The following is a 72,089-nucleotide window of genomic DNA, read 5'->3' on the forward strand; positions in this document are numbered from 1 at the left end:
ACTAATTCTTAGCTCCAATCGGTTTATACTAGACAGAGTCCAGCCAGAACCTTTACAGACATAGTCCACCTCTTCTTGACAGAGTTTCTGGATACCGTATTTAACAGTTTGCTTCACATCGTTAGAACTGTAAATTACTGCAGCCGATGTCTTGAATGCACACTTCTTCACTTTGTCATCGAACGGATATGGCTTTCCATATATACAGTCCAACCACAAGTTATATTTCAAAGGTCCGTTTGTTGCTACATCATCAGTAAGCTGATTGATTATCTTCTGTCTGATATCGTCAAGAAAATTACAAATGTCCTTTGACTCACCGAACGTATTTAGATAATAGTAGTCTTTCAACGTTCCACGAAATGCAGACTGCGCCAAGTAGAAGCCATTATCGTTCACTTGTAATGCTCCGAACACAGTCTTAGGTTTAGTTCCATGTTCAGACGTCATAACAATCGGTTGCTGGGCATCTGTTTTTTTGGTTGTACGCTTTCGTGTCTCCAATCTAAAGCGAGGAGTCGAAATGTCGGCAGGTAGTTCAGCAGTAGGAGCACAGACTCCACCTTTACATTTTTTCGCATGATGTCGCAAACTGTCAATTCGAGTAAACCATTTAAGGCACTCATCACATCGAAACTTCATGCGAGAAGGATTCTTCGTGCATTTGCTCCGCTCATGTCTTCGTGCATCATGGGAAAATGCGAACGACGTATCACAGTAGCTGCAAGGATACCGTGGTGATGAAGACGATCCTTTCAGACCCGATCCAGATACAGGCGTTGCAACAGTAGTACCATTTCCAGGCATTCTCTTATGCACATCGATGCATCGTTGTTGTGACGAAACCTTTACTTTCTGCCGCACAGCAGGACCTTTGCATGCCTTCATGTGCGTTTTCATATTATCTTTTCTGGCAAACTGCTTATGACATTTCTCACAAAAAAACATTTTACGATATAGGTTCTTGACACATTCGCTCCTCTCGTGTCGCCGAGCATTGCTGTTGTTTGAGAAAATCTTGTCGCAGTAACAGCACCGATGTTCGCTAGTTGTCAAATCAGCATCCATTGAAGTCTCCATCGAGGTCGTATCGTCGATCGTCGTGGTTTCCTGCACATCCAGCTCAGCAGTCATTAAGCTATCTTCTGCTGGTGGTATCACATCTGTTGAAATCTCCTCCAATGTTGACGTCGTCGTCGTTGCCAACGGGATCTGCTCCAACATCGTCGGCGCCGACGACATGGTTCCCGTAGTCGATGGTACATCCTCCATCGAGTACGACGTTAAAGTCGGTAAAGATGCCATCGAGTTCTCAAGAACAGGCAATTACACGACTTATGCACCAGAAGAAACAAACTAGGTGATCCTTACACCGTCGTCGACAGTAACAAACTGAGCGACCTGCTGTATAGAACTCGCTTATATACATGCACCGGATGGAATAATACGCTAGTCAAATCAAGAATCATTTACAATAATACTAGAGTCAAAACAACATTAAAAATAGAAGGACCATCAACGAAAAGGCAGCACAAATGGAAGCACCGACAACGAAAAGGCAGCACATTTGGAAGCACCGACAACGAAAAGGCAGCACTGACAACGAAAAGACAGCACCGACAACGGAAAGGCAGCACCGACAACGAAAAGGCAGCACATTTGGAAGCACCGACAAAGAAAAGGCAGCACCGACAACGAAAAGGAAGCACATTTGGAAGCACCGACAAAGAAAAGGCAGCACCGCCAACGAAAAGGAAGCACATGTGGAAGCACCGACAACGAAAAGGCAGCACCGCCAAAGAAAAGATATTACATTTGGAAGCACCGACAACGAAAAGGAAGCACCATCAACGAAAAGGCAGCACCGCCAACGAATAGGAAGCACATTTGGAAGCACCGACAAAGAAAAGGCAGCACCGCCAACGAAAAGGAAGCACATTTGGAAGCACCGACAAAGAAAAGGCAGCACCGCCAACGAAAAGGAAGCACATTTGGAAGCACCGACAACGAAAAGGCAGCACCATCGACGAAAAGGAAGCACATTAATTTGTCATTGACTCCAATATTCATTGGCTCCAATATTCATTGGCTCCAATATTCATTGGCTCCAATATTCATTGACTCCAATATCCATGAGCTCCAATATCAATTGGCTCGAATTGCTCCAAAAGGTTCCATCAGTCTTTTGGCTCCAACAGTCTTTTGGCTCCGATAGTCATTGGCTCCAATAGTCATTGGCTACAATATTCATTGGCTCCAATAATCATTGACTGCAATATTCATTGGTTCCAATATTCATTGGCTCCAATATTCATTGGCTCCAATATTCAATGGCTCCAATATTCATTGACTCCAATATTCATTGGCTCCATCAGTCATTGTCAACTACAGTCTTTTGGTCCCAAAAGTCTTTTGGCTCCAAATATATTAGGCTTGAATTCTTCGAGTCTAAGAGACTATGAGACCACATGGCTACGAGTCTAAAATGATCTAGCTGGTTACGAGTTATACATGGCTTGCGAGGCTACAGAGCTACGAAGTTTCTAGTACACAGGTTTACATGACTGCGAGGATACAGGACTACAAGTCTGCAAGAGTACTTGACTACGAAGGTACTCGTCTACATGACTCCAGTTACCGCATCTGTCTTCGACGGAATTTTCTCTTTTGCTCCAACTGCTCCATCAGCATTATGTTATAAGATTACAAGGCCTCTTGCTTACGTAGCTTCAAGTCTACGAGCCTCCAATGCATCATGACTACGAGACTACGAGCCATGAGGTTACGAGTCTATGCGATTGCGAGTCTTCTAGGTTACGTGATCGCGAGGCTATAGGACTACGAATCTTCCAGAACGCATGGTTACGAGACTGCGAGGCTACAATTCTACGGAAGTCCCAAGACATCCTGGCTACGCGACTACGAGCCATGCGGTTACGAGACTACGTGACTACGAATCTTCAAGTTTACGAGACTGCGAGGCTACAGAGCTACGAAGCCTCTAGTACACAGGTTTACGTGACTGCGAGGATACAGGATTACCAGTCTGCATGAGTACTTAACTACGAAGCTACTCGTCTACAAGGCTACAATTACAGCATCTGTTTTCGTCAGAATTTTCTCTTTTGCTCCAACTGCACCACCAGCATTATGTTATAAGATTACAAGGCCGCTTGCTTACGTAGCTTCAAGTCTACGAGGATACTTGGATACGTAGCTTCAATTCTACGAGGTCCTAAGACTTCATGACTACGCGACTTCGAGCCATGAGGTTACGAGATTACGTGACTACGAATCTTCATGTTTACGAGACTGCGAGGCTACAGAGCTACGAAGCCTCTAGAAAACGAGTTTACGTGACTGCGTGGATACAGGAATACAAGTCTGCATGAGTTCTTGACTACGAAGCTACTCGTCTACAAGGCTCCAATTGACACATCTGTCTTCGATGGAATTTTCTCTTTTGCTACATCTACACCATCAGCATTATGTTATAAGATTACAAAGCTACTTGCTTACATAGCTTAAAGTCTACGAGGCTCCAATACATCATGACTACGAGACTACGAGCCATGAGGTTACGAGACTATGCGATTGCCAGTCTTCAAGGTTACGTCATCGCGAGGCTATAGGACTACGAAGCTTCCAGAACGCATGGTTACGAGAATGCATGACTAATTGGCCGCATGGCTACGAAACTGTATGTCGCTAACTGACTACAATAGCACTATTCAGTGGTGAGAGTTAATTTATTTCATGCAAAGGTACTTGCTGCAAGCAGTTCCGCTTTTCAACATCAGATGACGTCACGTTTTGCTTGCAGGTAAAATAATATTTATTTATTTTATGCGGGATGCGGGTTGTTCACTATCGATCGCATAAGAAGAATGGCATCGATAGTCTTCAAGGAGAAGGAAGTTCGTCCTTCCTGCTAGTGCTTCTCAGATTTCTCACGGTCCGCCATCTTGGATTGCGACGTCACGGCTGTCATCTTGGATGGGTGTGACTTTGACCTTTGACCGAAACCGCAGGAATGATCGCAAGCACACGGATTAACCATCAAAATATTGATAAGAATAATCAGGAGCACACGGAGAAAACCATCATTATATTGGCAAGAATAATCAGGAGCACACGGAGAAAAACGACACATGTTTTCTTTGATATCATAAAATTACAGAAAAAAAATATTTAAAAATAAAAATAAATTAATAAATAATTTAAAATAAAAACAAAAAATACATAAAATTCTGGCTTGTACTAGAACTCTATCTTTGCTCAACAATGATAAGTTTACAAGCTAGCAGAATCTGTTTATGTATTTTTTGTTTTTATTTTAAATTTTTTTATTAATTTATTTATATTTTTAAATATTTTTTTTCTGTAATTTTATGATATCAAAGAAAACATGTGTCGTTTTTCTCCGTGTGCTCCTGATTATTCTTGCCAATATTATGATGGTTTTCTCCGTGTGCTCCTGATTATTCTTATCAATATTTTGATGGTTAATCCGTGTGCTTGCGATCATTCCTGCGGTTTCGGTCAAAGGTCAAAGTCACACCCATCCAAGATGACAGCCGTGACGTCGCAATCCAAGATGGCGGACCGTGAGAAATCTGAGAAGCACTAGCAGGAAGGACGAACTTCCTTCTCCTTGAAGACTATTGATGCCATTCTTCTTATGCGATCGATAGTGAACAACCCGAATCCCGCATAAAATAAATATTATTTTACCTGCAAGCAAAACGTGACGTCATCTTATGTTGAAAAGCGGAACTGCTTGCAGCAAGTACCTTTGCATGAAATAAATTAACTCTCACCACTGAATAGTGCTATTGTAGTCAGTTAGAGACATAAAGTTTCGTAGCCATGCGGCCAATTAGTCATGCATTCTCGTAACCATGCGTTCTGGAAGCTTCGTAGTCCTATAGCCTCACGATGACGTAACCTTGAAGACTTGCAATCGCATAGTCTCGTAACCTCATGGCTCGTAGTCTCGTAGTCATGATGTATTGGAGCCTCGTAGACTTTAAGCTATGTAAGCAAGTAGCTTTGTAATCTTATAACATAATGCTGATGGTGTAGATGTAGCAAAAGAGAAAATTCCATCGAAGACAGATGTGTCAATTGGAGCCTTGTAGACGAGTAGCTTCGTAGTCAAGAACTCATGCAGACTTGTATTCCTGTATCCACGCAGTCACGTAAACTCGTTTTCTAGAGGCTTCGTAGCTCTGTAGCCTCGCAGTCTCGTAAACATGAAGATTCGTAGTCACGTAATCTCGTAACCTCATGGCTCGAAGTCGCGTAGTCATGAAGTCTTAGGACCTCGTAGAATTGAAGCTACGTATCCAAGTATCCTCGTAGACTTGAAGCTACGTAAGCAAGCGGCCTTGTAATCTTATAACATAATGCTGGTGGTGCAGTTGGAGCAAAAGAGAAAATTCTGACGAAAACAGATGCTGTAATTGTAGCCTTGTAGACGAGTAGCTTCGTAGTCAAGTACTCATGCAGACTGGTAGTCCTGTATCCTCGCAGTCACGTAAACCTGTGTACTAGAGGCTTCGTAGCTCTGTAGCCTCGCAGTCTCGTAAACTTGAAGATTCGTAGTCACGTAGTCTCGTAACCTCATGGCTTGTAGTCGCGTAGCCAGGATGTCTTGGGACCTCGTAGAATTGTAGCCTCGCAGTCTCGTAACCATGCGTTCTGGAAGCTTCGTAGTCCTATAGCCTCGCGATCACGTAACCTAGAAGACTCGCAATCGCATAGACTCGTAACCTCATGGCTCGTAGTCTCGTAGTCATGATGCATTGGAGGCTCGTAGACTTGAAGCTACGTAAGAAAGGGGCCTTGTAATCTTATAGCATAATGCTGATGGAGCAGTTGGAGCAAAAAAAGAAAATTCCGTCGAAGACAGATGCGGTAACTGGAGTCATGTAGACGAGTACCTTCGTAGTCAAGTACTCTTGCAGACTTGTAGTCCTGTATCCTCGCAGTCATGTAAACCTGTGTACTAGAAACTTCGTAGCTCTGTAGCCTCGCAAGCCATGTATAACTCGTAACCAGCTAGATCATTTTAGACTCGTAGCCATGTGGTCTCATAGTCTCTTAGACTCGAAGAATTCAAGCCTAATATATTTGGAGCCAAAAGACTTTTGGGACCAAAAGACTGTAGTTGACAATGACTGATGGAGCCAATGAATATTGATCGGAGTCAATGAATATTGGAGCCATTGAATATTGGAGCCAATGAATATTGGAGCCAATGAATATTGGAACCAATGAATATTGCAGTCAATGATTATTGGAGCCAATGAATATTGTAGCCAATGACTATTGGAGCCAATGACTATCGGAGCCAAAAGACTGTTGGAGCCAAAAGACTGATGGAACCTTTTGGAGCAATTCGAGCCAATTGATATTGGAGCTCATGGATATTGGAGTCAATGAATATTGGAGCCAATGAATATTGGAGTCAATGACAAATTAATGTGCTTCCTTTTCGTCGATGGTGCTGCCTTTTCGTTGTCGGTGCTTCCAAATGTGCTTCCTTTTCGTTGGCGGTGCTGCCTTTTCTTTGTCGGTGCTTCCAAATGTGCTTCCTATTCGTTGGCGGTGCGGCCTTTTCGTTGATGGTGCTCCCTTTTCGTTGTCGGTGCTTCCAAATGTAATATCTTTTCTTTGGCGGTGCTGCCTTTTCGTTGTCGGTGCTTCCACATGTGCTTCCTTTTCGTTGGCGGTGCTGCCTTTTCTTTGTCGGTGCTTCCAAATGTGCTTCCTTTTCGTTGGCGGTGCTGCCTTTTCTTTGTCGGTGCTTCCAAATGTGCTGCCTTTTCGTTGTCGGTGCTGCCTTTTCGTTGTCGGTGCTGCCTTTTCGTTGTCGGTGATTCCAAATGTGCTGATGGTCCTTCTATTTTTAATGTTGTTTTGACTCTAGTATTATTGTAAATGATTCTTGATTTGACTAGCGTATTATTCCATCCGGTGCATGTATATAAGCGAGTTCTATACAGCAGGTCGCTCAGTTTGTTAGTGTCGACGACGGTGTAAGGATCACCTAGTTTGTTTCTTCTGGTGCATAAGTCGTGTAATTGCCTGTTCTTGAGAACTCGATGGCATCTTTACCGACTTTAACGTCGTACTCGATGGAGGATGTACCATCGACTACGGGAACCATGACGTCGGCGCCGACGATGTTGGAGCAGATCCCGTTGGCAACGACGACGACGTCAACATTGGAGGAGATTTCAACAGATGTGATAGCACCAGCAGAAGATAGCTTAATGACTGCTGAGCTGGATGTGCAGGAAACCACGACGATCGACGATACGACCTCGATGGAGACTTCAATGGATGCTGATTTGACAACTAGCGAACATCGGTGCTGTTACTGCGACAAGATTTTCTCAAACAACAGCAATGCTCGGCGACACGAGAGGAGCGAATGTGTCAAAAATCTATATCGTAAAATGTTTGTTTGTGAGAAATGTCATAAGCAGTTTGCCAGAAAAGATAATATGAAAACGCACATGAAGGCATGCAAAGGTCCTGCTGTGCGGCAGAAAGTAAAGGTTTCGTCACAACAACGATGCATCGATGTGCATAAGAGAATGCCTGGAAATGGTACTACTGTTGCAACGCCTGTATCTGGATCGGGTCTGAAAGGATCGTCTTCATCACCACGGTATACTTGCAGCTACTGTGATACGTCGTTCGCATTTTCCCATGATGCACGAAGACATGAGCGGAGCAAATGCACGAAGAATCCTTCTCGCATGAAGTTTCGATGTGATGAGTGCCTTAAATGGTTTACTCGAATTGACAGTTTGCGACATCATGCGAAAAAATGTAAAGGTGGAGTCTGTGCTCCTACTGCTGAACTACCTGCCGACATTTAGACTCCTCGCTTTAGATTGGAGACACGAAAGCGTACAACCAAAAAAACAAATGCCCAGCAACCGATTGTAATGACGTCTGAACATGGAACTAAACCTAAGACTGTGTTCGGAGCATTACAAGTGAACGATAATGGCTTCTACTTGGCGCAGTCTGCATTTCGTGGAACGTTGAAAGACTATACTATTATCTAAATACGTTCGGTGAGTCAAAGGACATTTGTAATTTTCTTGACGATATCAGACAGAAGATAATCAATCAGCTTACTGATGATGTAGCAACAAACGGACCTTTGAAATATAACTTGTGGTTGGACTGTATATATGGAAAGCCATATCCGTTCGATGACAAAGTGAAGAAGTGTGCATTCAAGACATCGGCTGCAGTAATTTACAGTTCTAACGATGTGAAGCAAACTGTTAAATACGGTATCCAGAAACTCTGTCAAGAAGAGGTGGACTATGTCTGTAAAGGTTCTGGCTGGACTCTGTCTAGTATAAACCGATTGGAGCTAAGAATTAGTCATTTCACACCGCTGCTGAACTAAATGATTATAAGATTGCTGGCTTTCGTAAGTGATCCTGTAGTAGAATATATATTATGTAATAAATATTATGTTTGTGAAAGAACTTGTGTTGTTTTTGTTTTTTTCTCGAACCTGTCACTATTATGTTAAATTGTTATTTTTTTTTCATCGTTCAGAATCGTACCAAGGACCTAAGTCGATCTGATTAATCAGTACATTGATTGGAAATTTATTTAATGATTTCTGAACTTTTTCCCGAATCTCTAGCATTAAAATTATGAATTACCAATATGTTGGTGTTGATGGCTTATAGGATGATGATGACAGTAGAGGTTTTAATGTCTCTTTGAGAATGTTGAACATGGAATAATGAAATTATTATTTTTTTACATCAAATTAAACATTATTGCATCGATCGGGTATCGAACCAAGGACTGAAACTGATCGAATCAATCTGTAAATTAATGAGTGATTTATTTAATGAATTTTGGAATTTTTCCCGAATTTCTAGCTAAATAATTACACGATTCCAAGATGGCGGCCAAATGACAAGATGGCGGGTGACACAGCAATAATAAATGATTACTGCACTCTAGCGGATAAGAATTAAACTAACATGGCGTCAGTGCACTCTCGCCGACGATAACAAGATGATGATGGCTACCAGCAGACGAAGACAAGATGGCGGACATGACATCATACTAGTTGACCTTGTTATTGGTGGTGGTAGGTTAGTCTGTAGGTGACTTCCGTGGTGGAAGGATCGGTCGCCATTTTTATTTTTTTTCGCCCTCACCGGGTTCGAACCGAGGACTCCGAGCTCGGTGTCGTTAACGTATGTTTTTTAAATATTTTTTATTAAAATTTTATTAATTGAATTTTTTTATAAATTTTAAAAAATTTCCTATTTCATTAAAATTGGATAGTAAATTTAAAGATGGCGGGCGTAACGGAAACTGCAGCGGTGACGTCATAATCCTATAAATGGCTTAACGTTGGCTTGAGTTAAGGATGCTTAAGCCGTTTTAGGAATTTTCAGCCACTGGGATTTTTAAGGAATAAAACGGGAAGTTTTCCCTCGAAACGGGAATTTTTCCCTCGAAAACGGGAATTTTTTTTCTTAAAACGGGAAATTTTGTGTCATTTTGAGGCATTTTTGAGGAATTTTGAGGAATTTTTGCCGTCGTGACGTCACAAATCCAAGATGGCGGACGCCGACACCACCACCACAGCCTGAAGCCTGATCTCGGAGCCCCTATTATATACTACTATAACAGCATTCTCATCTGTTTTCATTGGCTGGAATTAAAGACTGGAAATTCACAGTTTGTATACCTCGTTGGCTTACAGGTTAATTTTATGTGTGTTAAGTAACTTAATCGTAAACACACATTAAGACGCTAAACCCCACTGGCTTGCAGTCTTACCGGCAAACTTCCCAAACTTCCGGTAGAAGCACACAGTTGGAGTCAGAGTCTGCGCTCCAGCTAATCTGTGCCGAGTGTCTCCTGTAAGTCAGCGAGCTGTAAAACTGTATGGAACTACTAGTTGGGACAAGCTGAGTTGCTGCGCGTTCAGCTTAAAACTATGTGCAGTAGCGAGCAGGACTAGTTGCCAGAAGTTGTTTAAGAGTTAGGATTAGATCTAACGCACTGCTAAAGTTGGAACATGCATCTTTTCTTTCTTGAAACAGCCCAGCAAACATTGACTTTTACACTGTAATAACTCGCGATGGATTTATTTAAAGAGCTGGTGCATTGGTTTCAGGTGGTATAAATACATTTCTTTTTCCAAAATTGAAGTTCAGATATCACATGACTTCCACCCTGAACCAACATTAAAGAACGTTATGTGAAAGAAAGTTTTTCCATGTTATTAACAGCTGTATGTCCAAAAATTTTAAATTTGCGAGTTACCAAGCGAAAACGGACAACATGCACAAGGCACAAAATAAATTAATTTAAAAAATTACTAAAACTGTTAAATGTAGACCCACTGTAGAGTAAGAAGCCAGGTAAATTGAGAATGAATAATGTGAAAGAGCGTTAAATGGAAAGCTTTGAACTTGCAATGGTACAAAAAAAATCTTTTAATCCCTGGCTTAGTGCCAAGAAAGAAGAAAGAAAAAAAAAGTTTTGTGCCCTTTTTTTTCTTGAGTAAAATGAGATTTTTTTAAAAGCTGCTATTTGTTTGCCGCTATCTTTAATGTGCGGTTAGTGGTGCAGCACAAGTGTGAACTGACATTCAGTCAGTTCATTCTTGTTTAAGCACATCTTACACCAGACTTTGAAAAAATAAATAAACTGCAATAACTATACTGTGAATTAATAATTTTTAGTCTGAGCGTTACGTCGTGTACAGTCAAAGTTGGCAAATGTTGAGCTAAGGCAGTTCCAAGAGTGTACATCTTAAAAAAAATAAATGTTGGGATTGGTGGCAACTGGAACTTTGGAAAAGATTTTTGAGACGGTTGTAATGGCAGACGTGAATGTCTTCCCGATTAGAAATATTTTCTATTTCAATTGCTTTGTTGGTGCGGCGAGATTATGTGTAATCTCTGAAATGATTAACGCGCAGTGATTTTTGCAATTGATTGTTTAAATAGAATTAAAAAAAACTCTCAAACACACATATATACACAACTTACACACACATAAATATATAACCACTGAGGGCTGTCGAATGTTTGGTGCGTATTTGAAACCACACAGAAAATTGTTTTTATAAAATTACAAAAGATTCCTTGGAAATCAGTTGCCTATAAATAATTTGTAACTATACAAGAACGATATTATAACTTTGTACAATACATGCTATCGTTATTTTTGCATATATTAAATACCTTTTTAGACATAATATTGAGTATTGTAAATTGAGTATTTTTTTATTTTATTTTGATTGATGTTTTATTTAAGCAAATATACATATTTTTAAACCACGGAAAATATAATCGAATATTTAATAAGTTAAGTTTGTTATTACGTTTTTTAATATGCGCAGTCAATACTGGAAAGTTGTTCAGGGAACAGTTTACAAGGGTAGTTGGACAACACAAAGCATAAATGGCCGGGTAAGAATCCGAAACCATCATTACTGCGAAAACTATTTTGTAGTGATTGAGTTTTTTTTTTTTTTTAGCAAATGTTCAAAATCACAAATATCTGTAATTTTACACGAGAATTTCTGGTACATTTACAAAAAAAAACTACAATGCAGGAAAGGAAATTTTAGTATGTAAAATAATTTATTTACAGTTGTAGCGAGAGGAAAAAAAAACGGTTTGTTCAGAACGAAGTGTGATATTTGGACAGCCTAAGTTTCACCCCCATAGATCGACATGCCCTTCGGGCTGGTTCGTACATGTTCGGTTTTTTTTTTTTTTATCTGTACGTTCAAAACAAACATTGCAATATTGATCAAAAAATTGTTGACTAATGTTATTTTATATTTTTTTAAGAGTAAAACACATGTACACAAATATTTCCTTGTTACTAATTATGAGATTTTCAGGTAAGTTATTGAGCTATTTCTGTTTGATTTGTTAGGAGATTAGTTTTGTCCGTTTACAAGTTAACATTGCTTGTGTTATTCTTGGCAAGTAATCATTTCTTATATAAATTTTTGTACACTATAGGCTTATCTTTTTAAATTTTAGGTAGCACAACGTATAAAATCATAAGAAATGTTTTCTGGTGGTCTGTAGCAGTTAACCGCATTTAAGTAAAAATATTTTAAAATAATTGTTACCAGAGCTGAATTACATTGAGGTGAGTGCACTTAATATAATTTGGGGTATTGCAGGAAAAATTATAAATTCCTAAAGTGTTTTTTACTTCCTGACATGTTTAAAATTATTATTCTCTATGAGGGTTGTTTGATACTGCAAGTAGTTTATCATGTTTAACATGTGGATAGGTTAGGATTATTTATTACAAATCTGTAATATTGAGATACTGCCCTTGGGTTAGCTGGATTAAAAATACAGTGAAATTTGTTAGGTTAGTAACATTATACGTACAGTGATTCTAAGTACAGTGGAATTTACATTTGGTTAGCTTGGGATAGCACCAATTAAAAATTCTGTAAAATCAATTGAACGGTTGGATGTTACTAACCGAATCTAACCAACCAATATACATTTTACAGTGATTTTTTAGGTTATTATCTCACGTTGCTGCTTTTTGTATGCAAAATAAACTTTGGACACTTTTTTTTTAACTTTAAATATGTACCTGTATTTACTCTGAAAAAAGTTTTTTCTAAATTCAGACTGGTTTTTGAGAAATCACTGTTTATAGGTTACATTACATTACCTGTGCAGTAAAGGGCCTGTCACCATGTTGTTCTTTAATTGAGTTGCAGATCTTGTTGTTTTTCATACACAAATTGTCTATTTTTTTTATTTGGATATTGCAATGCAGTAACGTAAATTAACACATTAAAAAAGTTATGTGACTCCTTATTGTGCATTCCAAACCCAAAGCATCAGTCCTTGAGAGCGATATATTTTAGCAGTTTATAGGTGCAAAATTCTGATTTTTTACGTGAGACAACACATAACCTGACATATAAAATAAATTTTCATTTTGTAACAAATGATTCCTTTTATACGTCAGGTTATGTGCTATTGCAGGTAACTAATCTGCGCTTTGCGCCTCCATACTGCTATAAAAAATCCCTGTCAAGGGTTGGCGTTTTGGTTTGGATACACATTAGAGACTCGTAACTTTTTTTAAAACTATTATTTACGTTTCATTAGGTTATAATATTCAAATAAAAAATATATACTTTCTTATATATATGGAAAACCACAGGATCTGCTATGCAATTAGAGGGGAAAATGGTAACAGCTGCTTCACTGCATAAGCTATCTAGCGTGACCTGCAAAATGTGATTTCTTGAAAACCAGTAGGAATTAAGAAAAGCTGTTTACAGTTTTAATAGAGGAAGGTTTTTAGTGTCTGAAACAGTATTTTCAAAATTTTATAATTTAATTTATGGATAAGCAGCAACAAAAGAAAATTACTTTTTTAAAATTTAGCTAACCAACCATTCACATGATTTTACAAATTTTGTATTGTTTATACTTACCTAATTTAACATTAAACTACTGTTAAACAATTTATTTCAATTTTTTAAAAATATATTTGGGAATTAGCGCAGTATAATCGAAGACGTTTACTGTATTGATGATTGATTTACTTTATTGATGCACAACGAAGTTGTATAATTGTTGGATTGGTTAAGCAAATTCAAGCATCAAGGGTACTGATCAATGGTTTTTAACATTATATTTTCTTAATGAATCCATTGGTTAAACGTTAAAACACTGGAATGGCTAAATTTCCATCGACTGCTTATGTTTTTTTCCGCATGCTCACTTGAAAACAATTACAGGGTTATACTGTAGTTCACAGTTGCAATACTTGGTTAGGTTAGTTACATAAGTGCTGTTAAATCATGAAAATGGTTAGGGAAAGGTAACTTCTTCATAACTACTGTAAAATGGTGTAAGCAATTATTCTTTAGGTAAGTTTACCTAGACTTTAAAAATAATTTATTTGGCGAAGTACATACTACTAAGAATTACTATTTATCAAATTTGGTTTGTGTGGAAAAGTTGTTACTCTAGGAAATTTCTGAATCCATCTTTGTAGGAATATAAACTAATATTATTAGAAACAAAAAAAGAACAATGTGTGGTATATTTTAATTTTCTAACACCCTCTGAACTCTGCAGTTATGCGATTACCGATAATAATTGTAAATCATTGCAATATACATCCGACACATTTTGTAGTGATTTCACAACTGTACTATGAAGTAATGCCATCGACTGCTGCAAAATAACATGCTGACATCTATTCTTGTGTAGGCATTTTGTTGATACGACTAAAATATGAACATATAGGATATATATAGAATCTTACAAATTTTGGTAACCTACCTACTAATACTCTCCCCGAAGACTTTGGTTAGATACTTAAAAAAAAAAAAAAAATTAACTGCTTATGTGACATGCATTACGTGAAATTAATTCAACTTGTAAACATTTTGCTTGAGTCAAAGCCTAGATTTGCTTAAGCTAATAACAAGCAATTACATCACTTGAGGCCCTGAGAAACAAACTTCTAAAATTGTGTAGTTACTTGGATTGTTAAATACCTAGTTTTTCTGCAATAATGGGCACAAGAGCAATAGAATTATGTTTTTCATATAATTTTTTTTCACATAAATGAGTTTTTGTCAAAAAGTATTTGGAAAAAATATCTATTTGAAAGGACAAAGAAAAATGTTAATTGTAGTACATAAATGAGAATTTACCAAAATATTTAATGTATCAAATTTCTAACTAAAATGGTTTTGAAATTAATTTATCATTCTGGTATGCATAACTTTTTTCTTTGATACATTTATTTATCAGTTTCATTTCTCTTTAGTACAATATAAATCATTTAACTTTGATTTCTTTTTTGTTTCAGGCTTGTGGAGAACAGCTTTTTTTTATCTACTCTTTGGCTGGCCAATGTAAATAAGCAATGATTTTGTGAATGCAGCGAGAGAGTTTTTTTGATGTATTTTAAAATCACTGATAATATTTATTGATGTATTTTAAAATCACTGATAATATTTATTGATGTATTTTAAAATCACTGATAATATTTGTTTTGTGGCTGGAAGATGGTAACCATGGTGACTTGTGAATTTTTATGAAGATTAATAAAAAGCAGTAAAAATTATTAATGGTTGTCAGAAGGAATTTTTTTTTTCAATAATCAATCAAACATCTACACTCTACAGTAACAATTTTCCTTAACTCAAATAATATTTCAATACATATCTTATAAAGTATTCATATATGTACAATACAGACCAATTTTGAGCTAGTCTGATATCAGTATATTAGCAGTGTTGTTAAGTAACGAATTACAAGTAATCGGATTACTTGTAACGATTACTTTTCAAGTAATTTATACTTGTAACGAATTACATTTAAAAAATGTAATTCGTACCTGTAATCGGAATACATAACATTAATTGTAATCGATACATTAAGGTAATCGATACTTTATATTTATTTGCCGTTACTTTTATTTTCGGAACGTATAATGAATACAATTAAGAACAAGATTATCATACACTTTTGTATTAGTAAAGTTTATAATTTTACACTTGTAGTGCTACGATCGTATGCACAACATCTATTATCAAAAATGAAGATCCGTAGTGACTTGCAGTGTCTCCAACATTACCCTATCCTAAAATCTGCATTTTTTAAATTTAACACATCGCTACCGTCAAGTGCTCCCGTTGAGCGTCTTTTTAGTGTTGGTAAAGATGTTTTTGCCATCAAGAGAGGGAATCTATATTATGAGAACTTTAAAATGCAATTGTTTTGTAAGGTCAATTCCAAAATTTAAAGAATGTTACTTTTATTACAGGTAGCTACTTGTATGAAGTCTTTTGATGTTATTCAAGCAAGTTTGTCCTCAAATATTATTCATTTAATTAGAGATAATAAATTTAATCATTACATGAAACCATTTTTTTAACAAAACATATATGTATGTATGTTTATTAATGTAACAAAGTGTAAAAAAATTGTATCGTAGGTCAGTTTTAAAATGGTAGCGGAAAGTAATTGTAATTGTAATTGTAATTTTACTGATTACTTCTATATAAAGTAATTTTTACTAGTAATTAGTTACATTATCACCACAGTAATTGTAATTGAGCCCAATTACTTTTTCCGAGTACTTTTAACAACACTGTATATTAGTTATTATGAACATATACTATCAGAACTACCATTTGCATATAGTGCACATATATACATAACACTAGCCAACAACCATTAAAAAAAAAACACTACTATATACACTTACATAAAAAACAAACAAATCATAGACAAGTACAGATTACGTATTCACTATTATATTCTAGAGCCAATTCCAATAAGTGTATTATCAATAAAAGAAAATAATTTTTTTTAAATAACAATATTTCAATATGAAGGAAAATCTGTATTCTGAAGTTCTTGTATATGTTTGGTATCAATCAATGTAAATTAATCAATCTTTGATAAAAAAAAATCCGAAAATGATTAATAAATTAAAAAAAATTATTGCCTACCAGCTCTGGGTTTTGCATGAAGGTTCAACTTCTCTGACTTCTGAGATTACAGACAAGATTTTAATTAATAATACTATTGGCTTCATTACTAGATTATCTTTCAACCTATAATTTTTTATTTGAATCAGTTCATTGAACTGAAATATTTGCAGCAATTTCTTTAAATGTTTATGAACTTGGATTATTTAAAATACAATTGTAGGTAGGCTTACTAGACCTTTAATGCCATAAGATTGTAATCACATAGGCCTAATTTCACATTTACAACTTAAGTCTTGGAGCTGATTTACATTAATATTTGTGCTAGACTTTGTAATTCTTAAAATTTTATTTTCTGCAATGTTCCAAAGAGCATTGCTCTATTTTGGAACAAAACAATTTAATCTGACAGTTTGTTACAACACTATTCTTCATAAAACAATACACGTTAGCCTGTATAATATGAATTAGATCTAACATAAGAACTACAAACTGCACATTTGCACTTAAAATATTCATCAAACAGTTAGGGAAAGAGATTAAACATAACATTTAACTCTTAAATCGTCATACTTCATTTTAGTTATCACACTTATGCCTGTATGTGAACGGGATCAGAAATTAGCACTGCAAATGCACTTTTAACACTAATAATTTATTATATCAAACACAAATGATATCAGTAACATCATACTTCATTTTTGGTGTTACAGTAAGCTTCCATAAATGTTTCTTTTTCTCAGAACATACATCAGAAAACTTTTCTTGAATTTAAAAATTACAATAAATTTTTAAATACCTAATGATTTGTTAGATAGCAAACCTTCAAAATATGATTTACTTCCAATTTTTGAATTAACGGCATTGAAGTTTTGTATTGTTTGCCATGGAAAACAATGGAAATAAATAAACAAATAAATAATTAAAAATATAAAGACACAACTGAATCAGCTGTAGTTGAACATACAGAACCAGCGAGGAGAATAAAAATATAATAAAATATAATATGTTATTATGTTCACTAAAGGTATGCAATGGATGGAGGATGCCCTACATTAATAATAATTAGTAACAGAGAACAAAGCAAATTTGTAGAGAAGAGACTTTTAACAGTAGTAGAATAATAAAATTCCGAAAAGGGCTGTTTCAAAAATTGCAAACATTCCTACACATAAGAAGCCCTTAATCTCAAAGACTTCATTCAGTACACTGGTCATTACCTGCTGCTCACGATCTGTAAAGGTAAGGTAATTAAATTAATGGTGGAAAAGGTAATAAGCATTAGGTTTGTGGTCTTATAAATGTGGTCATTAGAGGCAAACATTAGGTCTCTGTGTTTAAGTGCTCTGGGTTTGATTCTCAGCAGGGTCATTAATGGATCTTTTGATAGTGGGGAACATAGCAAACATTGCAGTGGTTAGTTGGTTTTCTCAGAGTTCTTACGTTACTTCACCCACCCATTCTGTCATATCATTAGCATTTTATAGCCCTTCATTTTTTTGTAATGATCTAGAGGTCACCAAGCTGAAAGCTAAATTAATTTATTTCATTGACAGATATAAGGGTTGAGGATTTGAAGCAAGCAAGATAAACATTTTAATGTTGCTTGCTTCGTCTTCTACAGAAAATTGAATCTAATATTTTGAATTGCTCCTGTGCTGCACTACTTCTGACTGAGAACGAGTAACCTGCACTTTTTAAGGCATCAAAGAAATTGTTATAACCGATTTCACTGTCTACATATCCCGGAATAGTGTTATCTTTATCACTTTTGGTACAATTTTGCAATTTATCTCTTGCTAGATCAAAAAACGATATCATTGTTCACGTTCAAAAGCTGTAGCTATAGCCCGCGCTTTTCTACTACCGAAGTTACCCGATCGAGCGACGTACTTCGGAACTGTTCGTGCATGTCGATCTATGGGGGTGAAACTTAGGCTGTCCGTGATATTTTGCTGTCGGACCGCCACGTTCCGTATCGAGCCGTCGTTCTGTGTTGAGTTACAGCACCGCAACCGACTGATTATTGTTTTTTCCCCCCCGCCAGTTGAGCTGGAAGCTGCTAGATGGCGCGCGCTACCCGCTACCCCTCAGCCTGTGTTTACCGCCGTGCGACGCGTCTCAGCCGGCGCTGACGACCGCACGCGTGTCTCAAGACTCATTTCTGTTGATGTTTACATTCTGTTCATCCATCCCCCACCCTCTCCCTCCCTCTACCGCGCCCGCACGACCATTTGTTCCCCCCCCTCCATGAAAGTCACCTTGAGAGAGAGAGAGAGATGGAGAAATGAAATTCTCGTTGAAGGGGGGGTTTGACTCGAGAAGCCAAACACGTCTCGCGTCGTAATAATTCCTGGTGGTTTTACTGCAGTTTAAAAATTCCAGCTCCTGGCAGGGAAGGGAGGAAGGGAGGGAGGGAGGTGATTGTAGTTTTGAAGAAGGGGCGTCGAGGCAGAAGGAAGGTCTCCCAGGCCTGCCTCCACGTGTCCTTGTTTACGGACGAGAGCCGCGGAACAACTGGCTGTAGGGGCGAGGACTTGTCAGAGCACACAGCTCTCTCTCTCTCTCTCTCTCTCTCTCTCTCTCTCTCTCTCTCTCTCCACTGTGCCCAGCATAGTTTAGTGAGTCGCAACTCACTGTCGAACAGTTCCGAAGGTGTAAGAGAGAAAATTACTCTCAGACAAACTGGCATTTTCGTTCAGTCCATTCCTACTAAATAATCATAATATCTTGGACGATACGCTATTGCTGTTTTACACTAGTTTTCTAATATAAACACAGATAGAGAGAAATACTCTAAGACAAGTTGGCATTTTTGTTCAGTCCATTTGACCATTGTAAAGATAACATCCCTACTAATTCATCATAATATCTAAGAAAATACCACTTGAATATGAACACAGATGAATAAATAAACACGCGGAGAACAAGTCAATATCAGCTTACGCCTAACTTTACATGATTAGACAACCCACAAGACAGTTTGCAACAAAATACAGAAAAAAAAATCCTTTCGGCACGGCCTACAGGCGCTGGTATATTTCGAAGCACCCTTTCCTTCTGGAAAGTTCTATAAACTTCTGGAGCATTTTGAAAATTTAACGTAGGTACATAAAATCATATATGTTCCCCAGTTTTCCAAAATTATCGATTAAATGTTTCTCATTTTTCACGCAGCGGAAATGTTTCTAATGTTTATAATTCATTGCATCCAGTATTGAATAAGTAACTTAGAACGAATTTCATTAAATGCCTGCTAAGGTAGTCATGAACTTTGGTTTGACTTTCAAACACTATATTTCATCCCATGCACTAATAAGTGATTTAACGAATAACATGTTTATTTCAACCCCTGTGTTTTCTAACTCTGGAAGTAATAGTTCGTCTCATTAAAAATTGATTCATCCAAAGTTTTAGATAATGTTTAGGATTTTTTACAATAAATTTTGACGGATTCGATAATATACTAATTAAAAGAGCTATGATTTATTTGCCCTTCAACCGTGGTTATTTCCCCATCTTGTAGTAATGGTTGGCCGTATCAAAATTTATTTTGGACAAAAGTTATAGGTAATACCTATAAGGAAGTTTTACAATAAATATGAACTTTTTAAATAGTGCACATAGTACAGTAATTATGTTTTTTTTAGGTTTCAAATCTTGTTTTTTCCTCCCTTTGCAGGAATGGTTTACCTTATAAAAATTGTTTTAGGTAAGTATTAGATGATATTCATAAGGTTTACAAACAATTTTAACGGATTTTATGTAGTGTTCAATAAAAGAGATGCTTTTTTTTTGTTCTCCATCTCCTGTTTCTTTCCACCCATTACATTTATGGTTGGTCTTATCAAAAATGTACTTTTTCAAAAGTTTTTTATGTTACTAGAATGAAATATATTAAATTAATACCAATGCGATATTGATACAATTAAGGGAGTTACAACGATTTTCTGTGTTACAATAATTATCCCTTTGATTGGATATTTCCCATTAACGCTCTTGACTAAGATTTTCCATTTCTTATTTAAGTTATTAAATTTGAAAGTAATTTATTCAAAACTACGGCAGCTATAGTGTCCATAAAATTGTGATATATATATATAAACACACACAATTTTGAGATTCCTATGTTTTGGGTCTAGGGACCATGAAAGAAGAAGCTATGTAAAATTTCCTGAGGTTGCACCATGGTAATGGTTACAATAGATAGTCTTTCTTCGAACTCTACCTAATAGTCTTTCTTCGATATCTACCTAACAGTAAATACAGACAAACAACGGCTCCAAACAACACAGCGACCTACATATGAAACTAGTGATGATACTGACCACATAATCTAGTCTACACAACAGCACGGGCGAACACAATGAGCTTTCTGTGACGAAACAAATGCGACGTTGGCATGCGTTCCTGTCATCAGGAACAAAAGAACTGTCTGTGCTGTCCAAGCATGTAAAATTTTACATTAGCTGATACTGGCTTTTTAAAGTGTGTTTATGTGTTCATCTTTGTTGTCTATTCCTGAGTTTTTTTTTCAGTTACGGCCATCGTATAGGGCAAAGGCTATGTCTAAGATATAATAAAACTTCAAACATTTTCCATAGCAAAAATCACTGAAAACCATTTAGTATATGTGAAATTTAGGAAGATATACTATATTCCATTCAGTTTGTATAACTACGTGTAACGCAATGTCATGGCGATGACCTTTAGTCAGTGCGTACATACGCTGTGAATGTTGAATGTAAAATATAGGGAGTAAAGGGAATGAGTATTAGGCGGTGCTGAAACATATCACGATGTACAGAATCCTTGACAAGCGATGCCCTGTTGCGGTTGCTATAGCCCTCAACCTTGTTCGTGATCCTTGGTGCGACAGGACTCATTGGTAACTTCGCTTTACAAGTGGCTCGTACACGCACGAGTCTGACTCAAGAGTCCGTCTCGTCGAACTCGACTCGCGAGCTTGACTCAAGCACTTTAAGCTGCACACGATACGAGAATACCCCGATCTTCGCTCGTATAATTAAGTTTCCGAAGCGAGTTTGTGTAAGCAATTTGAAGCTGGAGTGTTCATCCTAGACTTACGCAGTGTGTGAGTAATGACAGAAAGATGAATGCTCGAAATTCAGCCTAGAAAAGGTTGCCACAAAGTTCAAAATCACGCAATTAATTTCAATTCATTTTTTTTAGCTGAAAGTCACTAGGTCGAAGGGCACCAGGCCGAAAGGCAAAGGAACGAAATTTCGGTCAAATGACTTTCGGCCTAGTGCCTTCTACCCGCAGTGCGTTGCTTGTCAGTCAGTAAGTCAATCACCAGTCGGTCACGGTACTGTTTGACATAGACTAAGGGTTTCCCCCCTTTTGTTTTGTTAACCCAGCGCTCTTAGCATACGCCTTACCGCCCTGGGGCCCCCACGGGCGTGGATGCGGATACGCCGCATACGTAACCGGGAAGAGCGTTAGAGCTTTTGGCTATGCAAAGGGACTGAGGCTACCCATCTCAGTTTATGCACCACCTCCGGCCCCCTACTCCACTCAGCTAACCAGAAAGTTGGATGCTCCCTTAGCCCTCTGGAGTATCACTTCTGGCGCCTACCCCGGTCTCCCGCCTCACGCTGGGACTCCTCAATCACCCAGCGAACCCGCGGTCCGGTGGAGGCCTACCCAACCTCTGCCAGCTGGTACTGTTTGACAGGAATAGATCACGTGCAGAAACTCGAATTGTCAGAAGCACAATAATCCCGGGTACTGCACCCTGTGCCCTGCTCTATTCCCGGCGCGAGCAGGCGCGGAAACTCTCGCGACCGCGTGAAGTGAGCCGCAAGGGTTTCTCGGGGTGCTCCTGTCTCCTCCCGCCAGTGCGTTCCGTCGCTGCCGTGTCCCGCCGTTCTCTAGTGACGATGACACTTTGATTCACTAGAAGCATGCTGCTGGACTCGCCACTTCGTCGGCATTAAATCAACCAATCAACCTTGAGAAACAAAACGTACAGTACGCACGGTATATAAAACCCCCCTAAAAAAGCAGCATATGTTAATGGGGGCAAAAGCATCTACAAGTTTTTTTTTTAAAAATAAAACAGCTTCAAAGGAGAGAAGTTTTTGAAGTCAAGCCAAGAGGAAGTTATATCATGTTGAATGAACTTTGACGCAATTAGCTTTATTCGAGATGCGGCCCGGCTAATTACTAATTAATGTTCCATGAAGTCTCCAGCTCAGGTATAAACTCTTCCAGCCTTCCGTTCCAGACTCGTTGGAAAACTTTTTTTTTTTCATTCTTGTGAGCGGGTTTGCCACAAATTTCTTTTCATCTCAATTTTCTCCCTTTGTAAATTTGGAATTTCTTTCGTAAATGTAGCGTCAGGTGAACACCAATTTTGTGAAACTTCTCATTCATGAAGGTAACACTACAATAAATTCTCCAGATTTTTTTCCGTTTTATGTGATACTTAGCTCATTTACAGATAAATTATTCTAAATCATAATGCAATGTTAAATCTGAAAAGCGAGAATTTTCACAGTGGAAACGCTTAAGTAATTTTCATCGCTTTTTTCCAGCATTTCACTTATTTTCAACCATTTATACTAAATTAAAGACAATTGCAGTGCCTTGGTATCATAAATAGAATCACAACGGATACAGCAATATTTTACGCTATTAGGGGGGGGGGGGGAGGGTTATTTCCGAGAACCTTTTAAGTTTATTTTCTCAAAGCACTCCCATTTCCACCCTCCCCTGCTTCTCCACCGCTCCTCATCTGACCTCACGCCCTCTGCACGCCGAATTACATGAAAAAAGCAACAAAAGAACCCATTTAAAACGAAATAAGCGTACATTAATAGAAACTAATTTCAATGATTAAATGCATGAATTGTAACGAAATAAATCAAAGGATAGGACTGAAATGTGTGGAAATGTTATCTACTTGAACATATTAATGTGAAATAACCGAAAAAATCTGAAACGATACAAATTGAAATGAAATAAATCCACATATACCGAAATGAGTCGAAAAAACTAATATAACAAATACAATCACTTAATACAATACAAATTGAATTATTTGTACCTAAATGTAATTAAATAAATAAAACGAAGTAAAATTACATGAAAAAGCACCAAAAGAACCCAATTTATAACGAAATAAATGTACTTTAATAGAAGAGAATTTCAATGATTAAATGCATGAATTGTAACGAAATAAATCATTGGAAAGGTCTGCAATGTGTGGATATGTTATCTACTTAAACATATTAATGCGAAATAACTGATGTCATATAGGGTCACACCCTCCCCTGCCAACAAGGACTTGACATAGGACAACACACATATTGAGAGCGTGGCGAACACGTGCGTTACAAGTGAAACTTCACAGATAACAAGTGTAATCTTGCTTTGCAAGTATACCTGTCCATGTCTTCAGGAGGAATCCGAGGCTGAATAAATGCGTTTATGATAGCTGAGACAACATGACGTCACACATGGAAAACTAACAGATAAACTGAGCGATCACGGGGCCTTTGAGGCCACCCTCCCGCTAGTAGGGGTGCATTTGTGTTTAGTGAGGCGGGACGATAAGTACGACGCTCGCTGGTGCTTCTAGCGCGGTGTCACCTCTAAGCGCAAGACTGAACTGGCACGCAGTCTTATCGTCGTGCGTTGGGCATCTATGAAATTTGATCGATAACCATATCAATATATGACAGAGGAATGGAGATAAAGGTGTAATGCAAGCCCCTTAACAGAATCTGTACCGGATGATGTTCTACGCGTAAAAAATTTACCTGAAAACACGACTTTTGGCCGTTTTAACTCTTATAAAAAATACAGTTTAACAAAGTTAGTACGCAATCAAAAGTACTTTTCGGTCATCAGAGAATTCTTAAATGATTTTCGTAAACAGACGCAACTAGAATATCTTGAGCAGTTTGCAAGTCGCGTGGTTTTTCCTGAAGCTCTGCACACCGCGTTTGTGCCCGGGCAGGCGGGGGTCTTAATGAATAGCGATGAGAAGGAAACGAAACAACCAACTGAGCTAGTGAGACGGAGCCTCAGCAAGTGCGTGGATTCGCCCCAGCCTCCGCTGAGCGAATGCCCCTGCAGCGGTCATATATCTGGAGGAGTTCAAATGAAATCAGCGCCCATACGAGAGGCAGAGCGGAGAAGAAAAGAGGGGCTCTGAGTTATGTCTCGTCGGCTGGAGGAAGGAGTTGGTTTGGGGGAAGGGGTTAATGGGGAGGGATTTACGGGGCAACTGGGAGTCCTCGCGGGTGTTCTGAGAGAGAGGGAGGAGGGGGGGGGATTGTGATATTCGCGGGAATGGCACCGCACCCGAAGGCGGGGGGAACCCACTGCGTGTGCGGAAAGAAAAGAGTAACAGAGAGCGAGAGGAAAGAAGCAGGTCCATTCTTTGAAATCTTTATGACGCATAACCACGCTGGGAATACGTACCCGGTGAACATGGTCTCATGTATTTCAATATCCGCATTGTGTTATATATATGTAGAATGAACGTAAATTACATATAACAATGGCACAGCCGTAAGACTGTACTTTTCGGAGTTTAAGTTTCAAACTTATTCATCGCCTTAAGGTTAAATCATTCGTCTGCTGACGTTATACGACTTTATAATTATTTTCAATTTGTTCTTAACGTCTCTTGATATAAATCATTATATTAGACATTATACCATTGCCAGTTTAACTGTGTGTCGCAGATAAAACATAATGAAAGGGACAAAAGATGAATACACTAACACACACAGAAAACTAAGCCGAAATAATCCGGCGTGAAATTTTAAATGCATAGAATGCACAGATGACTCCTTGGAAGGAATTAGAACAATATAACAGCACAGACGAACTGACAACGACGAGAACGTTGCGATACGAACAGTAAATACAGACAATCAACAACCTTAACAACAAAGCGAAAAAACAGAGCAAACCAACGATGATTCAAAACAGATAACCTAGACAGCATAACGATAACCCGAACCCAGCGAAAAAATTAAACAAATATTCTGACAACACAACGACGTAAACACAGACCAATAATATAGGCTTTTTAAGACACAAAAGCAAACATCAGCTGATTTTGGCTTGGTTTTCCGGGGGCTCTTTTAAGTATTCATCTTTTGTTTGTCCGTTTTCAGGTTTTCACACAGAGTAAACTAGCAACGACGCATTTCCAACATACTGTTTAGAATCAGTGAGGGGTTGAATCCCAAATATTTTGAATTCGAATCTCTAAATCTAAACCCCAAAGTGTTCCTCGAATTCGAAACTAGGTCTCAGGGGACAAAAATAAAATAACGTTCAAGAAATAAAAAATATCAACTACGCTGTTGAAAAAATTAACCTTATAATTTTTTTTATTAATGAACTAAGTTTCCATAATCACTACGTATTGTAATTTTATTTATATAATTAAATGTTAAAAGTAAAATATCCTGTCTTATGGTAATATAATAGTTATGAAGAATAAAAACCTAGTAAACTTCAGAGGTTGTCAGTGTTGAATATTGTAATTAATTTCCTCTAATATTTTTTTCAGAATCTTTTTTCTAGAATATCGAATCCTCCCAAATACTAAAGATTTGATGGTATTTTAGAATTTGATTGGCCTATCCATATTTAGAATAAAACTTGCCCATGGAATGGTGGGTAAGGATCAGGACGTGACCTTCAGCAAGGAGCCAAACCATCCCGAGGACCTAAATCATCACTTATTTGGAGGACGATGTTAAGGGAAACAACTGAAAATCGAATTCAGTTATACCTGGACCGGGATTCGATCACGAATCCTCAAGAATGCGTGTACGAGGAAATCACTACAATTATTTTGTTATTAAATCGTCATTTCGCCAATGCTACTGACTGTGACAAGAGTTGTGAGTTATTTAGACAGTTACATGCCTTACCTTGGACTCGAACCCTGGCCCCTTTGCACACGGTAAAGATGGCGCTACTCAACTCTCCACTGAGTCATACGGCTCCATGCAACATTGTCCTGCTGACGTGTTTGTTCTTCGTTAGCGCTGGAGGGCATCCACCTAGAACATACGGCATACTTGGGAATGTTACGAAGGCGTGGTCCAATCATTAAATAATATTTATATACTGCGTTAATATACAGGGTGAGTCTGTATACGACCAACAAACTCCGACTGAATGCTCATCCCGACAAATTAAGTTTGAACACATCTTTACGACCTACGGCCTATTGTACCTCCCAAGTCTTTGAAGTTGGGGCTGAACAACATATTTATTGTAAATAATATAGAAAGTATTTAAAGTAGAACACTGAGCATCTGAATTGTGTTTAATTGAATGGAGATGTACAACAACTGCAAATTTTGTCACTGTAGCCAAATTATTTCATTTAAATAATTGGGGGTTATAGGTACCTTTATTTTTAACATATTTACGTGGCGTTTTACCACCCCGAATAATGTAAATAAAATAATTTTGCTTCAGTATTCGTTGCTCCCTGATAGAAATTACAGTAAATTCAACGAGGAATGCACCTGAAATAAACAAGTCCAGGTTGGGAACAGGACCAACATTTATAAGATATATTATGCTCAAAATGATTTAAGGAAAGAGCACTGTGTTAACTCATCGTGAAACATATTGTAGCAGGGTAGAAGTGATGGGGTTTGATTATTGAGATTTTTATTTTTAAACTCTTGAGCTTGTGCTTATAGTATGGTGGAAATTTAAAGTCTATTGCTATGGTACAATCAATGGGAAACCTCACAGTTTATGCAAACACGCACAGCCAACCAGCTCCAAACCTGGCATCGCGGTATGGTATCTCGCATTCGTAACTATATATTTTATATAAGCTTTCTTATTTTTATTTTATTGTGCAGCGTAAAACTCCTAAATACTAACGAGGCTTCTTTTTCATGTTATTTAACAGTATTGTTTTAGCTTGAGAAGTATACTTGACGATCATGTATAAACATACAAATTATTTTTAATTCGATGCAAACGAAGTCACCAGCACAGCTTTTAAATGATGTACTAAATTTTTCCAATAATTATTTGTTTTTAATATTCGAAACAATTATACAAGTCATTTACTTTAACAAAATATAACGACGATGCTAACAGAGTAAACTAAAAATTAAAATTTTTACAAAAAAAAAACTGTTTTAATGGACTGAATTAATATTTTAAAATGTTGTATTTAAATATACTGTAACTTTTCTATAAAACAATAATTTAAACTTTCGTTTGTCAATTTTTTCTTGTTTTAAGTATGCAGCCAGCGTACTCAACACAACCATGATAAATGTGTGTTTTATACTTTCAGAGAAAGAATTCATTCGCTTCATATTAGAATCGACTGATATTTTGCTTAAGGTTCATGTAGGAAAAAAAAATTGATTTTTAAATCGTTTCTTTGATTCAGTTAATTGAGATAGCTAACTACCCATTGAAGACTGGCACGGATCAATACCGTGCCGGCAGACGAACTTGCCATTTAATTCACTCACCCACTTTCCCAGCTCGCAGCCACCGCGTTCCAATTGTGCCGGTTTGTCATTACCAGAAGTGGTGTTTTTTTTTCTCTCCCCCCCCCCCCACCACCACCACTCGCGAATCAACGAAGCGGGAATTGTAATTCGCCGGAAATCTGCCGCGCACGAACGAGCGCGGAGCCCGAAGGAAATGACGTGGCGTCAGGAAGAGGGAAAAGCCGAGTCTTCGGCTGCTCCTCGGCAGTTGTTCCTCGCGGGCTGACTGCGTTCCGTTACGTGCCGGCTCAGGATTCCCGTGCGCTTCGTGCAGCGCGGCGGGCGGAGGCGTCTGTTCTCATTGGGCGGGACTTTGTCACTGCGTAACTTACATCGAGACACTGAGTAACTCAAACTGAACTTAGCGAGGTACGGTGCTGAGGCGGTGACTATGCTGGGTTGGTGGTCATTGCCGAAGCACTAATACCTTCCAGATCAAACAACAGGGAGCGATCACTTAACAGTTATGTTTTAAATAAGCTCTGGAATATATATAAAACGAACTGGAAGTTTCTCCCACCCTACCCTGATAGGGCGCATATGTGGGAGGGGAACGTGAGAATGCCGGTCGTAAAGTCGGAATAATCTAAACCACAAGTGGGAAGGAGATAGTTTTATTTATTTGTAGTGCTAAACAACATACATCTTACAAACCAGGCAGCCACTCTAAAACATAATAATAAAAAAATACAGAAACAAATACGAACGAAGAGAGGAAATACATACAAAACCACAATTTGAAAAAAAAAGAAAAATAATAGAACTAAATAAATGTTTATTATCCCAGAAAGATCAAGTAGTTGACTGTAATTATCGTAATAATGTTAGTAAAAGTAATGCTAACAAATGTAAAGAAAGTATTATTTTTTTACTAAATCGATCATAACCAAAAACTTCCATTTTAGTCCTAAAGGTTTTTAAGGCAAAAAAAATGGTTACCGTTAAATTCAATTTTTTTAAAATCACAATTTTGATAAATGATGAAGCTTATAATGGCAGACTCCAACAGATATATTTATTTCCCTGTGATGTTATTGGCTTCTGAAAATGAATTACATTTTGGGAGTGACTAAATGAAACAATACTTTAAATAAACGCTATATTAACTACTCCTTGATTATTGGGTTTGGACCACATCCAAGGAGAAAATGATGTGCCTGAAGTTTCGGCTTGCCATATTGCAGCCATCTTCAATGTTGTTCTGACAAATTATTTATATAAGACCATTCATAGCCAATGTAGTTGGTCTCTGTAAGTGGTCATGATTGTATTATGGCATAGCCACTTAGGATCGTGCTGAGTATGCTATATAAGTGCTTTATATGCAATATACGACTAAAGGAATGCAAAATTTAAATATTAAACGCAAATATATATTTTTATGGCATAAGAACACTTGAACCCACATACAGGTCTTTAGGATTCCATACCTTCCCTTTAAATGAAACAAAGTTAGACTTTTAGTACTCACGAGAAAAATTAACGTTAATATCGTCAGGTCAGTTTAACCACAATGCCTGGCAAAATGTTTACTATTAATTTTATCTTAATTTTGCATTAGGACACAATATAAACGTGTAATAGGCAAATTATATCATTCTGAATTCTGATGGAGCGAGTAAAAAAAATTGTATGGTATATCACACATTTACATTAAAACTGCAAGTACTTTTGTAATAAAGTAGGAATAAGAAAAAGTTTATAAAATTTTTAATTTTATACATTAAACTTTATCAGTTTTGTGTTAATGAAAATGACTTAAATGAACGTTCAATTCCATTTTCGACGGTGCTTTGTAGGACTGCTTTTTAAGTAATGTTTTGGGATTTCAAATAGAGCACTTTCGACTTATAACGTAATACGTTATGCGTACGTTAAACTTCATCATCGGCAAATTTTTTTTTGATATCCAGAGGGAAATGCATGGAGGTAATAAGTAAGAGATTTGACAAATATTGTGCTACGCTGTACCCACCAGCTAATTAAATAAATATTATCAGGTCCATGCTCCCTCAGAACCCACACATGACTCAGGAAGGCTAAACAACCTGCCCGATATAATATATATTGCTATAAATAAGTGTGTAATCACGGGATTCGAACTCGAGGTTATACACGACAAGTCGTCCGACCATTTCCCTGTTCATTTAATTTTCGACGACCCGAACTATGAATCAAACCCGCCACGTAACACTAGGGATTACAAACTTGCAGACTGGCGAGGCTTTAGAGATTATCTCACACAAAATCTATAGGATATTGTGGACATAAATAATAGCGAAAGTTTAGAAAACACGATGACTGAATTCACTACGGAAATCCAGGACGGTATAAACCGGTGCATACCAGAAAAAAAGATTGCATGACGAACTGCCCACATTCATCCGCGATCTGATACCGCAAAAGAACAGACTGCGTCGTGAATACACACGACAACGCACACAGAATACAAAGCACAGAACATACGAACAACAATATGTTATATCACATGAAATCTCATCGTGACGAAGCAGCTAGTCGGAAGCAAAAATCCAGGACGGAAGTGCCTTAACTATCACAAGGCGATTTTTTTTTAATAAATCGGGGAAGATACCGCCCCTAAACACTAATAATGGCTTAGTTTTTCAACCCCCTGACAATGCACATGCTTTCGCCAACACCTTGGAAACAGCCTGCCAGCCCTTGTGACAGGCAATTCGCAGCGCAAATTTACCGCGAACTACGGTACAAATAGCACCAGCCCGCTGTCTCTGAGCCTTTACTAACTCAGGCACTAGAAGTCAAGCGAGCTACCAGGAAAATGAAGCCGCGAAAAGCCCCTAGGTACGACAGCATACAGGCTGCAGTTCTCAAACAGCTCCCAGACGAGGCCTTGGAATATTTAGTCGAATGCATAAATGCAATGTTCAGATTTAGTATTTCTCCCTCCCGGTGGAAGGAAGCTAAAGCAATAGTTTTCCACAAGTCAGGAAAAAACAAAGCCTTGCCCCAGAACTACAGGCCAATAAGCCTACTTAGTACTGTGTCGAAAATAGCGGAATGTGTAATATTGCACCGTATAAATCGCCACATACACGAAAATAACTTGATGAACAGTTCGGCTTTCACGGTGCTCATTCGACAGTTCATCAGTTAGTACGTCTCACTGAAGAGATAACAAGCGTGTTTAACGTACAAGACTATGCAGTCGTGACTTTTTTTTAGACGTAGATAAATCCTTTGATAGATTGTTTCATGCAGGGCTTCACTACAAGCTCTACCAAGTAGATTTTCCTGATTGCTATGTCAAACTAATAACCTCCTACTTGGCAGGTAGAAACTTTAGAGTGTCAACTGAAGGGGCAACGCCTGACCTAAAACATATTAGAGCAGGAGTGCCACAGGGCAGCATCCTAGGCCATGTCCTCTTCAACATAATTGTACGAGACATGCCACGTCCCGCACATAGGCTAGTAAAGCTAGGCTGTTATGCAGACGATACTGTTTAGGTTATGTGCAGATATCACAACCTACAGATAGTCACGACCAGGCTGCAAGTTGCGCTCACTGAGAGTGAACAGTGGTGCACAACTTGGCGCCTTAAAGTAAACACAACTAAGTCTAAAACAATTGTGTTTACTCGCAAAAATATCCCGCCTGCAGATCACAGCCCGAAAATGCGTTTGTTTGACGAACACATGCCACACAAGGATGATGTTAAATACCTAGGCGTCCACATGGACAGGAAACAGCTCTGGCGCCACCACATTGACAGGCGAGCACAAGCTCAGGTTATAATAACCCAGTTATGAGAAGCCGATGTAGCCGTAGGGTTAAAACCGGCTTACTGCTCTACAAAGCTCTCATACGCCCAATAATTACATATGCAGCCCCTGTCTGGGCCACTGAAGCCAATACGCACTTCATTAAGCTGCAGAGAATCCAGAATAAATGCATTCGAATCGCCACAGACGCTCCGGTATACCGCCGAACAGACGCATTGCATCGGGAAACTGATTCGGAAACTTCGCAGGACTTATACGTCGGGACCACACACATTTTCTATGGTAAATGCGCAAATAGTTTAAACGCACTCGTTTCCTCTCTCGGGAATCACGACCCGGTCGTGGAACAGTGTTAACAAACGCCTGGATTCCATCCTGGCGCACCGCCCGCCGCAGTGCCGCGTGATTGGCCGAGCAGTCTGCCGGCCAATCACAGCGCGGTCCCCGAGACCAGCCAGCGACTAGGTCGTAGCGGACTGGCGAATAAATTCTTCCCATTAGGTTAGAATTGCGCTCAAACACACAGCCTGCCTTTAATAAACACGCGTTCAAGCAACTTGAATGTGAATTCAAGTTATTCAAATTTCCTACCGGTATAACATACACGGGCAGTTCTATATCACTACATAGTATAAAACAAAGTCGCTTCCCGCTGTCTGTTTGTCCCTATGTATGCTTAGATCTTTAAAACCACGCAACCAATTTTGATGCGTTTTTTTAAATAGATAGAGTGATTCAAGAGGAAGGTTTATATGTACATGCATAATATATTAGAGAAACACTGCTAATTTGAGAGGTTTCTAATGCGATGTAAAATTTTTTTTTGCGCTTACATTGCAAACGCTGGCTGAACCCTAAGAGATAGATCAAAATAATGTGATACAGTATTGTACACCTAAAAAAGGTTAACAAAAAAAGTCCGCGATGGTATATGTCTATCTATTAGGGATAACCCACAATAAACATTTTTTATCCTTTACTTTTTACGAGAAAGAATGGCTTATTTACGAAGCGATTTTAAGCAATACAGCATTAATCCTTATTCAATTAAGTACCTTAAATACATTGTGCATTTAATTGATATATATTATTTTTGTATTGTCTAATGACAAAAAAGCTGTGAAAGTTGTATATAAAGACATTCTATTGTATATTTAGTATCAGCATTGCACCCGTGCGAAGTCGGGGCGGGTCGCTAGTGCTTTTATAATCCTAGAGTTAGGTGGCGCACCATACTGTGCTCGCTGATGCATTCAGTGCAAATATACACCGTTGTAGTTGCTATAACCAACGAGTGGCATGCTGCTTGCTAGGCGGTACAGTGGCACGATACGTTAGGTTAGCTAAGCTGGGCCGATCTGTAACCACCGTAGAGTAATAGTTACGTTTAGCTGGTACTTGTCCACGACTTGAGTGCAAGTATACACAGTTGAAACTGTCCTTGCTAACAAGTGGCATGCTCAGGCTAGCAGTGCTGAGTTCTGGACGTCATGGTAGCGTTAGTTAGGTTATAAGTATATAATTTAATTAATAGGGGCCATTATTTCTTTCCCTCTCCGTAATTTAAATTTGGCTGGCTGGCAGCCAGGCGGGAAACGACACAAAGTCGCCCCCGAAACAACCAGCAACGCCTTGAACTAATGTGGACAGAAATGTCCGAGTTCCCACCTCCTTGCTTAGTGGTTTCTTTCTACTCTGCCCAACTATTCTTCCTGAACCATCCCAATGTTTCCCGTAACCAACCTGCTTGTAATTAATGCACGATCTTTTTGCATACCGCATGAAAGCGCTCAGGGTTTTCCCTGTGTGTCTATGCAGGTTTTACCTGGGCCAAAATTGTCTAGTTCCAGACTAGAATAGTCAGTGGCGGGAGTTAGTCATGGCGCAAATCGCAGCCATGGCTGGCCAATCCCCTCCTAGCACATGATGCATGCTATCCCTCCTGCATGGCTAATACCCTGCACCATTAGAGCATACAGTCCGGCCTGAGACCCACTTAGTCCCCTCCCTAACCCGGACCACTCACAAATACACTTAGTTATTAGTTAGGCTATAAAAAAATATTAGAAATCAATGTTTCACGAAAAATTTGCATTAAAATACGGCCTCCTTGAAATATTACTCCCATCGCACCCAAATAAGTTTCACATAAAAAATAACTAAGGCGTAAAATATATAATTTACACCTGCTATATAGTCTGTACATGGACGCTCAAGGCTGAGGGCACTGAGCCCATTCTGGACGCCACAACTATGACAGTACAGAGAGACACAGCAGGCGTTTAAAGATAAAACAGTTGTGTCGTTTCGCTCACACTATATGTTTAGTATCATTGCTAGGTTCGTCTGTTTGACACTATGTTGTCAAAGGTAGTCTTTGTCTTAAATAATTGTTTTTATTGTAACTGTCTCGTCGTCAGAATGATACGTTCGCCTGTACTGTAAAATCTTTCTGACTTATTTTTAACACGTAATTTTCTGTAAGTACCTACCTACTTTAAACATTTTTTTTATCTTTCGACATCGGCTGTTTGTAGCTATTATTCTGTATGTCTGAATATTCATCAAATTTTAGTTATTGAGGTTTCTTATGACGTATGGAGTATGTCTAAAAAAATAAACATGAGTGAGTCTTTCAGCACCCGCCAGTGATGTACAACATCTGTACTCGGTAACGAGTAAATTCACGTGTTCTCATGTTGCAAATACACTTATAATACGGGACTCGGACACGAAATTTAACCTAAAATTGTTAAAAATAATGTCGAGAATGATAAATATACGCAAATTGTGTTTTATAGAATGTTTCTAAACGCAAATCACGCGTAGTTCCCAAATCCGCCGCTAGAATTCGCTGCCGGAGCAGCTACGTCGACTACTGAATCATTCGATTACCATACCAAAATTTTAAACAAAATAAAAAAAAGGGCTCCAATTAATGCAAAAAAAGAATTTCAAAAATAATAAACTCCATTTTTAAACCTAATATTTGAAAACGAATTTTAATTAAAATACTGCCGATACAGTAAAAAAATTCACTAAACAGTTTATAATTTAAAGTTTATTTTTGTCTTTGTGAACTTAGGCTCGCGCCATCCACCGCAAATGGCAGCACCATGGTTGTCACACACTTCCGTCGCATTCGCGAAATCACCCCCTCCCCCCCAAATGCCGTGTGCCGAGAGCTGAGATGAACAGCCGGGACTAGTTCCACCGCGCGGACTATGTCTCGGGGCCGCGCGCGGAGGAACACGCGCGAATCAGCCAGCTGGCGAGCGGCGCGTATCGATCGTGACGCAAAAAGCGCGCGGTCTCCAAAGGCCGCCAGACACGATCAGTCCCGCCCAGCCCGAGCGGACAGTTTGGATCGAACCCGAGGTCCTCTGCACGGGTGCTCATTTCGGACCGAACCAAACCATTTGAAACCTTCTCCACACAAATATCAGTCTTGTGATTGCTGTTGCCGTTAGGTGCATCGTTTCATCGTAGAATATAGAATTGGATGTTGCAGTTGCAGTTGTAATTTTAGTTAGAAAAAAAAATGATTGAACAAATAGCAAAGCAGCCAAAGAATATAAACAAAGATGCCTCCCACGACTGATTGTTTGGACCGACAGTTTGGACATGTAATTTAGGTTCACACCTCATAGAATTCACCAATACTCCCCCAGGCATATGATCCCGTTAGGGTGTGGACCTGGTTGGGAGAAAGGTCTTTTTTACATGCCTGACACCGTTGCCAGTGCCCAACACGGGTTCCGAGAACCGGGAAATAGAGCAGTTTGGACAGTTCGGACCGAGAGTTCTTGAACCTGCAGTCCAACTGCACGGGAAGCCATCAGTCCGCCGTCCTCGCTCACGCACGCTGCAGTTCCGACCGCCGCGTCCTCCAACTCACAAGCCACAACCGGAGCGGGAGACCTAAGACGCACATAAAGTTCTGCCATTTCCGATTACACCCGAACAATTCACCTTCGGCCAACTTCGGGATTTGTTTTATTTTTGCGCAGGAAAAATTAATTCAAATATTAAAAGTGGTTGGTTAGGTTAGCTACATTAAAACACTTTAAAACACTATGGACGGTTAGTTAGGTTAGTATAGCTAGGTACATTAAAATAAACAGAGAAATATAAATATTAATAAATGAACCCGAGGTTGGCCGAAGGTGAATTGTTCGGGTGTAATCGGGAATGGCAGAACTTTATGTGCATCTTAGGCTTCCCGACCGGAGCAGGCGACGAGCCGGCGCTCGGGGTGTTGGGAAGGGAAACTTCTGTGCAGGTGGGACGAGGCGACCTCGTCATCGGAGCTCAGTGAAGGCGCGGTGCCCGGCGGTCAGAGACAAGTGCTACCACCAGGAGTGGAGTCGTCGAAGGTATGTTTGCTTCATAGCACACTCGCATACTGGCTCACACACTTGTACCTGTACCTGAGATTTATTTTTAAATTTATAACGCACGTGGTGGCCTCACTTCTACGATTTTTAATTATTATTATTTTTCACTTTAAAACGAAATATTCATAAAAAAAATTGTTTGTCTGTAAAGTCGGTTTACGGACGATGGTTTAACGTGACAACGTGATAACAAAACATTGATGAAATGATTGCATACTTTTATGAATAAAATTGAATCATTTTTATTTTAGTAATAAAAGAATAAATACTTGAAATTATACTAGTAATCAGATTTTTAAAATACAAGAATAATTAACCTCTATTGCTAAAATTGTTGTTGTAATAAGCAATGAAAACCACATTAACCTTTCACTTCACTTTATAAACAGTCGACGAAACAGTTCACGTGTAGATGTAAGTTGTGTGCTGCCGCTGTCTTTCTTCTCCTCGGACGCATAGGCCAATCGAGTGGAAGAGAGCTAGATGCGGCGCAAGCGTACAATGAGCGTAACGGGACACAGCGTAACGGAAAAATGTGCGTAACGGGATACTTTTTCGTGCGTGCAGCCGGCGTTCATCGATTTATTAGACGTTCTCACGTCAAAATATATTTTCTGAGAATCTCAGCAGTTCTCTTTCAGTGATTTTGGAAAATCATTATAAACCTATCCTGAGAATCTCGAAAGTTTTGAAAAAAAAATGAAGAAGAAATTAATGTGAAAGAATATTAAATGATATCATGAAGTAACCACTAGCGTTTTATTCAAATCTAACAAGTTTCAGTTACATATATATAATCATTCTTCTCTGAACGTCAAGATATGTAAAAAAAAAATTCAAAGATTATAGTTGATTCAACAAAAAGAAAGTTATAGTCACATACGCATGTTACATATATATATATATATATATATATATATATATATAATCATTCTTCTCTGAACGTCAAGATATGTAAAAAAAAAAATTCAAAGATTATAGTTGATTCAACAAAAAGAAAGTTATAGTCACATACGAATGTTACATATAAACACACTTATACACACAAATATATAATTTTGGTCAAAGTTATCCCACTTAAACAAGTTTAATTATGTTTAACTAAAATGTAACAAAGTGACCTAAAACGGAACGCACCCATTTAATCGAAATATTCGTCATAACACCACATAGTGTGTCGTACAAAACTACACTTAAATCATGTTAGCTTAGTCCTCTATTGCTTGTTTAACCAAAATAGATTAATTTTGAATGTGATTAATGATTTATATATTTTTTTAAGTCAATTAGTTTTCTAAGTGGATATTTTGTAGTTAATATAGCCTATGTCTTAGCTTTTCAAAGACAGGAAATAATCGGTACTGAATTTAACTGGCTTATTCTCCAACTTGCAAGAAACACTAGTCGGTGACTATTGCACGGTTCATCTTTAGTTCCCGGGCGGGGCATAGCGCGTGGAGTCGTCAGGGGCGGACGCAACCCGCGCCGCTCGAGTGTGACGCGGGGCTGTATAGCGAGCAGGGGTCGCGCAAACCACAGTGACGGGTTCATCTGTTCATCAGCTGATTTAGAGTCCTTTCCTATAGGTTTACTTTTTCCTTCATTTTTTATTTCTTATTTTGCATTTATAAATTTTTGCCATGACAAAACGGCTTATGTCCAAGAAATTGTATTCTAACGAAATTCCCCATTGCAAAAATCATTCAGACAACGCATCGAATAACACTACTTATTGAGTGATGAAGCCGTCAAAGAAACAATCGACTGAGGTAAAAAAATCTTTTTGATTCGTTTAAAAATTGCAGGCAAAAATCACGAAACTTTTTTTTTGGCAAATGGTTTAGGAAACCACCCCCGGTTGTGTGGGCTGGCGGTTTCTCGCGCGCAATTAGCCGGCTTTGCGCCCGGCAGTTAAGGGGGGGGGGGCGCGTTAAGGCGTCGCGGAAGGGTGGGCCAACTCCCGAACGAACTTGGGTCTCCCTGCGCAGTTCGCAAGAAGTCCCAGGTCCGAGTTCCCCTCCGCCACCGCCGCAGTCACGCCCCCTCACACCCTCCCCTCTTCCCCCCCTGCAACACACTGCCATGCATCTGCATTCCGAGCGCTAAGCCAGCGGCGATGCCAATTCCTAGGGGAATGAAAAAGAAAAATTGAGAAACACAACAAAATAAATGATATTTCTTACCTGACACCATTTCATTGTTTTTTTCTTTAAAAATGTATTATAATAAAAAAAATTGGTTGTCTGTAAAGTCGGTTTACGGACGATAGTTTAACGTGAAAACGTCATAACAAAACATTGATGAAATGATTGCATACTTTTATCAATAAAATTGAATAATTTTTATTGAATTATCACTATTTTGTATGGATACAAAGAAGGAGTGAAATGAAATGTACAATTAAATTAATAAATTTACTTTTACTTGAATTCATTAATTCAAATATATTTATTACTTTAGAAATGTTGCGTGCGCCGTATTTATTTTTACAAGTACAAAAACTTTTTTTGCAGCTGCCGGGATTCGAACTGACAAAATCAATAATGTTAACCGCGTGGCCACGAGGCCATACTTGAACTATTGTAGTTTCAGATATTATATACATATTTATAAAAATTCTGTTCACGGTAGGGGAATAATATTTCGTTTTTATAACACGATTTTATAACAAATACGCATCCCAAATACACAAATCTTATTTATAATGTGTTACAATATTTTTTAAAACATTGTGCAAAATATCCCGGGTGTAATTTGAATTATTATGCGTAACTGTAAAACACCATTGTTGGTTCAAAACGTATTTGAATATTCAACATTACTTTTATATAACCGTACCGATTGTGCTGAAAATCGGTGGACGACCGTTAAATTACATAATATTATTAATTCAAATTACGAAAATATGATTGAAAAGTCAAATCGATGGTTGTTCCAATCGAGTGGAAGAGAGATGCCACGCATGCGTACAATGAGCATAAAGAGAGATGCCACGCATGCGTACAAAAAGCAAACAGGACACATCCGTAGTGGGACAATTTTTCGTGCGTTCAGCCAGCGTTCATCGATTTATTAGACGTTGTCACGTCTATAAATATAACAAATCCGATAGATAAATAACAGCTAACTGCTTGAACGTCAGTAATTAGAAAAAAATTGTAAATTTGATTGTATTGAAAAATTGAAATGCTTTTTTTTCTATTAAAATAAATGTTTCCTTGCCACTACATGGTTTTTCGAAAAAAATATTTTTTTTTCTCACCAATAGCACAAAATTAAAATTACATAATTTCTTTTTAGTGTCGATGTGAGGTGATTGTGAAATGTAACACCTTGATTACGGAACTGCTGTATCTTATTATCTGAGAGCATGTACCTCAGATCACTCGCTATAACAAAAAAAAAAAAAACGCTTGTTTGGGTTGAACGCGGGTTGTTCGCAAGCGGTGAACTCGGTGGACGTTGCCGTGAGATAGTGGGTTTTCTCGGTGGTATCCCCCTTTTCCCTTGCTGTTCAACTTTACGGTTCAACCTCTCACCCGTTTCTAAAGATCCTGACGTGGATGAGGCGTTAAAAAGACTATTTAGTTATTTCACCACTGACCACTTACTTAAAATGGTGCATAACAGGTCATGCACGAGTTAAATTACTTGACGTCTGGCATTTGAGGCACTAGCTGTAAGTTCAACACTTAGCAGATAAAGCGTGTATGAATTATTTTAATAACTTCGAGTGATAATTATCCTCCACACAGGAATTTTTTTTCTGTACTTTTACAAAGATTCTATTGCTAAGAAATAGTTTGAAATACTACAATAAATATATTGTAAATTTGTATAACTCGTAGCTATGGTTATTTTTGCATATATGAAATAGTTTTTTTAAAAGTAATACTGAATATTCATTTCAATTGATGTTTAATTAAAAAAAATTGTTTAAACAATGGAAAATATAATAAATTACCTACTTAAATATTTGATTTTATGTTTTTTTTATTATGCTTATTAATGTGTAAGAGATAAAAATCTGGAAAGCTATTTAGGGAATGGTTTAAAAATACCTTTAACTACTGGAAAACAGTACTTAACAGACAACAAATGTGTGAATTATTTTAATAGCTTCAGAGTGGTCTTTTATCCTACACACAGAAAATTCTTTTCACGAAATATTCTATTGGAAAACAGCTGCTGAGAAATATTTTGAAATACTACAAGAATTATATTGTATTGATTAGTCAATGGTTGCGACAAACGAAGTTGAGTGTGTGCAACACAACAGCTGTGCAGTAGCACAAACCCCTTTACAACCAAATACAGAGTCTGAGGTCGTCGTTGCTGGAGTGTGTTGTCGTCGACCGCAATTCGAAAACGCCCGAATAACTCACGTTCTTGCTGTTATAAAAGTAACATCTAGGGTAGTTAGGCGTGTTACGTCAATAAAATAAACTAAAAAAAAATTGTTCGTGAGTGTAGGTTTGCGCTCGGCTATGTGATCGTAAGTAGGCTACAATTGGAAGTAGGCTGTTTTGGAGAAGACCGCAGTTTTTGACGTAAATATATAGTGTGGACGGAAATTAAAAAAAAAAAAAATAGCGCGTGGAGTCCCTCAGCGTGGAAGAATTGAAACTTCGTAATGTGGAAATGAAAATAGGAAGGGGTAGAAATTGATTTTTAGTGAAATCATATTGTATCAAATCAAACTAAAATAAATCACGAAATCATTCAACGATAAAAGCTGTTTATTTAATTAAGCGGACGGGTTCGCCCCAAGGAGAAAATTGACGCGGCGAAACCTCGTGGACATAGAGAAATGACACACACACACTATTTATGTGTCTATGAAACACGCATTCACTCTCACTCTGTCTCTTTCTATTCCCCTTCCACAGGAGCGTTAAACGTTTAACGCAACCTTGTTGGAAGTCACATTTGAAGTTTCACTTCAATAGGTTCTGAGGCATTGATGTCGTTGGATCTATCACAAGACTCATATCACAGTCAGTAATACCGGCCGCGGTTGAACACTATCGGCAATGCCTGCACTCGTACTACGCCGTGCAATGTTCGCCATCTTAGTCTGGTCCGTTCGGCCCAGTTGAGTGCCACTTTTTTTTTTTTTTTTTTTTTTGGTTTCGTCACAAGCTGTTCTTTCTTCAACTCAACGTTTATCGCCATTCAGATTGTAAAAATTCGCCAATTGCCTCAGCATTTAAATATTTTCGCACTATTCTTAATAATTTCTTCTCACGATTGTGAAATCGTAAATGTTTCTAAAACTTTTTAAACGTGGTTTCGAGAGTTCACTGTTTATTGCACGAAATGATTTTATTTGATTGAAATTGTTTTACGGGTATGTTCAATATTTATCTACTCTACAAATAGATGAGTCATCTGGAATCGATCGTTAGAGAAACTTACCTATTACTCGTAGCCACCTGTGAATATACAAAAGAAGGTTAAAATAGCGCATATGTAAACACTTTCCTCATTTATATATATAAAACTCGACTGTAATAAGCCTAGTTAACATTTTAAAAAACTTATAAATTCTATCCTATTTTCGTTTAACATTCCTTTTTTGAAAACGGGCCTCCCGGATGTAGCTACAAGACGTATTCACGTCAAAACGAAACATTGTTTGAGTTAGGTCACCTGCGTTAAAATACTGCAACTACATTAAACGGTATAAATGACACAAAACGGTGTTAGGGACGAACGAGCGCGCGGAAGAACTTCGGGTGTGTCCGGAACAGATCGGGTGTTTGCGGGGAGGGGGCGGGGAGGGGGTGGTGTCGGAGACTACGCAGCGCCACACAGACTCGACGAGTGTCGTAGCTCGTCGACGGCGTGGGTGCTGTAAAACTGTGTGATCGGCCCCCAGTCGGCAGTACGTGCAACCCTCCCCCCCCCCTTCCGATCCTTTTACACCCCTTCACAGCGGCCCCTATCAACAACCGACATCATCGCAACTTCACCCCTAGACTCCCTCGCCGGCCCTCCGATCCTGCACTTTCATTCCGTTTCCTTTTTATTCTCAGCCAACGGAACGTACAGCATGTCCCACAATTCAACGTCGTGCCAGAACATTTTATAGGCCAAGTAATCGCGGTTCTGAATTAAAAAAAAAATAGTGCGTGGAGTCCCTCCGCGCGGAAGAAGTGAAACTTCGTAATGTGGAAATGAAAATAGGAAGGGGTAGAAATTGATTTTTAGTGAAATCATATTTTTTTCTTTAAGACAAACTTTATTAACATTGCTTACAATTCACAATTGATAGCATCTTTTAATTATCATTTTCGAGTGGAGAAATGTTCAAATCTATAACATTTACAATGGGATTATGATAACTAAAGTATGATACGAAATGTTTCAGTTCTATTTTTTTTCAATATTTCTTGCAAAAACTGCATCAATGGTAGTTCCCCCTTTGGTTTTCACGACGCTCACACTGTTTATTTCGCTGCATAGCAAGAATACCACGCGCATGAGCTTGGGATCTACCGACTCACTATCTTTCTCTCTCCTACTTTCTACCTTCGTGTATCTTTCTTTCTCCATGGTAGCGTTAAACGTTTAACGCAACCTTGTTGGAAGTCGCACTGGAAGTTTCACTTAAAAAAAAAAACAAATTAAAAAAAAGTGTCGTAGTATTTAAGTTGAAAACATTTTTTTTTTCCAAAAGTTTATATACGCACGAAAATCGTTGTGAGTTAAAATATTTGCCAAGTAACGACAAATAGCTCTCTCTATTGGCAACAATTAAAAATGAAATCAAACATGCTGCACCTTTTGGTGAAAAAAATATTTTTATTCTTTGCACGGATTATGCGGCAACCATTTCTATTCGGGTTATTCACTCTGTTAAATATTTATTTGTTAACTGAAAAAGTTATTTGCTTTAAACAGCCAATTTTTCAAATAAATATTAAAATTTACTAATTTTTTTTTGCTGTTTAAGTCTCCCAATCCATCAGATTTTTCATTAAATACAAGTGTAGTAAATATATAGAATAACGGTTTTTAAATTTGGCAATGTATTTTATTTTTTAGAAAAAAAATTTATTGGATGGATAAAAAACTTTGTGAAACCTTTCATTAAATACCATTTTTTGAAAAGATCTATGCCAAATTTAATTACTCTCCTTAAAAAAAACTAGCGACAGTGAAACGAAACACGCCAATTACGGGCTGCTTTATAACGGGTTCTTGACTGAAGGCAGTATTTTCGTTTGATGTGGCGGAGAAATGTAGGGTCCTCCAAGTCAATTCTGTACAAATTAGCTGTCCGCAGAGTGTTTGATGTGGTGTGGATGGCCCTTTGCTGAGAAGGGGGGGGGGTGGGATGGGAGGTGTAGGCTGTTATTTTGGTGGCACGTACAGAAAGCAATAATACAACATTGTTTTATAGTAGGCTAGGACATTACGCGGCAAAAACTTTGTGAGGTGCAACTAAAACATTTCACGTAAACGAAAGACTTTCCTCGCATCCTCAATTATAACGCGAATTCGCGTAACTGTCGGAAAAAACAATTCGTTTATTTATCTTAAAAATTAAGATTTCGGAATAACTTTTTTTTTTTTTACATTTTGAAGTTTAATGAAGTAGAGCTGTTTTTGCTAGATACGCTTCTTATAAGTTTATTAGAAATATAACCTCGTTAAAACTGTATAACTGTTTTAAAAATACTTTTTAAAAGATAATTATTTAATATAATGAATTTTATTTATGAAAAAATTTAATTTATAGCTAGTAGTACGTCAGGGATTTAAGATTATTTTTTTTGGTTATTTTCTATTCTTTGTTTATGGAAAATGAACATTTTACGCTTATACTTCAGATTGTTTGCTTCTTACAAAATCCTTAACACAAAGTATGCGACTGGAATGTTAATAAAGTAATCCTCTTAAAAACAGTATAACGGTCTTATTTCATGCTATGAATGGTGAACTATTTCCTAGGATCAACGACGACACAGTAAGAGGCTGAATTAGCCGTGTAACCTCGGCGAAAATTAACCGACGAAAAATCTATTAAGTTCATAATCAATCTATCTAACGTTATGTCATGAATACACAATATGTAATAAAATACAGACACATTAAAACACTAGTTTTCATTTCACACAATAAAGATTGAACATACTGTTTTTACTCGTCTATATGAAAAGAAACCTCTCTAAATATTTTGTCTGAACATCTTTTTTTGTTTTTTATTTACACTGCGATTTTATAAGACCGAAATACTTAATTTTACTACGGCGACAAATGCTTGTTTTGTATAAATTGCGTCGATTTTTCCAGAGCCAGGAAAAATAAAGTAAATTTTAAACTAACGTTCAAAAAATTTCGAAGAATTTCTCACACATTCTTTAATTTGGCTTCAGTGACCTAACGAATCCCTTCTTAGTCCGCCTGAGCGAAGCACGCGTGTCATTAAAATGTTTTTTTTTTTTCCTTCACGAGCGGGAATCTGCAAGCCTATCGTCATAATTCTGGTCGGTTCACGTTACGTTTGTTATCGAGCTGGGAAATGGAAGAGGGGATAAAAATTACGATAAGAGGGGGAAGAGCTGGCGGGGGGGAGGAACCATATCGAGTATGCAATTGCCCCAGGGCCATTGTTCACCATGTGGAACACGCCTGCTAGGGGAGTGAAGCGCGCGCGCGTGTGTGTACAGGGTGGATGAAAGAGAAATGAGAAGCGGGTGGCAAAAATGCGAAACTGCCTTTCCGCGCTCGCGCGGGCGCGCGGAATTTGAAATCGATAAAATGTTTCCGGTTATAAACGAGCGAGAGCGGAAACCATAAGCACGGAAGAGTAGCAGGGGGGGGGGGGGGGAGGGCTCTCACGCGCTATTTACGGCGGCAGTCACACGGCCGCTGTGAACATGCTAGCTATTTTACGCGGACAATCTTTTTATTTTTTTTTCCCACCCCCGCCCACACAACTAATTACAAGTTGTTCTGCAATCCGCAAATACACGCGGACGCGAGGCCGGTTAGCACACAATAAGGCCACGGCGGGCGTGCGGCAGCGTGGTGGTTGTTGAATTGGCGATAGGACGTAAACACACGCAACTAATTAATTGGTCTGCATCCTCTCGCCCGAACAGAACCAGCGCCAGGAAAGCTGCTATATAAAAAAAAGGGGGCTTCGAAATTTTGGTTCATTGGAGATATAAACACCAGGATCCGGTTTGGAAACCCGGTTAATTTATATCGGACGTATATACGTCACTCATTTAATGTCGGTAGAGATAGTACTCTCTAAATATTATATTTTTTATTCAACATTCAGTTAATTAGCTGCTTAAGTCGTAACTGATTATACCATTTCAAAATAAAATCACACATTAAATGTAAAACTGTGTTCTATTGTACTTTAAAATCTGCATTATTATTATGAAATGATCAGAAATTTAATAGTAAATTGTTAATGAAATCAAACCAGAGCTTTTGCGTCAATTCCAAGCGTCAAAATTAATCGAAGCAAGTACAACAATGTTATGAAATAACACAAATAAGCACGACTTAATTTTTATTTTATACAGACCATCCATTTTTAAATATATAGAGGTAAAAAAATAAATACTGACAGAACATCGTCTGCCGGGTTCTTGCAGTGATATAAATTATTTTGCACACAAGACATTCAAATTAAGAAGACAATTACTAACTACATCTGATTTCGAAAACGGCCCCCCTCACCCTGTGTTCAGCCCGGGCAACGCCGAGTACTGCAGCTAGTATTTAATAAAATTAAATGTTCCAATGTGAGTATTTTCAGTTGGGCTGCGACCCATTAGGGAGGGGGGGGGGGCTGAATTGTATCCCCTTGGAAAGGGTACCTTTCAGACTTATGGTGGTGATAGTGTAGCTGGGTAGAAACTGGAAAGGTACCCTTTCCGATTTCTTAAAATGTTTCGGTTTTAATGCAAATATGCACTGGAAAGGTATCCTCTCGGAAAGGGTACCTTTCAAGATTTTCTGTACAATGACACAGCAGAAAATAAACTGGAAAGGTACCCTTGCCGATTTCTTAAAATGTTTTAGTTTTAATGCAAATATGCACTGGAAAGTTATCCCCTCGGAAAGGGTACCTTTCAGGATTTTCTGTACATTGACACAGCAGAAAATAAACTGGAAAGGTACCCTTGCCGATTTCTTAAAATGTTTTAGTTTTAATGAAAATATGCACTGGAAAGTTATCCCCTCGGAAAGGGTACCTTTCAGGATTTTCTGTACATTGACACAGCAGAAAATAAACTGGAAAGGTACTCTTGCCGATTTCTTAAAATACATATTATTTTCTGCTTTAAAATCCTGAAAGTTATCCCCTTGGAAAGGTAACCTTTCCAGTTTGCGACATGTTTGTGCTCGGAATGGTTAGGTTAAATTAGTTTAGGTTAGGTTAGTTTAGGTTAAGTTAGGTTAAGTTAGGTTAAGTTAGGTTAAGTTAGGTTAAGTTAGGTTAAGTTAGGTTAAGTTAGGTTAAGTTAGGTTAGGTTAGGTTCGATTATGTTAAGTTAGGTAAGGTTAGGTTAGAGGAGATAACTTTCACGATTTTAAAGCAGAAAATAATATGAATTTTAAGAAATCGGAAAGGGTACTTTTCCAGTTTATTTTCTGCTGTGTCACTGTACAGAAAATCCTGAAAGGTACCCTTTCCGAGGGGATACCTTTCCAGTGATTATTTTCATTAAAACCGAAACATTTTAAGAAATCGGAAAGGGTACCTTTTCAGTTTCTACCCAGCTACATTACAGCCACCATAAGTCTGAAAGGTACTCTTTTCCAAGGGGATACAATTCTGTCGTCCCATTAGGGATAGTTATAATACTTAACACAAAAGGCAGCGAAATAAAGCCAGATTCACCATTATTGCTTCAGGAGAATTTTGAATCTCTGTTCCTTTTTTTTTTTATCGTGAAAGCAGTTGATCAGTGAATTGAAAACGTTTTTGTGTGTGATCGCTGATCATTGGTAATAACATAAGCGTTCCTGGTTGTACTGTAGCTGAGACAGATAACCATTTAACTTTTACATTTAAGGTGGGCGGCCGCTCAGCATGGTTCCTGGACGCTTGTTTTCTGTGGGTTTAAGTTTAAATTATTATTTTACATTTCTTATATTGCATTTGTGAATTTTTTTCCCATGACTAACAGTGAAAAATTGCAATGGCGCACGTCAAAGTAATTGTTTTTAATCAAAGCTACCCATTGCATGAAACATTTAGACAACGTAAGAGATATTTCGTATGCACATGCAATGCGTATGCTCGCAATGACGAGATATTTCCCCCGTCACGAGGTCGATCTGCGGGTGTTAGCAATGCTGCGGGTGTTCGCAATGCTGCAGGTGTTCTCAAATGCTGTGGGTGTTCGCAATGCTGTGGCTGTTCGAAATGCTACGGGTGTTCGCAATGCTGCGGGTGTTCGCAATGCTGCGCGTGTTCGCAATGCTACGGGTGTTCGCAATGCTACGGGTGTTCGCAATGCTGTGTGTGTTCGCAAATGCTGTGGGTGTTCGCAATGCTGCGGGTGTTCGCAATGCTACGGGTGTTCGCAATGCTATGGGTGTTCGCAATGCTGTGGGTGTTCGCAATGCTGTGGGTGTTCGCAAATGCTGCGGGTGTTCGCAAATGCTGCGGGTGTTCGCAATGCTACGGGTGTTCGCAATGCTATGGGTGTTCGCAATGCTGTGGGTGTTCGCAAATGCCGTGGGTGTTCGCAATGCTGTGTGTGTTCGCAAATGCTGTGGGTGTTCGCAAATGCCGTGGGTGTTCGCAATGCTGTGTGTGTTCGCAAATGCTGTGGGTGTTCGTAATGCTGCGGGTGTTCGCAATGCTACGGGTTTTCGCAATGCTGTGGGTGTTCGCAAATGCCGTGGGTGTTCGCAATGCTGTGGGTGTTCGCAAATGCCGTGGGTGTTCGCAATGCTGTGTGTGTTCGCAAATGCTGTGGGTGTTCGCAATGCTGCGGGTGTTCGCAATGCTACGTGTTTTCGCAATGCTATGGGTGTTCGCAATGCTGTGGGTGTTCGCAATGCCGTGGGTGTTCACAATACCGTGGGTGTTCGCAAATGCTGTGGGTGTTCGCAATGCTACGGGTGTTCGCAATGCTACGGGTGTTCGCAATTCTGTGGTTGTTCGCAATGCTACGGGTGTTCGCAATGCTGCGGGTGTTCGCAATGCTATGGTTGTTCGCTATGTTGTGGGTGTTCGCAATGCCGTGGGTGTTCGCAATGCCGTGGGTGTTCGCAAATGCTGTGGGTGTTCGAAATGCTGCGGGTGTTCGCAATGCTGCGGGTGTTCGCAATGCTATGGTTGTTCGCAATGTCGTGGGTGTTCGCAATGCCGTGGGTGTTCGCAATGCCGCGGGTGTTCGCAAATGCTGTGGGTGTTCGCAATGCTGCGGGTGTTCACAATGCTGCGGGTGTTCGCAATGTCGTGGGTGTTCACAATGCCGCGGGTGTTCGCAAATGCTGTGGGTGTTCGCAATGCCGCGGGTGTTCGCAATGCTGCGGGTGTTCGCAATGCCGTGGGTGTTCGCAATGCTGCGGGTGTTCGCAATGCTGCGGGTGTTCGCAATGCTATGGTTGTTCGCAATGTCGTGGGTGTTCGCAATGCCGTGGGTGTTCGCAATGCCGCGGGTGTTCGCAATGCTGCGGGTGTTCGCAATGCTGTGGGTGTTCGCAATTCTGTGGGTGTTCGCAAATGCCGTGGGTGTTCGCAATGCTGTGGTTGTTCGCAATGCCGTGGGTGTTCGCAATGCCGCGGGTGTTCGCAAATGCTGTGGGTGTTCGCAAATGCTGTGGGTGTTCGCAATGCTGCGGGTGTTCGCAAATGCTGTGGGTGTTCGCAATGCTGCGGGTGTTCGCAATGCCGTGGGTGTTTGCAATGCCGCGGGTGTTCGCAATGCTGCGGGTGTTCGCAATGCTGCGGGTGTTCGCAATGCTGTGGGTGTTTGCAATGCCGTGGGTGTTCGCAATGCTGCGGGTGTTCGCAATGCTGCGGGTGTTCGCAATGCTGCGGGTGTTCGCAATGCTATGGTTGTTCGCAATGTCGTGGGTGTTCGCAATGCCGTGGGTGTTCGCAATGCCGCGGGTGTTCGCAATGCTGCGGGTGTTCGCAATGCTGTGGGTGTTCGCAATTCTGTGGGTGTTCGCAAATGCCGTGGGTGTTCGCAATGCTGTGGTTGTTCGCAATGCCGTGGGTGTTCGCAATGCCGCGGGTGTTCGCAAATGCTGTGGGTGTTCGCAATGCTGCGGGTGTTCGCAAATGCTGTGGGTGTTCGCAATGCTGCGGGTGTTCGCAATGCCGTGGGTGTTTGCAATGCCGCGGGTGTTCGCAATGCTGCGGGTGTTCGCAATGCTGCGGGTGTTCGCAATGCTGTGGGTGTTCGCAATTCTGTGGGTGTTCGCAAATGCCGTGGGTGTTCGCAATGCTACGGGTGTTCGCAACACGGCGACGGCGAGGTGGACGGCTCGCTCCAGCCACGGCCACGGCGCGCCGTCTGGAGCGACTCGAGACGGCTCGTCGAAGAGGCTGCCGACGGACCGGCAAGTGCGCTCTCATCAGATCTCCCCCCCTCCCTCCAGGAGAAGACCACCCCACGGATCCACCAGCTCAGCGGCGAGCCGTGGGAATGTTATACGGGTCATGTACTTCGCCAATATCTGAGCCGTATTTCCTCCACTCGACTGCTTCGGGCGGGGAGGCTGGAGGTAATGGCGTGGGAGGAGGGGTTTTGGGTTTTCGAGGAGAGAGAGAGAGAGAGATAGAGAGGGGCAGGGTTGATGTATAATATATAGCAGAGGGATTGCCTGCTAGTTCCCCAAGAATACAGGGCCAATCTCCGCCTCTTCTACATTTTCGCCTGCCATTCCTCACCGCTCGACTATTTTCGCCCGTCCTCCCCCCCCACCCCCTCGCACAATTCTCTTCCACACTCCGCCCGACCGGGGGGGGGGGGGGGGGTTTCTTCCATAAGCTCGCGATGCGCTTCTATAAACTTCCGCCAAAACCCCCTACCCGCCCCCTTTTTTCACAATATAAAAAAAAAAACCTTTCACTTCTCTATGCTCAGGCGGGTATGGGGGGAAGGTAGAAGTGAAGATGAACGGGGCACCTCGCCTCTTTATTCCGACGGCGCGGTGCGGCACTCGTGTGTGGGAGGCTGGGGGGCCTGGGAGGCAGTGCCCGCCGGTCCCTGCTCGTTGTCCCGGAGCTCTGCCCCTACCCCCTGCCCAGCCCTCTTGAAGTACCCGTCAGGCTGCCAAACTTGCGCGCACATCACCTCCCCAGCGGTCCGCCGGAAATCCTCCACTCCACAGTTCACCGTTCACATCGAATAACTCCGCATTATACTCGACTATTAGAATGGAATACCTATTAGATTTTCAATTATTTGTTACTCCAATAGAGCTAGTAAGTGTGAGTAATTCACAAAAAAATAAAAAAAATGAGAACTTGATGAATAAAACATAGACGTAATAGAAGATATTACAATTTGTTTTATGCGATCAATTAGTTTTATTAATTGTTAAAATTTTATTTGAAAAAATATTCGATATTCGTAAATTTTTTTTGTACTCAATTTAAAATTAGTTTGAAGGAAAAAAAAACAGGATTTGCAGAAGGCTAGCGTAGATATTTTGTTTTACAAGTTGGACAACTAGAGTTTCCACAAACGAAAATGGATTGAATTTTTGACTGAATGAATATTTAAAACAAGCTGATGCACCCGTCCGTTGCTACCAAAGGCTACATTCTCGCACAGCTTAATATGCATGAATGGGGCGAAATAACACATAGTGCTGTTACAGTGACTATCTACTTATGCAAGCTATTAATTTTTTCTTAATACATACTGTGATCAGTCAGTGAGTGACTGTTACGCTACTTGGTCCACCTGTGATCCCCGCCATGGAAAGGCCACTGTTATGCCTCCTATGTCTGCCAATCCGCCCTATAGAGAATGTCCTATCAGTTTCAATGGTGTACAGCAGTTTCATTTAGACTATTTACCACAAATAATATATAAATTGAAGTTAAACTAACCTAATTCTTTTTTTTACAAGTGTTGAATATGCGAATCTTTAGTTACACGCGCACATACAACCTAAAGTCAAATTATTCCCACACTTTGGTTAAAAAGTCCGGAGTAATAGAAGCAATAGCCTCTTCAATTCCGTGTCTGAAATCTGGAAAATTATTTAACTAGCGGCAGAACGTAGACACGGTCTTTTATAAACCTTTAAAAGAAAACCAATCGCACGGTGTAATGTCAGGTGAACGTGGAGGAGCAAAAAAAGATCTCTGTCGTCTCGACCATTGCGAGAAACCAAACGGACAGGGACTTCGACAGTTAAGCTTTGGACAAAACGCACGTTGAACTGAAAATTCGGATTTTACTCTTAGCCAATAGCAAATTCCCAAGGACGCTCAGCGATAGATAACAGCGCCGAGGCACGACGATGCACGGGGAGTGGAGTGGGAAGAAGGTAGCGACGACCCTTGTAATCCGGCCGGGTGTGCGTGGCATGCTTTACGTTAGCGGACCGCACGTAGCCAGCTCCGAACCTAACATTGTGGTCTGGTCCCTCGCGTTCCTAACAATATGCTGTCAGCTTTGAACTAGCAAGTTACGACATGTTTGGTGCAGTTATTGACAGGAATCCTTCTCATTATTCAATTAAAAAAAAATATTCCGTTTATCCTGAACACGTGACATGGAATGATAATTAACTGCGTGCAATTAATACCGGAACTAGAGGATGCCCTACCAAACAGCCGATCATTGATGGTAATATCAAATTAATTTGGTCGGGTCAGTAATTACGTTGTTACAGTACGGTAATTGACAAAGCTGAGGCATGCCTGCATGATATAGTAGTAATATATTTTGCAGCAACACATTAAGTATCTCAAACGTTCATTGAGAAACAAACAGCCCATGGCTGTAGAAAAGGAGTGGTGGGGGGTGGGGGGTGTTACTGTTAAGGGCCCCGTATATCTGGGCACACATACAGTGTGCAGAGCTTCAGAATAAACCACGCTATATGAAAACTGATTAAGATATCCATGTTTAAGCAAAGAATTTAAGGATATGTTTCCGTATTTCGTTTTTAAAATGTATTTTTAGAAGCTTGAAAATGGCAAAACGTGTGTTTTCAGAATAATATTTAGGCATGAAACGCCTATTACACTTTCTTGCACTACATCTGTATCCTTATTTCTTTGCCATATAATACTGTAATTACCACTCAAATTTTATAGTTACACTGTGCACGAAGAAAATACTACGCGTAATTTAGAGCCTTGCGCTTAGGAGCGATACCGCGCTAGAAGCACTAGCGAGCGTCGCGCTTATCATCCCGCCTCACCGACGTAAATACACCCATGACTAGGCACGTGCATTAAGATCTCGATTCATAATTTTCCAGACACTCGGAAATATAATTATAACTTAATTGCAAGAAAGTAATATTCTGTCTACAATGTGGACATAAAGGAATATAATTAATAATGAACGTGATCACAAGTTTCTTTTACCATAATTTTATTGAATTTGTAATAAAAAATATTAATAAAAATAAATATATATTTTTTTTACTTTAAATAACGTGAACGCTACAAAATAAGGACGTGATTAAAACCATACCAAAACATTGTCACACATACAATTCTTTATATATATACATACATACACACACACACAACTGATGGAACACAGAGCACGTAAATAACATACACTGTGACGTCAGTTGCTGCAACTGGATGTCAGGCACAGATATCTAAATTAAGTTTAATATAAATAGTACATAAAAGGGTCTCCTGACGCAGGAGTGGGAGTGTGGACTGTGGATGGAGTCAATGACCGACCAATATGACGTCATGGCGGCCATATTGGTTTAAAATTTCCTCAAAATGCCTAATAAATGACTGAAAGTTCCTCAAAGTTACCCTATTTCAAGGGGGAAAAAAAAATCCCTTTTTGAGGGAAAATATCCGTTTTTATTCTTTAAAAATTCAAAATTCGAAATACCTCAAAATATATTTGCCTTAAAAAAATAAAGTTCGTTTGAAGCAAAATACCAAATACCATTCACTGACTCATCAGAATTCTCCGGAACTATAATACACAAATACTTTATATTTGGCACGTACATTCCTTTTGCTTCATAGACATTCGCTAAAGATATTAGTTTCTCTTTTTTTAATTATACGTCCCGCAGACTTGACCTGATGTGTAAGGCCCTGGCAGCGCCAGGTTCTTCAGCTATTAATAATATTGTTACGAATGTGAGCAAGGCCACGACATGCGCAGGTGCAGAGCTGGCTGGCGGCTGCCGTAACATGAGATGTGCCGCTTTATCTCCCTCCAGCCCTCAGCTCCCCGCGCGGCGCTGTTAGTTTGACATTCGAAACCTGCCAGCTGCGGAGTTACGCGAGCCGCCGACACGTGTTTTCGAGAGATTTCTGCTTTCGGGACAGCTCGAAATGACGCGACTGGTCCCGGCCGCTCTAGTGAGTTCTGGAATTGCGCCGGGGCCTATATATATGCCCGAGGACGTCAGGACAGGGAGTGGGAGTTCAGAGAGAGTGTTTAGACGGGATCTCGGCGAAAGGGAAGTGCGACGGCGGCGGCGGAGTGTGGCGACGGAGATCCACGAGGGGTGCTGCGGCGAGAGTTGCGCCAGAGGTGCGGCCCAGCGAGGTGTGCGGTGTGTGAAAACGAGTGGCTGGGGAATAGACATTTCTTTAAGTGTAGTTAATTATTTGTCATCTTAGAATATTAATTGTAAAATACATATGTAGTGGCCATCAATAAAACTGTGTGTGAAATAAAATCTTTAATTGGGCTATCCTTTACGAACCCGCAGTAAATCGTAACAATATACAATATTAATTAAATAATTATTATGTGTGGTGTTAATACACAGTTTGTGATGCGGTTGGTTAGATGTTAGACATAGCGAGTACTGAAAGACTCGCTAACATTTAATTTTTTTAAATCACTATCACCGTATTGCAACACCCATTTCGCTGCGGGAATGGCGCTCGGCGACGCCTGAAAACTGTCGATAAGCACGAGTCATAGTTTCCGTCGTTACGTTCAGTCTCTTTCACGTAAATACTTCAGTCTTTTAGAAACTTTCTCCACAATGCAAACACTGCACCTGACCCAACTTTTCTGTTGTTCCGCAGAATTGGTGCGGACCACCGGACCACTGGAAGAGGAACGAACGGTAAACAGCTGTGTCATCTTTCTATTTTTTTTCAAACGCCACGGGAATGTTTGCGCTCTCTGATAGGTATGCAGCACACACGAGGTCTGTAAATCCATAGAGAAAAAAAAATTGGTTGTCTTTAAAGTCGGTTTACGGACGATAGTTTATCGTGACGTCATAACAAAACACTGATGAAATGATTGCATACTTTTATGAATAAAATTGAATCATTTTTATTTTAATAATAAAAGAATAAATACTTGAAATAATGCTAGTAATAAGATTTTTAAAATGCAAGAATAATTAACCTTTATTGGCGAAATTGTTGTTCTAATAAGCAATGAAAACCACATTAACTTTTCACTTCACTTTATAAACAGTCGACGAAACAGTTCACGCTTAGATGACTTGTAATTAATTTTAAAAACTGGCGTTTAGCTATAAAGTTTAAATATAATTATGAACAAGTTTTCATATAAATTAAACTATAATCAAATTTCTATCATCAATTATATGAATCACCATAATTTTTTAATCAATTGTATCATAACCTATTATTACTGCACTCGCCGACAGCGTAACGGAACACAGCGTAACGGAACAATGAGCGTAACGGAACGATGAGTGTAACGGGACACAGCGTAACGGAGCAATGTGCGTAACGGGACACTTTTTCGTGCGTGCAGCCGGCGTTCATCGAGTTATTAGACGTTGTCACGCCAAAAAAAAAAATGGAATGGCGCGTGAATTTTCGTTGAATTCACGAAATCACACCCACCGAATGCCGCGTGCTGATAGCCTAGATGACACGCATCAAATAGCAGTGACTTCAACTGCATCTCTACATGGCTGTCAGCCTGACCACTCCCTGGCTCCGAGCTTGTTGGGGTGCAACCGACCCCAGGAGCAGTCGCACAGCGCTGCGGGTCGTAATTTCGTCGCATTAATCGAACATGCCATCTCGCCGGCTCACGTGCAAATTAAAATCTGCGCTGAACGCTCCCGACGTGGGCAGGAATTGCGTTAATGGCATTCGCACAGAAATACTTTTCCACGCGGCCATGTCGAATATTTCGCACGTCGGTGTGTAATCAATAAATCAAATGCGGCATGATTAAACAAAAAAAATTACATATTCAAATATATTTTTTCCTATAAATTTACATGTCAAATAAAAATTGCATTTAAATTTTGGAACTTACTCTTGTAAAATACAGTTTATGTGAAATTAAAAATCATTGCAAACAGTTTGATGAAATGAAGATTTGGTTTTTTGGTCTTCCAGCCAACTTAAACATAAAAAAAGGGCTCGTTTCTAGACCCAACCATTCAGATTTTTACGTTTTGTGAATAGTTTCCCAAAATCATTTCACCCAAAAGCCGGACTGGCCACCTGTGAAGTACCAGCGCTGGTTTCCTCCAAAGTTCACTGGAACTGTGTTGTTTGTCTTAGCACATGTAGCAAATATAGTGCAAAACTAAACTACTTGTGCGTATTGTGGACTCAGAAAATTTTATTTTTGTATCAATTAGCTGACTCAAAGAGACGAAGTTACATGAAGATAATATGAGATATCAAGGAATCGCCACATAGGTCTACTGAAATACATCTGAAATTTATTGGAATGTGCACTGCAAAATTAGCCTAATAAGGAGTGAAGTTATGCTTCTGAATAGTTGAGTTTCAAATAAAGTATTATTTTGAAAATAAATAGTCACATTAAAGTTGTACTTCTTTGGCGACGGATCGTCAAACAGAATTAGACAAGTTTTTAATGCGGCCAATCTGGGCTGCCTGAGAAAATAAGAATGCAATCAAAAGAGATAACTACACTTTATTTTTTTAAATTTGGAACAGGAATACTAATGTTAAATTACAAAAAAATTGTAAATTTGTAAATTTACATTAAAAGAAACTGCATCACTACAAAAAAACGTTCGCAGTAATACTGTATCCGGATTCTTACCCGGGAATTTATGTATCTTGTTGTCCCAGTGCATCCAATAGTTAGTTATTAGTAAACCGTTAGCTAAATAGCTTTACAGTATTTACTGCGCACATTAATAAGCACAATAAAACCAAATAGAGACAAATTATTGAATATTATGGTTGAAAAAAATGCTTGATTGAAACATAAAATAAAATATGATATTATGCGCCAATTTTAGTAAGAAATACTACGTATTATCTATGAAAACTTATCTAATATATGCTAAAATAACCATAGTTATTTTATCTCAGTGCTGTCTATGTGTTTAACATTCGGCATCGGCTGATTTCGACTTGTTTTCTGTGTTTTTGTATTCATATTTCATGTTTATTCTTATTCGTGTGGTTTCTCTATGACTTACAGTTAAAACCAGCAATGGCGTTTGGCATGAAAATATTTTAAATCAGTCTTCCACATTGCAGGAATCATTCAAATAACGAAAAAAATAGGCCATGACGTAATCCAGGCTTGCATCGCAAAATCTCTTGTTATTTTACTATGCTATTCTTCGGAAACTATTTGCTGAAATATAATTTTCTACCTAAATAACAGTGCAAAATTTAAAGTACATGCCTGTGTAATAGTGAATGTTCTTGGTTTAATTAAAAAATGGAGTGTGGCTGTGTAATGGACTCAGCCGTGTGTTGTACGTAAATGCGTGTACGTAACAGGTAATTTATATTTTTTTTGCGATCCATCCAATACTGCACAGTATTTGGTAAAGATTTGAGAAATGCAAGGTTCTTATCGGCGCACTCATCGACAAACGTACGATCTTCCAGCATTTTGCGAGTGATATTGGCAGTCTGCGGCATGCATCGAACCATACTATATATATGCCTTCGACGACACGCAGCCGCATAATTTTCATGGCCATGTACCAAATATGCACAGGTGTGACGCTGAGGCGATCGCTTCGTTTCGTATCTCGCTTGTTGCGATCATGAACCGGGGTAACACGCACATCCGAGTTGAACTGCCTGCCAGTACCGTACCATGTCGAAGGAAACGATAGTTCTTCGGCATGCACGTCGTGAATAATGTTCAGCGGTGTTGAATGCTGGCCCGGAGCAATGTTTAGACAATGTTCTTCAATCCAAAGCATAGTGGGCTGTCTTGCAAGCAGAACCTCCGACTCCTGTCACACCTCTGTCACACTGTAGATGCTCGATCGGATCATCAACGGTGACGCTGGCTGCCACACAACTGGTTATTGTGTTGGCATGAAATGAATCCCAGCTTACTGTAATCTTGTAATGCTTTAAACGATGGTTGACCAAGTAAGAATTGCAGCCAAGCTTCTACCACAGACTGACCACGCCGCTCAGATATGTAGATTTATGTACCTACCGTGTTCTTCTTCGTGTTAACATTGAACGCTTGACCATCGTCCAATTGACGTGGTAGCTGTCACACCATTGTGTCCACATCCACGGGCACATTAAGGCCCGGGCCACACCAACGGGCAGTGTGCGGGACGGGAGCCGCGTGGCGCCCGCATAGCAGTTGCGTGGTGCAGTCCACATGAGCGGTCAGTGTGCGGCTGATGTCTGCGGGCATTACCATTTTAGAGTTCAGTCATTAGATGCAATGGCTGCACGCCATAGTGCAGTACTTGTGTACGTAGGTATTCAGGTGTTAAAAAGAAAAAAAGTCGAATCTTAAGTGTTAGGTACATCCCATAGTGAGCAGTCGTTTGTTACAAGAAACTTTTTATTGCAAGAAGACGAAATGAAATTTTTTAATTACTTCAGAATGTCGTCTGCAAGCTTTCATGAACTGCATGAGACTGTGAAGTATACCTTGCAAAAGCAAGATACAAACATGAGGCTGGCTATACCTACAATGGAAATGATGGCTTTAACGCTTAGGTAAGTGTGTTTACTTTTTCTTGTACTAACTTGTACTAAATAAGTTGACAAGGACATTTACATATCGCAATAACTTTCTTAGACAAAACAGGTTTGTTTTAAATATGAGAAAGATGGCAAAATATACTTGTATTGTAGGTGTATTCATACAATTCTATTAATATTGTTATGTACATTACGCACTGGAAAACAAATATGTCCTTAAGTCTGAAAAATTCTTTCGTACAGCTATTCACGTACAATAAAAAATGAAAGATAATAAACATGAAACTTGATATTCAAAGTGTTTATTTATGGTATGCACATTAGGAGTCATCCGAGAACGCAGACAGTTCGGTGTAAGATGGTGACACGATGGAACGACATGAAGTGAAAAGCCGATTTTCTGTAAGCTCGCTGTTTTGGCTTCCTTGTATTTGTGACAGATGCTGGGTATACATAGGTTCTGCACTTTGTACCTGGAGCTGTCCATACATGGGTGTTGGAGGTGGGTGGTACACACTTGTAAGTGGTGTCTGGAAAGCAGAAATGTGCTTTGGGTGTGCGGAAGTACTTTGCAGTGGCTACAGAGGAGCTGTATTTAGGGAATCAATTATTTAACCTGGTTGCAATGTTGCCCGTCAAATTTTTTGGAGTAAACGCAACATCTCCACTCGGAATTCTAGTTTCTGGTCTGTATACACTTCAACATCAACTTTTTCTACGTCAGTATCATTCATGGTGGAAACCAAATCTTACTAACTTGACAGCACACACAAGACAATGATATCGCTACGGTTCCCCCGCAAGACTGGCGCGACCGCTCGTGTGGACGACTCTATATCTCACAACCGCCCGTAACAAAGTTGCGGCTGCCGCGCGGTGCCCGTCGCGCTATGGGCAGTGCGGGTGGCAGCTACAGCCGCACGGCAGCAGTGCCCGCCCTGTGTGGGCTGCTCTATCTGTTTTACTGTCCGTAACAAACCGTGCGGGCGCCGCGCACTTGTTCCGACTGCCGTCGTAACACAACCGGCGCATTTTCATGAACGGCAGTCGCGGTGATACAAGACGTGCACTGGTCGGATCTAATGCGGGCAACCCACGTTCGCACAAACACGCTTGATACGTCCCCCAACGATGACAAAAGTGACTATATAAGTGTTAATGGCGCTAGTCATGGATCATCCACCTGGAAAAAAATGAACGTGGGCTCTGCGCATGCGCGGAATTTAGACAACGGATTGGTGACGGATGGGACACCGAAATCCTTTCCCTAAAATAAGGGACTAGCCATGTCCTATCGTTCACTAAGAATACAGTTAGGGAACAGGTGTAGCATATTCAAGCCCTAAACCCTTGTTTTTGGGTCATGGAATATTGGCCTTTATGTACCCCAACTACGTAAACGTTGTTCGTTTCGATATGAATGTAAAACTTGCAGTGATGTCACTCAGCGGTTCCTAGTACTGGCCATGCGGCACGACAAGATTTCCACTGACTTCTTCTTGACTGGACGGGAGGCTGTGATTTCTCACGGCAAACAGACACACGTAGACGTGCTCATAATCTCAGGATAGCTATTGTTTTTTTTATTTTATTTTAAATATTACATTATTGAAATTTACCAGCATGACCTTTTCGAATATGCATCCTCGACTCACCGAGCTGTTTGTTCACTGAAACGTCTTAGAAAACAAGGTAAACATCATTGGTTTTGTAGCATTTGACGTTAATAATTCCTGTATCGTTGTAAGAGTACAAACTAAAATTGCTAATTAAATTTAGTTTTGACGTGACAACGTCTAATAAATCGATGAACGTCGCCTGCACGCACGAAAAAGTGTTCCGTTACGCACATTGTCCCCTTACGCTGTGTCCCGTTACGCTCATTGTACGCTTGCGCCGCATCTATCTCTCTTCCACTCGATTGGAACAACCATCGATTTGACTTTTTCGAGGCACATTAAACTTGAAACACTCCCATTCGTTTCCTACTTTTCCTATCATCGTCCTGTCCTTAACAGAATAACACAGATCGGAAGAAGTTAAATAGCAAACATGCAAGTTATAGTTAAAATAATCTCTTCGTTAAAGATATAAACATATTTGAATTAATGAGTGCAAATAAAAGTTAATTTATCAATTAAATTGTAGATTTAAATTCACTCCTTCTTTGCATCCATACAAAATAGTGATAATTCAATAAAAATGATTCAATTTTATTTATAAAAGTATGCAATCATTTCATCAATGTTTTGTTATGACGTTGTCACGTTAAACTATCGTCCGTAAACCGACTTTACAGACAACCAATTTTTTAATTGTTTTAAAAGACTAATTTGCAACTATCTAAATACAAGCATTATGATGTCTTCCCTAACCCGGACCCGGTACACGGAGAGCAATATAGGTTAGGAAATAGAAAAGAAAAGTAGCGAGGCGTGGGCAACTACGACGAGGGACAGCGGAGGTCGGGAGGTCGTGCAGGAGGGAGGGAGGGAGGGAGGGAGGGAGGTGTTGGTCGATGGAGAGACTCGCGTCACGTGCTCGATGGCTCGGGAGCCCCTTCCCCCCCTACCCACCCAGGTCCACGACACCCCACACCACGCCTGGACTCCCGGCAATATCACGCGTGGCGGGACTCGGGCGCTAGCGGCAAATCTCACCTCCCGATCTCGTCTCCTCCGCGCGAAAATTGTTTTATCTTTTTTTTTTTTTTCATTCTTTCCCCTTTCCCCCTTTTTCAACCCCCCCTATGATCCGCCAGAGCCCATCCCCCCTCCCGAGTTCCTCCCCGGCGGAGCGTCAAGGTCAGTTCACGAGAGAGCGACAGCCGCTCCCACGCGGACCGGACTGGGGCTCTGTGACTTCTTCTTACGGGGAGTTCTCATACATCGTCCTCACACCTTGGAAGAAGTGGAGATGCGAATACGGGAGGAAAACACCGCTACAAGAGTTACGAAACCACCTTCATTAATTTGTCTCTGCTGGTGGCCACCAGAACTTGGGGGAAAAAAAAATCATACTGATTCTAATAAAATAATCCTCATTTCTGTAAGTTACTCCTCATATTTTTTTAAATAACACTTCAAAACTGTTACTCACCTTTTGCCCCATCTTTGGAGAGCAAGTTTAAGTTAGCTAAAATACCTAAATTCACGTGTCAAAACATGTTTATAACCCTCAAATCCTTCCTCCGCCCCATTATAAAAATCGATTGTTGCCAAACAATAAACGGAATGTATATGAAAGCACATTTTCCCCTCCTTCCTCGAAAATAAACTTTTCCCTACTCTCCTGGTGTCATTTATCAAAAGTTGTTGAAAGTTAACTTATGACCAGTATTTGAGACCGCACATTTGTAAAAACTCGATGACCAACTCTCTGATTTATTTAATGTAAATTTTTGATGCTGCACCTTCCCGCCCCTTCCGAAAAGTCTTCCTGGAGACACCCGTGAGTTATTTGGCGCCTAATTTACCTAGGCGTGAATGCTCGAGGAACGTATAAATCACCAATGAATGATGCCCGTTTTTCAGGTATAACCGCGCGTTTGTTCAGTTAGTGACGTCACTGTAGTGCGAGCACGTGGTTGCCAAATCCAAGCTGAGATCGGGAACGAATACATTCGTGACGTGTTCACTAGTGCACAACATGGGCTGAACGTTTCCAATGATTACCTTGTATATATATATATTTTTTTGTTACAATAAATTCGCAATCCGCCTTACTGAGGAATGACGTCAGTAGCGTCCTTTGTACTGTTCTTTTCCTTACTCCAACTAGACAAAAGAGCGGTTGTGCGATTATACATAAATAAAACAACAATTGAATTTAAAAAAAATGGTCACAATAAACTTAGCTGCTAGATTCAGTTATGACTGATTAAAAGTAATAACTGCAAATTTTTGTATAATGCTCCCGGCGAAAATAACGAAAGAACGCGTGATTCAGTGATTCAGACCTTCTCCTGCCTTCCAAAGGCCGAGACCGTTCACTGTTGTTGACGTTAGCGCTTCAGGCCCCAGAACTGAAACAACCCCCAGGCCCCAGAACTGAAACAACCTTCAGGCCCCAGAACTGAAACAACCCTCAGGCCCCAGAACTGAAACAACCTTCAGGCCCCAGAACTGAAACAACCTTCAGGCCCCAGAACTGAAACAACCCTCAGGCCCCAGAACTGAAACAACCCTCAGGCTTCAGAACTGAAACAACCTTCAGGCCCCAGAACTGAAACAACCCTCAGGCCCCAGAACTGAAACAACCCTCAGGCTTCAGAACTGAAACAACCTTCAGGCCCCAGAACTGAAACACCCGTCAGGCCCCGGAACTGAAACAACCGTCAGGCCCCAGAACTGAAACAACCTTCAGGCCCCAGAACTGAAACAACCGTCAGGCCCCGGAACTGAAACAACCTTCAGGCCCCAGAACTGTAACAACCTTCAGGCCCCGGAACTGTAACAACCTTCAGGCCCCAGAACTGAAAAACCTTCAGGCCACAGAACTGAAACAACCGTCAGGCCCTGGAACTGAAAAACCTTCAGGCCCTTAGAACTGAAACAACCGTCAGGCCCCGGAACTGTAACAACCTTCAGGCCCCAGAACTGAAACTACCTTCAGGCCACAGAACTGAAACTACCTTTAGGCCACAGAACTGAAACAACCTTCAGGCCCCAGAACTGAAACAACCGTCAGGCCCTGGAACTGAATAACCTTCAGACCCTTAGAACTGAAACAACCGTCAGGCCCCGGAACTGTAACAACCTTCAGGCCCCAGAACTGAAAAACCTTCAGGCCCCAGAACTGAAACTACCTTCAGGCCACAGAACTGAAACAACCTTCAGGCCCCGGAACTGAAACAACCGTCAGGCCCCGGAACTGAAACAACCGTCAGGCCCCGGAACTGAAAAACCTTCAGGCCACAGAACTGAAACAACCGTCAGGCCCCGGAACTGAAAAACCTTCAGGCCCCAGAACTGAAACTACCTTCAGGCCACAGAACTGAAACAACCTTCAGGCCCCGGAACTGAAACAACCGTCAGGCCCCGGAACTGAAACAACCGTCAGGCCCCGGAACTGAAAAACCTTCAGGCCCCAGAACTGATACAACCGTCAGGCCCCGGAACTTTAACAACCTTCAGGCCCCAGAACTGAAAAACCTTCAGGCCCCAGAACTGAAACTACCTTCAGGCCACAGAACTGAAACAACCTTCAGGCCCCGGAACTGAAACAACCTTCAGGCCCCGGAACTGAAACAACCGTCAGGCCCCGGAACTGAAACAACCGTCAGACCCCAGAACTGTAACAAACTTCAGGCCCCGGAACACCAAACAACGCCGACCCTTCGCAGACTGGACGCTTCGGTGCGCCTTCCGAGGCGGTCAACCAGACTCCCTATTCTCCTCCGCGAATCGTCCCTCATTGGCCCGGGTCTCCCGCTCCACCAACCAGCACTCGCCGGACAAACACAAGGGCCCCCCCCCCAGACAAATGATATTGTTTGTGGCCAGTGTTTTATTACGATGAAGTAGAATTATATATTTATTACATTTATACATGGGTACATGAATTGCTTTGAATCAGAATTATTATTTGTTTGATATTTTCGATAGCAGCTGGTGCTTTTAAAGAGTTGCCGTTGGCCAAGCAGTAGCATCCAGTTTTTATAACCAAATATTTAAAATATCTTAAATTAAAACACCTAATTTATGGATGTCTTGTACGATTATAATTAAAAATAAAAGAAAATAATTTAAATGGCACTGTTACCAATGATTATCTATGTACTTTGTATTATTATTTACTTTTTTTGCGTCATTTACACAATCGCACCAAGTTTCTCAGAAAATTCAACACGAACTGAATAAAGTCTGTACATAAGTGCTTCAAGTCTCTTTTTTTCACGTGCGGTGTTTCAACTGAATTATACATGCAATGAAAAAAGTAAAAGAAATATTATAAATTTACTAAGCAAATGACAAAAAAAAAAAAAAAACCTAGGGTGCTGTGGGCCTGACTTGTCTCTCACTCATTAACACTGACAAATACTGAAGTTTGAGCACGTACATAAAAACAAATACCAGGAATATGAAGAGAAACCCTCCTAAGTACACAGTACGATACGAATTAAATTAAAACTATTATCAGCTAGTAAAAAAAAATTAACATATAATATACTAAAAATAATTCCTTGTTTCGACTGAAAACTGAATTAAAAAAATACGTAATTATAAAAACATATTGAAAAAGACTATATAAGGTATCTTTTCGTTGTTAGATATTAGATTTTTTCCTTCTTGATATGCTATAAATGTTTGGAAATAAACCTTTGATTATTTAAGAAATACATATTTTCAAACAAAAATTTCGATAGTAACAACCTTGTTACTTGCCTTTCTTTTTCCTTTCTTTTTTTTAAATGTCGCGAAAATCTTGGTTTTAGTTGCAATTATTCAAAAGGCATGCAAATTGTATATTTACGGGCTGCCACGTATTACGTACAACCCCCCCCCCCCCCTTTTTTCGTGGCGCTTGAAATATAACAGCGTAATGGACACGGTACGATGACAACGACGTGAATAAAATATGTTCGTACAATCAATTAACTTAGACACATCGGTGACTTTTACTGGAACTTCCCGATTACAAATATCCCCCCCTTTTTTTTCAAACGAGTACCAGAAGATTGCTCTAGAAAGTTGGTCAAACCGACGCATTAGTAGAGCAATTATAAATAGATGTATATATATTTTAGTAAATTGGTTTGTGAAATATTTTGAACACTGTTCTTGTTGCAATTAATGTCTCGTCGTTGCCAGCCTGTTCCTGTGAATTTTCTGACTAAATTCTTTCCACGTAATTCTCTGTGCTGTCTTCGCATGTTTAACATTTGACATCAGCTTATGCGTCCTTGTTCTCCGTGTATTTATGCAGTCATCTTTGGGGAAGCATACAGTTCCCAGGGACGAGAGCCACACACGAACAGTTCCGAAGCTCTCCGACGTTTGCCGATTGCTCGTAAAAAAAACAAAACACAATATTGCAAGGATTTATATAATTTACGGTCTAGATACTTTTAAATAAATCTGATAAATTTAACGAACTTTTCATTTTATTTACAATAATCTAACCTATACTCTCAGGAAAAAAATAGAGAACTGTTATTTATCAAACTGACCGAATCTAACCTAACCTAAAATTTTTGTTTCGGTTAACTTCGGAACTGATCGGGTTTTGGGTTTGCGGCTGCCATTCCCGGGAAAGTGTAGGCTATCCTCAACCTTGTTGCTCATTGTTGAGGTTTCTGTGTGCTCACCAGCGCAAACCAGCAGTGGCGCACGGCCATGAAATTATTTATAAATCTGGTTCACGTAGTATTATTATCTAAAACAAACGTGTAAACGTAATGATAAGAGAATGTTTTTGAGTCTAGTGTTTTTTTTTTGACGTGACAACGTCTAATAAATCGATGAACGCCGGCTGCACGCACGAAAAAGTGTCCCACTACGCGCATTGTCCCGTTACGCTCTGTCCCGTTACGCTCATTGTACACTTGCGCCGCATCTATCTCTCTTCCACTCGATTGGAACAACCATCGATATTACTTTTTCGAGGCACATTAAACTTTAAACACTCCCATTCGTTTCCTAATTTTCCTATCATCGTCCTATCCTAAACAGAATAACACAGAGTGGAAGAAGTTAAATAGCAAGCATGTATAAAAGTTATAGTTAAAATAATCTCTTCGTTAAAGATATAAACATATTTGAATTAATGAGTGCAAATAAAAGTAAATTTATCAATTAATTTGTAGATTTCATTTCACTCCTTCTTTGATTCAATATAGTGATAATTCAATAAAAATGATTCAGTTTTATTCATAAAAGTATATAATCAATTCATCAATGTTCTGTTATGACATTGTCACGTTAAACTATCGTCCGTAAACCGACTCTACAGACAAACAATTTTTTCCCCGTGACGCGGTCCAGAAACTGGACGTGAGGATAACGTGACACTGACGCTGGTGTGAATCGAGCGTGAACCGACCTTCGCGCGGCGCGCTGGCTTGACCGCCCTTGAGGGAGGGGGTGGATGCTATAAGGGAGGTGGGGATAGGGGATCCCTGGGGGATATGAACCATCCTGCCTAGAGCCCAGGCGACAAGCTCTCCCTCCCCTTCCCCCCCCTCCAGCAATAACACTTCACCAGCCCCGACCAAGCTTCGGCCCTCGTGACAAGCCTGCCCTAGCGGTCGGTGTTTATTGAGATACGGAGGGGGAGGCAGGCTTGAGCACGTGTGTGTGTGTGTGTTGTGTGTGTGCGAGAGAGAGACGGGAAGATAGGATGGGATACACCTTTTACCCTGCGCACCACGCGCGCAATCTAACCGGCTTCCCGGATACCGCGTCACTGAATCCCTTTCCAACTCTTGGCTTGGTTCGTCACGGATCCATTCATCTCGACAGCGTAAACAACAGGCTGAACCTGGATCATGTTTCATTTTTAATTTCTGGCGTAAACAATATGTTAAAACATTTATTATAAATTAATTCATCAGCATTATTTCACATTCCGGCGTAAGATAAAATAATTTTTTTAAAAATAGTTTTTAAAAATATTTTTTTATCGCAGGTATTTCTGGTAGGTATAATTTAAAATTCATTATGTAACAAAGTAACTTATCTTACATTAAGCAGACCATCATAAATGTCTCATATATCAAAAGGCCTTAAAAACCAAATGGAACTATAAACTTAAAACAATTTATCGAACATTAGAATAAAATATTTACGCTATCAGAACAATTTGCGCAATGTTTAATTTGCTAAGTATCAGATAAGAATATTTCTATTAACAGTCGTTCTATAAACTATTTTCTATTTTAAAGAAATATTCTGCTAGATTATTATGATTAGAACGTGCGCTGATATATGTCAACCAATATTTATTTGAAATGACTGTAAGTATAATATCCGTTTAGACATCATGTTTGACAGGGAATATACAAAATGGTAAATTTGAACTCGTGATTAAATAAATTATTTTTTTTTAACGACGTTTCTGTTTAGTGAGTAAACTTTGATACAATGCTCGAACTAAGGCACCACGCCCGAGGAATAAAATAAAGTTCATTAGCACGATCCCCAAATCAGAAATAACACACACTTACTAACGAGTTCAAGGCCATGCTCGTTACGAGTAAAAATAAACCAGAAACTCAAGTTTTTCTGAAACCAACTCTAAATATTCCTAGGCGTGATTACTAACGGGATTTGAGATCTATAGTTTACACAAGCCACTTACAGCCTAGCTCAATTTCTTGGAGCGAGATTAGCCCTTGATAATCAGTTAACAATGGCATTTGAGCAAAACGTCGGGAGCTATTTCAAAATAATATTATTTTCCAGAACCCTTAATTAATGCCATCCCCTTGATTAAAATAAAACAAAAGCTGAAAAACTTAGCGTTATTGTGTACATGTTGTAAAAAAAATAAATAACTAAAAATAATGATGTTCGGCTCGAATTCGACAGTAGTGGGTGCGATTGCTACCACCTGCACTGGGGGTAGTTTCTATCCCGAAATAGTTTAATACCCCCACATTGGGCGAATACAGGTGCAGTTACTTCATCCAACCTTCACGGTGATTGATAATGATGTTCATGAAGATGTTAACTAGCATCTAAAGTAATAAAAAAAATGTATTAATTTTACTGTGGGGGAAAAATTGCGGTTTGCTAAAAACTCGATACACTTGATTAATTTTTAATAACAATTTTTTTCATCATTGGCTCTTATTCATGGACGAACCTCTACCTAAACTTCAGTGCTTGCAATTTCCCCTCATTTAACAACTTTAAGCGAAAAAAAAATATTTCAACAGTTATCCTGAAAAGAAGTTACAGATAGTACTTTGCAGGCTGTTTTTGTATGGAAACCTTTTCGCGGTGAATCACAATAGTTATTTATGATAAGGACGGGGTGTAATTCTGTAATTACATATAGCCTAGTTTTTAAGTTAGCCAAAGACCTTTCAAATACAAAATGGTTTCTCAAAATCCGTCTAGTAGTTTTCGGTTGATGCTAGAACCAACAGACAACTCTATTTTTGAGTTCTAAACAATGGAAACAGCCATTCCCAATAGTTTTTTCTTCACTTCATCTTGTGTACAGATTTTTTTTTGCCTCCAACAGTTTTATTATTAGAAGGCCTATAGACTTTCACAATAATTTTTTTTAATTATATGGCCCAGTATTTAACATCAATCATTAAGTATATATTAAGCGTGTGTTAAAGACGATATTCCTGATTGAAAACTGTGTTGTTTTACAGAAATTATTTTTAGGAATAAAATTCATGTGCCTATAAATATTTTTTTCGTCAAAAACTTCTAAAACACTATAAAACAAAGGTTTCTGACAAAAATTTAACCGTCAATAATACTTCAAGAAAATATGTACCGATAAATGGTTGAACACACATCGGTATACAACCACTTACCGACTGATACACACTTAATTCAAATAATCAATGTTTTAAATTTTTGTTTGAGCTTTATTTATAACATGTTAGAATGATAATGCTACAGTTACTAAAAACTAAAACACTACAAAACTAAAAAAAAATATATATTTTGGCAAAACTCCGTTCCCCCGGAGAAACCCCCGGAATGGCCACCTCATGGGGAGCCCAAGAAAAGAAACGCGCTCCCCATTTGGAAGCCACCTGGAAGGTTTTTTTCTGTTCCACCTACCGTTTCTTTGGTAGCCTGACTTGTTACAAAAGATTATATTCCTACCAGAGGAAATGCCCCCATTTTGTCTGGGCAATCCGCCTTGGAAGAGCCGGGGCGCGAACCCGGGTCCTACAAGTCACAAGGCAGGCGCTCTACCCCAGAACCAGAGTGGTAGAGCGGATACTGGCAGTCTTCTTAACACTGACTTGATGTTATTCCACGAGTTTACTGTAGTTTCGTGTGTCATTAACACGTGCAGTACGTGCAGTAATATCTAACCCTGGTAACGAACAAATTTATGTGTTCTTATGTTGTTCATTCAGCATGAATTATGTAATTTCATAACAATGAAATATAATTTGTATAACTAGTCTGGCAATTGTTTTCTTGATTTCTTGCAAACAAACTTACAGTCCCGCTGTACAATAATTATATAGAAACATAGACTAGTAAAAACATATGTATGAGCTAACACTGTCGATGGTAAAGTTATTTTGAAATAAATGTTAAATATTAAAAGAGTGTGTTTAGTAAAAATATGTGTGTGCTTACAAGCATGAAGTAATTGTATAAACACTTTATTTATTTGGTTTTAAAGCCACAGGAAAGTTAACTTCTTTTATTACTTTTGGCTTTCTTTTGTTTTACCGTGCTTAACTTGTGCAGCTAATATTGGAAAGCTATTCAAACAACTGTTTGCTAATAACTAAATATTGGAGGTACTGGGGCAACACGAAGCATAAATGGTAACACTATTTTGTAGTGATACAGTTATTTTCATATAAATGTACAAATTAACAAATATGTAAGTGTACATGAATATTTCTGTTCCATTTACAAAGAAATATTTCGGTGCACAACGGCAAACAGAATGACCCAACGATGAAACTTAACAGATTAAAATTGAAAACACGACTATACAGAGACACAGCGATGTGACAAAGCAGAGTCGGTAGCACATACGAACACCGTAAGCAACACTTCAGCGACAAAACAGATATATTGAAAACCACAGACTAACACAGTATAATTATTCCTAAGAGAACAGTTGCGGCGTTTCGGGATAGAGATCTTTTCCCTTCTTGAGGCACACACAGACTGAGGTTTGTCATGGCATACAGTTTAATTAATGAGTAATGGCGTATGTCCGAAACTACATCTTAAATTAATTTACCGAGAATTTTATTCTACAAAAATTACAATTGCAGGAATTTCAAAAAAGTACTTAAGGGATCGTCAACTAACCTAAAAATGTATTTTAAAGCATTATCTTTGTAATAGAGTTTCCGGAGGAGGGACTGGCTTTCGCCCTTCCCTTCCACAAATACTTTCTACACCCATGGTAAATGACATGTTGTTACACGCACTAGTACACGATATACTCAAAAGACGTGAATTAAAATTTTGGATACAGTAATTTTTGTTAGTTGTACTTATAATATCAGATGTCAATATTTTTCAAGACATGTGATGATAGCCTACATGGAAAACTATAGTCTATGTATTTATACTGTTATGCAATAATCGTACACTCACGCCTGTAGCATAAGGAATCAGTACAAGGCAATCTGAAGTTGAGAAAAGATACACTATCAAAGTTTATGGACCGAGTCGTAATATTTAAAAGCTCATATATATTTTTAATTTGTGTGTAGACTTTTTTAATCTATGAAAATTTCGTTGCATGGTTTTTCATAAAGCGCTTAAATAAGTATAAAATAAAAAATACAACGGAAGTGTGATAGGCACGTAAAACCTACTATTCATTTACTTCTGGTCAGGCACCCGAATAGTCCGTGTTCGTGCATGTCCGTATTTTTTCGGCTCTCGTAAACGGACGAGCTGAACTCGTGGCGCAGTCCGATACTCGCCAGCTTTCGACCCAAGGGGTTCTGTGTTCTAGTCCCGGGTGAGGCATGTTTATGTTTTTTTGAAATTTGTGAATGTTCGTCACTGTCATTAGATATTGTCAAAATAATGTAAGCTAAGTGAATAAAATAAAATCGTTAAATGTGGTGCGTTTGCCTAGGTAAAAGTTAAGAAAAGTCGTCAGATCAGTTTACTCCCACCAAACGTGCCACATTGACGATTCCCGACGGTGTCTAGTCAGGGTAAACGTAAGAGTTAGGTTAGGTTAAGTGCGTTACAAAAACCTAACAATTCGTTATTTATTTCTTTTCCCCTTCAGAAGGGTAGGTTTGCGCACGACTAGTTATTAAAATTAAATACTTGTTAGGCTAGTCCAGCGGTATTCAAGATACTATGAAATTTTGAATATGTATAATTTCTTGCAAAGTGGTGCACGACATTTTTGATAGCAGTAATCTGGTGAATACGACGGAAATTTCATGGAACGGAAATGTGTAATCGCGATGCTGTCATCTGTGACGGATTGCGCGAAACAAAGTTCACAAAACCAAAGGGAAAATTTAAAGTATTTACTGATTAATGAATTTCAACGAGATGGGTAATATTTCAATAAAAATTCCTTTGTTGAAAATTATGTTCGAAGCCAAGTTTCAGAATTTTTTATTTTTTTACTTTTATTGGAGTCGCTTGATTATACTGTTTAAAATTTCTGTCTGCTAAACATATGATTCAAAATTAGACGTATCTGCTCCAGCAGCGAATTCTAGTGGTAGGTAGTTAAAAAAAACAAAACAAAGATGACTACACGAACACACCGAGAACAAGCCTGCATTAGCTGATGTCAAATGTTAAACATGCGAAGACAGCACAGAGAAGTACGTGGAAATAATTTACTCAGAAAATTCACAGAACAGGCTAGCAACGACGAGACAAAAATTGCAACAAGAACAGTGTTCAAAATATTTCACAAAACAATTAACTAAAAAAAAAAAAAATTGGTTGTCTGTAAAGTCGGTTTACGGACGATAGTTTAACGTGACAACGTCATAACAAAACATTGATGAAATGATTGCATACTTTTATGAATAAAATTATATCATTTTTATTGATTTATCACTACTTTGTATGGATACAAAGAAGGAGTGAAATGAAATCTACAATTTAATTGATAAATTAACTTTTA

General features: G+C 39.3%; 1 long non-coding RNA gene across 1 annotated transcript; it reads left to right on the forward strand.

Moving 5' to 3' along the window:
- The first annotated feature begins 11,737 nt into the window (after window positions 1-11,737).
- Window positions 11,738-15,159, forward strand: LOC134536752 (uncharacterized). The gene is made up of 2 exons (XR_010075862.1): window positions 11,738-12,186; window positions 14,902-15,159. It is a non-coding gene; the product is annotated as an uncharacterized LOC134536752 (long non-coding RNA).
- Window positions 15,160-72,089: the final 56,930 nt, after the last annotated feature.

This window comes from Bacillus rossius, chromosome 11 (genome assembly GCF_032445375.1).
Source record: "Bacillus rossius redtenbacheri isolate Brsri chromosome 11, Brsri_v3, whole genome shotgun sequence".
Lineage (NCBI taxonomy): Eukaryota > Metazoa > Arthropoda > Insecta > Phasmatodea > Bacillidae > Bacillus > Bacillus rossius.